This window comes from Lactuca virosa, chromosome 1 (assembly GCF_052849685.1).
Source record: "Lactuca virosa cultivar CGN04683 chromosome 1, Lactuca_virosa_CGN04683_v6, whole genome shotgun sequence".
Lineage (NCBI taxonomy): Eukaryota > Viridiplantae > Streptophyta > Magnoliopsida > Asterales > Asteraceae > Lactuca > Lactuca virosa.
Genome location: NC_136426.1, coordinates 138241230 through 138313318, shown reverse-complemented (window position 1 = coordinate 138313318; position 72089 = coordinate 138241230). Strand labels below are relative to the sequence as shown.

The 72089-nt window shown below is 36.9% G+C and overlaps 4 protein-coding genes and 1 long non-coding RNA gene across 5 annotated transcripts; 3 read left to right on the top strand and 2 right to left on the bottom strand.

The window, feature by feature from the left end:
* Positions 1-30178: 30178 nt before the first annotated feature.
* On the top strand, positions 30179-30643 carry LOC145121350 (S-protein homolog 74-like). The gene has a single exon (XM_079057112.1). It carries the CDS (start codon positions 30179-30181, stop codon positions 30641-30643), a length of 465 nt encoding a protein of 154 aa, XP_078913238.1.
* Positions 30644-48328: 17685 nt separating this feature from the next.
* Positions 48329-49165, top strand: LOC145158761 (uncharacterized). Its single transcript, XR_013737290.1, has 3 exons — positions 48329-48497; positions 48801-48886; positions 48979-49165. It is a non-coding gene; the product is annotated as an uncharacterized LOC145158761 (long non-coding RNA).
* On the bottom strand, positions 49151-51470 carry ING1 (RING/FYVE/PHD zinc finger superfamily protein). The gene is made up of 7 exons (XM_079077606.1): positions 51195-51470; positions 50696-50767; positions 50398-50585; positions 50255-50315; positions 50062-50158; positions 49615-49768; positions 49151-49538 (listed from the first exon to the last, which is right to left on the bottom strand). Exons 1-7 carry the CDS (start codon positions 51220-51222, stop codon positions 49431-49433), a joined length of 708 nt encoding a protein of 235 aa, XP_078933732.1. The 5' UTR covers positions 51223-51470; the 3' UTR covers positions 49151-49430.
* Positions 51471-55339: 3869 nt separating this feature from the next.
* On the top strand, positions 55340-56323 carry LOC145158744 (dirigent protein 16-like). The gene has a single exon (XM_079077599.1). It carries the CDS (start codon positions 55356-55358, stop codon positions 56196-56198), a length of 843 nt encoding a protein of 280 aa, XP_078933725.1. The 5' UTR covers positions 55340-55355; the 3' UTR covers positions 56199-56323.
* A 7-nt stretch (positions 56324-56330) lies between these two features.
* Positions 56331-57651, bottom strand: LOC145158748 (hydroxyethylthiazole kinase family protein). The gene is made up of 2 exons (XM_079077601.1): positions 57039-57651; positions 56331-56913 (listed from the first exon to the last, which is right to left on the bottom strand). The coding sequence occupies exons 1-2, from the start codon at positions 57483-57485 to the stop codon at positions 56521-56523; spliced, it is 840 nt and encodes a 279-aa protein (XP_078933727.1). The 5' UTR covers positions 57486-57651; the 3' UTR covers positions 56331-56520.
* Positions 57652-72089: the final 14438 nt, after the last annotated feature.

Genomic DNA, 72089 nt, shown 5'->3' with positions numbered 1-72089 from the left:
TATCATGGGGGTTGTGCGCCAGGTTCTGATGGAGGAGGCGCACAAATCCCGATTCTCAATTCATCCCGGGGCGACGAAGATGTACAGAGATCTTCGGCCTGATTACTGGTGGTACGTAGAGCGGTACTTGACCTGCAGGAAGGTCAAGGCTGAGCACCAGAGGCCACACGGCAAGATGTAACCGCTGGACATTCCCATGTGGAAATGGGAAGATATTACTATGGATTTCATCACCAAGCTCCCCAGGACTGCACGTGGAGTGGATTCGATTTGGGTCATCGTGGATCGGTTGACCAAGAGTGCCCACTTCATACCGATCCACGAGAGCATCTCGGCCGAGAAGTTGGCCGATATATACATCCGAGAGTATGAACAGACTGCTAGGGGTTTGTCTTGGACCTGGAAATCATGGGACTCGACGAGTGTATGAACAGACTCGGCGAGTCCAAGGCAATCTCCCAACTTATGAAGACGGACTCGGCGAGTTCAAGAGGAACTCGACGAGTCATAGACTGAACATCTTCTTATGGATGAAGATGAACTCGACGCGTTCAAGAACGAACTCGGCGAGTCGGTTGAAGATTGACCGATGTGTTGTTGAAGGCGAACTCGTCAAGCTCTTGCTAGACTCGACGGGTAAGGATGGGATTATGGCATTGTGTGGTCATGAGGACTTGACGAGTTGGCGGGCCAACTCGGCGAGTCGAGTCAACCAGATGTTGACTTTGACCAAAAGTTGACTTTGACCATGGGTATGACTTTGACATTGACTAGGATTGAGTGACCCTTGTAAGGGTTACGAGTATGAGTATGAGTTGATAACTTAGAAGAGTTGTCGTGTAGAGATTGATGAGTCGAGGAGAGTCGATTTCCACATCGAGATCAATGTAGACACTACACGACATTGAGGTGAGTTACCTTCCAGTAGAAGTAGGTCTACGGCCACAATGCCGGCCCACTAGTAGGAGTTGTTTGTTAGATTATTGTCTTCGTGATATTCATCTAGGTTTGCTACTACCTGATGTGAGTATGTGCTAGCAAGATATGTTATATGTGATAGAGGTAGTAGGAGGGGATTAGTCCCCCAGTTCGGTTGTTAGGACCGAAGGGTAGGTCGGGCACCCCAAATATTCTTGACAATATGTTTATGTGATATGATACTATGTGGTAGTAGTAAGAGGTGAAACAGTCCTCGTATTTCGGTTGTTAGGACCGAAGGGTAGGTCAGCACCCCAGAATGGCTTGACATGGGTATGTCAGCACCCCAGAATGGCTTGACATGGGTTGGTCAGCACCCCAGAACGGCTTGACATGGGTAGGTCGGCACCCCAGAATGGCCGGACCGGGTAGGTCAGGCACCCCAGAATTGCTCGACAGTATGTATGCTATGTGTTTGTATGGTATGCGGTATGATGGGGGAACTCACTAAGCTTCGTGCTTACAGTTTTCAGTTTTGTTTCAGGTACCTCTTCGGCAAAGGGGAAGGAGCTGGCGCGATAGCGGCACATCACACACATGCATGATTTCCGTACTATGGGATTTCTTTGGATTGTACTCTGATTTTTATTACTATTGATGATTTGGTTTTGAGACACGTTGTTACAGTTTTATAAATTGATTTGACATTGGTAATGTTTTTGGTAAACTATTTTATGAGTTACTTAATTAAAAATGAATTTTTTGGCCTTCAAAATTGGGATGTTACAACATCTTACAAAACCAATTCCTTTTACATATTTGTCTAAGCGAGAATTCCATGCTCGTGGAGCTTGGCGTAACCCGTACAAAGCTTTTGCCAACTTGTAAACTTGTTTCGGCTTGTCTTTCTTTACGAAGCCTTCTGGTTGTGTAACATAAACCTCTTCTTCTAAATTCCCATATAAAAAGGCTGATTTTACATCAAGATGATGTATAATCCACCCGTTTGTGGCTGCAAGTGCTAGAATGATACGTATGGTTTCTATCCGAGCTACAGGTGCAAATACTTCATCGAAATCTACTCCCTGCTTTGTACTTCAAAAATTTTCCGTCTGGATATCGCTTTATTCTATAAACCCATTTGAGGCCTATTGGTTTTCTTCCTTTTGGTAACTCGACTAGACTCCAGGTTTTGTTTCTTTCAATTGCACTTAGCTCAATCTTCATTGCATTCATCGAATCTTTACTTTCACTTACATTTGTAAAGTGTGAAGGTTCTTCATCATCTTGCAAAAATAACAGCTCATCACAGTCATCATATATATCAGCTAAACTTCGATATCTTAGTGGGTTTTCGCTTTTGGATGAGCTTGAACTCGAAGAATGAGGAGTGCTTTGGGTATTGGGACTGTTTTGAGGGGTGTGGATTAAGCTTTCATTCGGATCGTTTAGTTCATATGAGTTGTCATCTTGTTCAAACAGGTCGAGTTGTTCTTGTTCTTCATTTTCTTCTAGTAAAATATCAAATGTAAATATTGTACTGGGAGTGCTTTTGATTTTCAAAGAATTATTCCAATTCCATTCTTTTCCTTCTTCGAACATCACATTCCTACTCACACGAATCGAGCCCGTCTCTGGATCGAGTAGTCTATACCCTTTTGTTCCTTTTTCAACTCCCAAGTGGACCATCTTCTTGCTCCTATCATCAAGTTTCTTTAAGTGTGTTCCAGCCACCCTTACATAAGCAACACATCCAAACACCCTTAGGTGATCGACATTTGGCTTTCATCCGGTCCAGAGCTCGTACGGTGTAACATTTTTCAATGCTTTTGTGGATATTCTATTTAACACATACACAACATGATTACCGGCTTCTCCCCATAAGACATCAGGAACATTCATGCCTTTTAAGTTGCTTCGTGCCATCTCTACCACCGTTCAGTTGCGTCTTTCATCAACCCCGTTTTGTTGCGGGGAGTAGGGAGTTGTGTAATAATGGTATAAACTGGTTTCATTGCAGTATGTTGTAAACTTATTTGAGAGAAATTCACCACCCGATCACTGCGTAGTGTTTTTAGTTTAGTTCCTGTTTCAACTTCAACTCGAGCTCGAAAGGTTTTAAACACATCCAAGGAATCATCTTTATTCTTTATCATATATACCTACATGACTCGCGTATAATCATCTACAAGTAGCATGTAATAAGTGTTTTCAATTGGTGTAGGTGGTGATATCGGACCACACAAATCTCCGTGTACGAGTTCAAGTCTCTCTTTTGCTTTAAACTTGGCTTGCTTTGGATATGACTTACGGGTTTGCTTTGTCACCACACATGCTTCACACAACTTATTGGGAACCTCGATATTAGGTATGTCATTCACAAGTTTTGTGTCTGCCATATGCTTCAAGGCTGTGAAATTTACATGGCCAACTCGTTTGTTCCAGAGCCACGCCGACTCACCTTGTTCACCAAGAAAGCATGCATTTTCTTCTTCTTCTTCAAGGTTTCTTTTGTATAGTCGATTACTTGACTGTTGAACCTTTACTATTAGTCTTCCTTGTGCATCATGGATCCACAAATATGATCTACGCATCACAATCTGATCACCATTGCTAGCTGACCCAAACTAATGATGTTGCTACACAATCTTGGAATGTAATACACTTCTTTTAGCATACGAGATTCACCGTTTTTGCTCTTGAAGATGATCGAGCCCCTTCCCTCAATTCGAACCTTTGAACCTTTGAACCGTAACCAAACTTCACAAAACCTTTTGTTGTTTGATCAAGCTTTCGGAATTTGCCTTTTTCTCCGGTCATATGGTTACTCGCTCTGTTGTCGAGGTACCATAATGAAGACTTGAATTTGTTGTGATCATTCTGACTCAAATGTGGTGTTACATTGTCTTCATTTAAGAGAACTCCCCCGTTTACTACTTCTTCATGGAGGGCTGCTAGAAAGAGTGCCGGTTCACCATCATTGTGATTTTGTGTTAGATTAGCTTCATAATGTCTTTCCCGTCGGGGGTTCTTGCACTCGACGGCATAATGACCGAAATCTTGAAAATTGTAGCATTGCACTTTTGTCTTATCTCGTGTTTGGGATGAACTTTGTGCTCCTTGTTTTGATTGTAGCCACCGTTTCTTCCTTTGTTCGAGTTGCGGTCATTGTTTTTTCCTCGACTGTGTCCTCCTTTTGCACCACGGTTCTTATTTTGTTTTCATTGTTTATTTTTTGAGTCTTCCTGGTGTTTCTTCTTGTTACGTTCCGTCCATTGTTCATGGGTTAGCAAAAGTTTCTTTTCATCAGGTTCTTGATAAATCTTGATCCTAAATTCATGTGCTTTCAGCCTTCCCACCACTTCTTCAAACGTCATTACATCAAGGTCACTGAATTGTTCGATCGTGGATGCGATTTGAACGAACTTTGATGACACCGCTCGCAATATTTTCTTCACAATGTATAATTCTTCCATTGTTTCTCCAAGGGCACGAATATTGCTCACAATATTCCCGATTTTCGTTGAGAAGTCGTCCATGGTTTCTGATTCGCTCATCCTTACCAACTCAAATTCTACTTTCAGTGTTTGTACCTTGGCAGTTTTCACACGATCGGCGCCCATATAAATAGTTTTCAGGGTGTCCCAAAGTTCCTTGTTTGTTTGCTTTTCTGCTAACGAAAGCAACACATCTTCAGGGATGGCTTGATAGATGGCTGCCATAGCCAACTTATCTTTTCTTCCATCGACAACAGCTTTAGGATCAGCAGCTTTAGGATCAACTGCTTTAGGCTCAACGACTTCCCACACATTTTCATCCTGCAGGAACACTCTCATCTTAATCGCCCATGTTGCGTAATTCTCTCTTGACAACATCGGGTATTGAATTGAGACTCGTCCTTCTTTGTTTGCCATTGTATCTTACTTGGTTGATACAGTGTAATGCACTAGATTCGCTCTGATACCAAATGTTGGTAAAGTCTCTAATTATCCTGCTCTTAAGAACAGGAAGAAACCAAAAGAAGAAAGTAGCAGGAAAAAAACTGCACACAGGCATGATATCAAAACTATGGAACAGGAAGAAAACTTAACTGCTTTATTCTTAAGCTGATCAAAAAACAAAAAGACAGACTAATACACCTATTTATAGGAAACCAAAAACATGACATCTACTTTTCCTAGACTTGTTGACCAAGCAAAACTTCCTAATTAGACTTATATACAAACTTTCCTCATACTTTGTACTTTCCATATTCTAAAATTACACCTACAGCATGGTCGTGGACGAATTCAAATAGCTATTGGATGGGGCCGAGATATATGGGAAGGGGTGCAGCAAACAAAGTTCAAACATGGTTACCAGTGCTCACAAAAAACCCAATCGAACTTGTAATTCTGTAAAACCAAAAATTGTAAGTGTCAAAAAAAACCATCACCTGGTTGTTGTAAATCCAAGAGCAAGGTGAGAGGAGCAAAATAAAAACGAAAAGTTCATCCGATTAATCGGCCACCAGGGGTTTCGTCGGAGATGTAAGCACCACTATATCTGCTTTACAGACCCACATACTCGGAACCTCGACTTTCAATTATCCACAAGAAAGTCTAGGTGTTACATAAAATCAAATAAAAACCAGAATAAAAGGGAAGCACACCAAACCTAGAAATCAAACAAACAACCTATGATAAAGTGATGGTGGTTGAGGCAAATGGTAGTGCCTTTAAACGTTGGTTAGGTCAAATACACGCATGAACACAAATAAACACACACACACACACACACTCTCTCTCTCTCTCTCTCAAAAAAAAAAGCATACCCATAGCATCACCAAATCATTGCCATTTAGTAAGTCAAACTACAGACGAGGTTGTGTTTGTCTCGTACACGACATTCAGAAAACGAGGGTTCATGAAGGTGGTGTTGTGAGGTTCATGGGCAGTTGAAGGTGGTACTCAAATCTAGGTGGGGGAGCGTGTATTTTATACGATTAGTATCCGATTAAAAATACGATTTGTAGTCAATTAAGGGGGAACTCAAATAAAAAAGACTCGGTCAAAAAGAAAAAGATGCGGTCTAAAACACTGGTCAAGATAAGGTTAGTATTCACGTTTGAACTTTAGAATTTTAAATCTTATTCCTATTATTTATTTCCTTGACTTGTTGACTAAATAAGATTTAAATGCATAAAATAGTTGTATAAATTGCGTAAGGCTTATACGACTTAAAATTCAGCATTTGATCAAATATGCTTTATAAGGTATAATATATATATATATATATATATATATATATATATATATATATATATATATATATATATATGACGGTTCACTTGAGATTTTAAAAAAATAGAGATCTTAAGATTTAAGCTCAGCCATATATTTCTCATTTGCTGCTCTAACATTCTAGTGTATCGGCAGCAACGAAGTATACCGAATCTTAAATGATTATAGGGATGAGAGGTATATGATGGGTTTTATGTAAAACAAATAAACTAGAAAACAATTCCTAAGTTCACATGCAACCTACTTTGGATCTATGTTTTAACTATTGAACATATAACCTTGAATTGCAAAACAAGAACCCTAAGGAGGAGGCTATTTTCGAAAAATAACAAATTAGGATTTTAGAATCACATACCTCTCAATTGTTATAGTAAACAATTGGTAATCCTTGATCTTGATCTTCTTGGAAGCTTAGTACCACAAATGTAATACCTCTAATGAAATCACACCCAAGAACTAGCAAGAAGGAAACTATATAGAGAGAGAGGGAGGGAAAGGAGGAGAGAGTATGCAATTTTCGGCATGGGTTTCTCCAGCTGTAGGGATGGATGAAATTCAGGAGCCAGGAGGCTCCTTATATAGATGAGGCAGCTAGGGTTTAAGGGAAAACCCTAATGTTCCTTTGCTTAGGGCCCAAGCTTATCCAGAAGCCTTATCCAAGGCCCTTGGACGAAATCATTAGGGTATCCCCAATAGATTTCGTCCACCTCCTCCAAGGAGGTTCTGGAACCTTCCATCCAACTATTTAATAATTGCAACCTAGTCCATGTGCTTTATAATTAATACAATTAACCCCAAAATTAATTCCAATTAATTTCTAGTTAACTATTAATCAAACATTATGATTTCTAATTAATATATTAATCTCATAACATATTAATAAATCATTTATATTAATGTATTAATCTTATAATAAATTAATCTCTCTTCTTTCATAATTTCCTTGTCCAGTTGCTAGGTTTGAGGGCAACCCAAAAGGACTGTGCTGCTATCAATTCAAGTACATACCAATTATAGTTATGGGCTTAGACACCTAATCCAAAAGTCTCCCACTTGGATAAGTCTGTAACTATAATTGCTAGTATGACTTCTAAATCGATTAGCAAATTGTAGCTTCCAAAAGCTGCTTCCGAACTCTGACCTAGTCAGTTACGTGTCCTAGGATAAGGGATCATATAATCCTTCGTTCTGCAAGATATCCCTAGACATAAGACATGGAATGCAATCAATCTCTTTGTCCAGAATCTATGTTTCCCGATTTCTGATTTTTGATGATATAGGACTTCTAATTTAACACATCAATTTAGTCTTGGTTGGGCCCAACACATAAGTCAACTACAAATCATCGAGGGGCTCACATATATCGCTTTTCCCGTTAGGGCAAAAGGAACGAATAAACGTTGACTCATATGCTAGCATCTTTTACTCATCAAACTACACATGACAATACGTTTTATAACGTCAAGTTACTGATGCTTTTACATATCACCAATGTGTAACCGACTTGTAAATTACAACCCATATATCTTCGTTTCAAGATTATAAGATATTATCGTCTCCGTGTTACTCGTGACGAATTCCATGAAGTAATACTCTAAGCGAGGATTTATCTAATACTCAAATCTCCATTTCTATGTACTCATGAACATTGCAGCAACTCTAATGCTATGTCTAACTCCTTTAGACCATCTGCAATCCAATTCATGACAGTCTTAATTCGCTACTTACTTCCAAAACTACGACCTGTTGAATCATGAAAAGTGACCCTCTTGAACTTCAGCTACCGCAGTCAAGCTCCCTCTTCAGCATCCGAAGTCATCAAAGCCAACCGCAGTCACTCTTTGTTACTTAGTTTATTTTGTCTTACTGTAATTCTCTCTATAGTCCAGTATGCCTTGCATGGCTACTATTAGAGATTGAATCTAATGTAACTCCTTGAGTCTCTATAAATAGAGCTCATTCTCTTGTATTCATTACGGATCTATCATTCTGAATACACATCTCTTGAGTTATCTTTTCTATCTCTATATCTAATTACTCATCTCTTCTTACTCACAAATCTTACTAGAATATAACTGATTACAATCTCTCTTCGGAGCAAGTCTTTTGTGACTTAATCACTAAGTTTGATCTTACTTATTAACTTGGCTTGAATGCATTCCTTGTTATGAATCAACTTATGTGTATTCTTAATATAACAATTGTTGTCATTTCATTTCTTTACTTTTCCGCAACTTACTCTCTAACTATCTAACCCTAACTTATTAATATTATTGTTGAGCTTTTAGATCCTTCGAGATTAACTATTCTGCAATATACTTGTTCTAACGTTTGTTCAAGTGTGTCTCAAAGTTTTTCTCTCAACACGACCAACTCTGGAATTTGAATAATCATATTATTCGGGAAGTAAAACATGCAAAATATGAAACACAATAATAAACAATTGACAGAAGGCAGTAAACAAACTTATAAATAATACTTTATTATTTAATCACCAAAATTCAATTACATTTACTTTGTTACAAGTTTCAGAATAAAACTAATCTAACAGCTAAAACTAATATCATCTCTCAGTCCAATGCTCCGAGCATGCTGAATATGCTTAACCCTACTCAGACCCTTTGTGAGGGGATCTACTGGGTTATCCTCAGCTGATACCCTCTGTACAACAAGATGGCCTTCTTCTACTCTATGTCTGATAAATGGTACTTTATGTCGATATGTTTGGTTTTACCTTGATCTCTAGGTTCCTTTATTAAGGCAACCTCCCCTTCATTATCGCAGAACAGTTCCATCGGCACCTGAATGGTTGGAACAACTCTGAGATCTTCGATGAAGTTCCTCAACCAAGCTGCTTCTTTCGACGCTTCACTTGCTGCTATGTATTCTGATTCACAGGTAGAATCAGCCACCATATCTTGCTTGGAACTTTTCCAAGTAACTGCTCCTCCGTTCAAAAGAAATACCCAGCCAGATTGAGAACGAAAGTTGTCCCTGTCTGTTTGAAAGTTGGCATCACTGTATCCATCTACTCTCAAAGTATCATTGCCACCAAGTACAAGGACCTACTCCTTTGTCCTTCGCAAATACTTGAGTATATTCTTAATCGCTATCCAATGATCTCTACCCGGATTTCCCTGATAACGGTTGACCATGCTCAAAGCAAAGGTCACATCAGGGCGAGTGCATGTCATAGCGTACATGATCGATTCGACAGCAGAAGCATAAGGTGTACGACTCATGTCAGCTATTTCCTCATTTGTACTTGGGCATTTGGTCTTACTCAATTTGGTATTGCTCTGGATAGGTAGCTTTCCCTTCTTGTAAATTTTCATACTAAACCTCCTTAGTACCTTGTCCAAGTATGTGCTCTGACTAAGTCCAATTAGTGTCTTCTTTCTGTCTCTCAGTATTCTAATCCCAAGAATATAGGCAACTTCTCTAAGGTCTTTCATGGCAAAACACTTTAAAAGCCAAGACTTAACATCTTTCTAGGTTGGAACGTCGTTACCAATGATTCCAGCTGTGACTTTCTCATGGAAGCAAAGATTCCAGCTGTGAGATGCTTGTTTCAACCCATAAATGGATTTCTCAAGCTTGCACACTTTATTGGGAAACTTTGCATCAACAAAACACTCTGGATGATTCGTGTAAACATCCTCAGCCAACTTCCCATTAAGGAAAACAGTCTTAACATCCATGTTCCAAATTTCATAGTCATAAAGTGTAATTGACATTAGATGATGAATAAAAGGTGTTTTATTTATGAGTAAAGTGTTGCTATCTCTTGTCGATCGTTTACTATATTTCTTTTGCATGTTTTGACTTCCAGAATAATTATGTTTGGTATATCATATTATTCGAACCTCCACAGTCGGTCATATGTCGGAAGTAGGTATGAATCAAGACTGTCATGATTGGTTGCAGAGGTCTAAGTTGTTGGACATGGCTACAACACTCATGAGTGCTCATAAGTTCTGAGCATTGGACTCAACCCACGCTCACTGGAATCACTTCATGGAATTTATCTCGAGTGATCGTGAGACGGTAATATCATATAAGTCTTCAAACCTAGAGATATGATTTGTTACTTATGAGTTGGTTATGCATTGATTGTATGTTAATGCATTGGTAACTCGATGTTATAAAACATGCTTTTGTGTATAATTCAATGAGTGGTAGAACAAACATATGAGTCGAAGTTTATCTGTTCCTTCTTGGATTAGAAGCTGATATCTGGGCCCCTCGATGATTTTGTTTTGACCTATGTACCGGGCCCGGTCAGAACTAAGTTGATGTGTTCAATTAAGTTGTTTGTCAAACAAATCGGAAATCGGGAAACAAACTGCTGGACAATAAGTAAGACATTGTTCCATGTATTTGTCCGGCTGATATCTAGAACAGAGGATTATATGATCACTTATCTTAAATGGTGTATCATCATCTTCTCAGTTCCGAGAGACCTTGAAAGAGCTACGATTGCCGATCGGTTCCTGAAGTATTGCAGTTATAGTTATTAGACTTATCCAAGTGGGAGACTGTTGGATAAGGTGTCTAAGTCCATAACTATTTCTGGTATGTACTTGACCCGACCCGGCATGGTCCATTTGGGTTGCATGGCACCATGCAATTGGATAAACTAAAATGAGAGAAATAACACTTATGGTTTATTAATATATTATAAGTTCTAATATATTAATAATATTATTTAAGTAGTTTGATCAAGAATTAATTTAGAATTAATTAAGTGATCAAAAGATAACTAATTAAATATATGGGTAGATTATGTAAATCTTCCATATCTTATATAGTGGGCTAAGAGGCTCCATGGATTATCAAGTTGGGTTCCACCCATAGGATGCTCCATGGATGCTCCATGGGAGTTACAAACCCATGGGTCATGGAAATGAAGAGTCATGACACATTAGGGTTTACATGGTGTAACCCTAGATGTGTCAACACTATATAAGAAACCCATTCTCCACCAAAATTGGCGACACTAAGAAACAAGAGAGGGCTAGAGCCGATTTTGCAAGTGTAAGATTCTCTCAAAGTTTACTCCTTTGCATTTGGTGTTGTGTGAAGCATTTGAGGCATCACACTTGGGGTGCTAGGCTCACAAGGTTTCAAGGATCATAATCAACAACAAGGTAAGTTATTCTATCTTTCATTCAAGTTAAAAATGTTCCCCATGTATGCTAGATAGGAATATAACCTTGGAATTCAACTTTGCATGATTATTAGACAAACATAGATCCAAGGTTATTAGGGTTGCATGTACACTTAGGAAGTGTTAGAATGCTCAAAACCCATCACCTACAAACAACAACTATCAATTAAATGGTGATCTCAACCCTGAAGAAAAGGACTCCGAACTCCGCTTCCAACAGGAGTTTGCCTTGCTTTCCATGAAATGCAATCGTCCTTTTAACAAGCCATGTCACAACCGTTTCCATGCTCCTCACCAAAATAATCCTCAACTATTCGACAAACCTTCAGAGAACCCACTGGCTTACAAACCTAACCTTCCTACACAAAATCACACCTCGGAATCTTCACAAACTTCGAAGCCAGATAAACCCAAGATTGTATGTCACTAATGTGGTCATGCAAACCATTTTGCTAAAGACTACATAGCTGAAGTCCCACAGAAACCCAAAATCAAGGACTCCGCTTACTATGCACGTCGAGCTCAAGAAATGGCAGAGAGTGAAAAGGCTTTTGCTACAACTGTATCAAGAGATGTGGAAGGATATTGGTCTTCTGGAGATGATGATCACGTGAGTACTGGCAGAAACATGTGCCTCATGGCTAGACAGACAATTGAATGTGATGAAGGCTACTATTCATCTGGATCAGAGGGAGATTATGAAGATGCTAAGCCAAACTACTGCTACATGGCTACCAACGACCCACCCGGGAGAAGCATCGTTCAACAGGTAAAATTTATGATTACTGATAATAAATTTGATTTGTCTCTTTGCAAACCTTATCTAACCCAGATTCAATCAGATATGAACATCGTTTACAAAGCCTATGAGTCAGCCATAGAAGCCAGTGAGAAGATGGAGAGTGAATTAAGTCGTCTTAGATTACGTTTCGAGGAGAAGAAGTTAAAAATAGAGTCTTTAGAACGAGAGCTTGTAATGTCAAAAGATGAATGTATCCTTCTTAAAGACAAACGTGAAATCACTTATTTTAAAAGAAATGTTTTAATTTCTGACAACAAACGTCTGAATGCCAAAATAAATGATTTGCGTAATTCCATTGACATTCTTGAAGCAAATGAACGGATGACTCACAATTTTCGTCAAAAGCTCCTGGTCTCAGAAGCGAGTTTCCGAAACCTATTGCTCGTCCCTTGAAGGAGTTTCAAAACCTAACTTTTATGGGAGACGTTCCGAACCTCAATCATTCAGACACCCCTGTCTCGCCTTTGTCACCCCTTCCTGAGACTTCTGACCAATTTGCATCACTAATTCCTGAGTATCAGCCTATAGTTTCCAGGTCTCCCGATTCCACACCTCTTCCGCCTCTGACAAACCTAGACCTGAATCGGACCTCGGAATCCCACTCTAGTATTCCAAACACTGTCGTTCAAATTCCGAACCACAGTCCTCTTAACAACTGTGTTGTTGAAGAAATCATTCTGGAGACAACTGAACCTGATGCCTCAGAGTTTGTTTGGGCATCTTTAGACAGTGAAGTTGATGATTCGTCAAATTGATGTGACTCTGATTCACAAGTGATTTCCAAAACTAATCTTGTGCCAATGAAGCCCGTGTTTAACAACCCTTATGTAGGTCAAACCACTAAATCATCTCACAATTCCAAGAAGAAACCCATGTTATATAGGAAATATGATGTTGATCCTAAGGTAGAAGCCAAAAATGCTCACAAAAAGGAACTTAAGTCAAGACAGATTTCCAGATTCCTTGAGAACTCCAAAAAGAGTGTATCTCGAACTGCCAACCCACCAACTAGGAGTCACAACACCTTCGCACCCACTAAGATTCTCAAAAGGCCATCTAATCCTCCCAATCAGTTGGAACATAAGAAAGTGGCCAGTTCCACCTTGAAAAAGCCCATTGTAGATACTCAATCTATCAGAACCAACTCTCATCGGACTGTTTCATCTACTTTTATAGCCAAATCTGATGGTACGATTTTCAACCCTCAACAGGCTTCAAAAACAAGTGTATCATCAAACAAAGAACGAGTTTTTAAGAAAACAGTTTTACAAAAATCTTCAAAACAAAATCTTGTATGGAAAGAAAAAAATCTCAAAAATGAAACTGCAACTCCGAAAGACACAATGATTCCCACTGCTCCGAAAGCTACTGGTTCGAGAAAAGTTGTTCCGAAACCGCATGTCATTGAGTATGATTATTGGATAGATGAAAGAACCATGTCCTTCTGTTTGTTCCCAAAAGGATCTCGGAATAAATCCTCTGAAACAATTGTTGCTCAAAAGTCACAACAAAAGTCCAAACCCGTGCCCTTGTCCCAAAACCTAACTCTTAACCTAAAAACTCCACAACTCACTAATTTTGCAAGCACTCTATGCTTCGGAGAAAGAAACAATATGGTATATTGATAGTGTTTGCTCCATGCACATGATGGGGCAGAAGGACTTTCTGCGAGATCTCAAACTATCACCAAATGCTGGCTACGTGACGTATGGCAACAACTCCAACTCTCAGATCAGAGGTTATAGCATCCTTACAAATGGCAACTTCTCCATTTCAAACGTGGCATATGTAACTGATTTGAAGAATTATCTGATAAGTGTGGCTCAACTCACTGATGTGAATCGACGAGTTAAATTCTGCAAGAAACACAGCTATGTCATGACTGAAGACCAGAAGGAATGTTTAATCAAGTCAAATCGCCACAAGAACATGTATCCTCTTCACATCAACATGATCATTGGCAAGCCCCATCTCTGCTTACTCTCAAAAGTTGTTCCTGACGTCAGTTGGTTATGGCATAGAAGGCTTGCTCATTTAAACTTCCGATATGAATGATCTTGTTTCCAGTAAAATGGTAAAAGGTTTTCCATTTCTTAAGTTCGAAAATGATCATTTATGTTCTGCATGTGAGTGTGGAATGCAGTCGAAGAAGGGTCATCCTGTTATCATTGAAAAATTCATCTTGGAGCCGTTAGAGCTTCTGCACATTGATCTGTGTGGACCCTCAACAGTAGAGAGTCTACATCACAAAAATGTTGGGTTTTGAGCATTCTAACACTCCTATGGTGTACATGCAACCCTATAAACCTTGGATCTATGTTTTCTCTATTATACATGCAAATAATCAATATTCCAAGGTTTCATCCTAACTAGCATATTATGAAGCAACTATACTACAAAGTTCTAGTTAGATGACATACCTTTGATGTTGCTTGAAGTCTTGAACTTTAAGAGCTTAGCCCCAATAGTGTGGAAGCCTCAAGTGGAATCACAAATCACCAAAACACCTTGGAAGAACTTGAGAGAATATGTATGCTCACTAAAATCGGCCCACACTTTTTTTCACACACTTGTGCCAATTTTGTGAGCCAAGGACCCCTTTATATATTATGGAGGATTAGGGTTACATCCATGTAAACCCTAATACCCATGACCTTTCATTTACATAGGATCCATGGGTTAAAAGCTCCATGGACCATCCATGAAAGCTTAGCCCAACCTAAATGAACTTGGCCCATTCCATATATATAAGAGTCCATATTTAATTAGTTCTTTTTGATCACTTAATTAATTCTAAATTAATTCTTGATCAATACTAATTAAATAATATGATTCCATATTAATATATTAGAACTTATAATATATTAATATAAATCATAAATATACTATTCTCAAAAGACTATCCATATAAATTGTGCCGGTGAAGTGCAACCCAAATGGACCATGCCGGGTCGGGTCAAGTACATACCAAATATAGTTATGGACTTAGACATTAATCCAACAGTCTCCCACTTGGATAAGTCTAAAACTATTATTGACTATGACTTCAAAACCTAACTGGCAATCGTAGCTCTTAAAGCCGCTGTCGAACTCTGACCTTGTCAATGACTTGTCCATTAGATAAGGGATCATATATTCCTCCATTCTAGATATCATATGGACTCAGACATGGATTATAATCATTCTCTCTGTCCATTTGTTATTTCCCGTTTTTCGATTTATGATGACTGACTGATTGAACAAATCAAATCAGTCCTGGCTTGGCCAAGCACTCACATGTGTCATCGCTAAATCATCGAGGGGCCCACAGATATCGCTTTTATCCCGAAGGTAAAAGGAATGGATAAACTTCGACTCATATGGCTTGTTCTACTACATGTTGAATTATACACAAAGGCACGTTTTATAACATCGAGTTACCAATGCGTTTTCGTGCAATCAATGTATAACCAACTCATAGTAACAACTAATATCTCTAGGTTTTAAGAATATAAGATATTATCGTCTCATGATCACTCGTGATAAAATCCATGAAGTGATTCAAATGAGCGTGGGTTGAATCCAATACTCAGAACTTATGAGCACTCATGAGTGTTGTAGCACCACTTTGTCCACCAACTTGGACCTCTACAAACCAACCCATGACAGTCTTGATTCATATCTACTTCCAACATATGACCGACTATGGATGGTTTGAATAACTTAATCATTCAGGAAGAGCGACTTAGTTATTCTGGAAGTCAAAACATGCAAAGTGAAACACAAGAATAAATGAATCATATATGGTATCAAACCCTATGAATATAAATAAACACTTTTATTTATCACCATACTGATTACTCATTATTCATTGTTTCGGTTTTATCAACTTTATACTTGAATTAAAAACACTAGTTGTCCCATGCTCCAAGCATGTACACTATGTTTTTCTTAAACAATAGCTTTTCCATACACCAAGTATGCACTCTATGTTTGTCTATGATCCTTACTTTGTGAAATAAACCAATTGAACATAATTTCAATGATTCTAATTTCACATTCCCAAATCCTTATCGAAAAATGTGAGAATTTCAAATTCCTATCATTTATCGAAATATGTTTAGATTTTAAACTTATATGCACTGACCCTCCTGTAATGAATATGTACAAAGTCACAAAGACTTGTCAACAGTCATTATAAGGTATTCCAATGGAGATCAACTCCATGGAAACTAAGTCTCATATTCAAAGTACATTGCTTTGGACATGCTTCTTGCATTAAGTTTCTAATCTTACACAGATAACTTCCACCTATGGAGACAACTCCATATTCTCATTTTGACTATCACTTCTGAATAAGAGCTGCCTCTTTTCACAATATGTCAATATGGTCCTTCCAAAATTAGCACTATACTTCCAACTGTCCCTGAGCAACCAATCTTTGGTAAACCTCGGATTGTCCTCGACAATTGCTTAATCATTTTAGTCATATCCAATTCTAGACCTTTTCCCTTCTTAATGCCTCTGGGCATTTGGAAAAATTTAGAAATGACAAATATTATAGCACATGCAATCGATCCTGTACCCAAAGCACATGGTACACGATTCATGATGTCTCACATAAAGACATGATTCTAGACCAGTCTTTTGCTACAATATTTTTATTTGCCATGTTTTCAAAATTTGACTATGAAGAGGGATGTTGTAATCATAATCGAATTTTGAGAACGCAATATATAGAATTTCCTTAAGTTGAACCAATCCAACATGAAATTCATATATATATTCTTGACTAAAGATGATTAAGGTCTCAATCTAAGCCTTTAGAACTGAAATGAAGTATATCATCTCCCTTAATTATAGCAAAACAACTTTTTCAATCCCTGCAGCCTCACGAATTGAAACTTTTGTTTTCTATAATTAACATTGCTAACTTGCAACACTAACAATAATTATCATGCTCCCACTAACATGATGATTATTAGCATAACACTTATGCTCCCACTAGCTTTGACATGTACTCAGAAATCAGCTGGACTTGTAGAAATCAATACTTTATTGACTTTCTTACCAAAGTTCAGATTTCTGATACGAGATGCTTTGATAAAACTTTATCAAAATCATACACCTTTCCTTAGATAGCATGCATGTGTGTCTAAACAATTTCAGAACTATGAAAAGGGATGTCGTAATCATAGTCTCAATTGTTTAGACCTTTTGCCATCTGCTTAAAATCTACTTGGTGGAAGTGTTTCCTCACCATCATTTTCATGAATCGGAGAGAAACCTTATGACCCTTATATTTTATGGTGTATGTGTTCTTATCCATGTGAATCGTCAAAACGATAGTCACAAGACAAGGATAATGACAAATCCAAACTCATATGGACTGAACTTATGCAATCTTAACTTCTTGCCACCTGGCAGTACAGGGCCTGCCATTGCTTCCAAGTTGTTATGCAACCAATTGAGAACTTTCAGAACTCCTATGCAAAGCCAACTTTAACTGGAATGGGCACAGAATATGTCAACACGATAGGTTATAAACCTCAAGTCGTGTGCTAGTGAAGAACCTCAGGTTTTATTCTTGATTAGTTCTTGAAATTCTTTTTAGGATATTTAAGACTCCCACTATCCTCTTGACATATAAGACTATCTTGCCAAATATTCAAGAGATAGTGCGGATTCTTTATCAAGACAAACACTTCACACAATTGGCCTTAGTTGGTCTTTGTTTAATCCAAAACATCACAACTTTCCAATTTCAAATGTACAAGAGTAGGACACTTTTACTCTTACATTTGACAAGTGTTTTAAACTTTTCTTTAAGATATGTCACTCAAGTTACAATCTTGGAGTATGACTCTAAGAATAGTTTTGGAACGAGGTATGACTCATCTTCTTGATATAACCATTTCAACAATTCATGACTCCTCTTCTTAGCCATAAAAATGCACTAAGATGTCCTTAGAAGACCAATTGTGATATGGTTCTTTAATGATTAAGATGATCACAAAACATGATACTAAAGTACTCTCCCATCTTTTCAGATTTGAGAAACTTTTATCTTTCTACCTAAGTTGATTCTTCCCATTCGTTCTGCCATACATTGAGACTTTTCCAATGTTTTAGAATTATACTTAAACTTGTAAATATAACCATATTTACTAAACTTTAGTAAATCATGACGAATAGTCTTATCAATCTTTGTAGTGGACATGACCAGTGCACAAGAATGTGTACTCGATCCCTTTAGTCCTTCACTTGACTCACACATCCATGTGAACAAGTAATTAGTCTTGATTTTCCAATGCTTGAAAGTTCTCTTTCATCATACTATTCAACTTGCATGATTCCAAGTTTCGGTCCAATTGAAACTTGGGCGATGAGGAACTTTCCTGATTTGGTAAATTTAGACACTACCACAAATGAAAGAATCAAATCCATTTTCCAATATTGCTGTCAGTGGAATCATATTGAAAATTTGGTAAATAATGGAACCGTGGACAATACATACAATTGGGGTTGGTCAAATGGATATCCTACCGCAATGGATTCCTCACCCCGGTTCAACAAAGACAGACTGTATGTCCCTCCAGACCGAGAATTTCATTTCCCAGTCAATGACAAGACCTTTCCCGAAGACATAAAAACTCACTTTGGTAGACTTCATAATCTAAGCAATAATTGTGTCATTGAGGAAATTGTGCCTGAGGTGTCGGGTCACACATGTGATCAAATTCCTATCTGTGGCACCATTTACCCAAACTCTCAAACCTCATATGTAGTTGATGAAGAGATTGTAGTTGAGGGCCCCGAAGTCTCGAAAGACTTTCCATCTCTGTCCTCAGACCGCAGTGTCTCACACTGTAGTCAAAAGTCCCACAAAAGTCCCACTGAAGTCCCAACTCAGACTTACTCTGCGGTAGTCAAATCATCTCTACCGCAGTCCTTAGTAAAAGGAACTGTGACTCTTCAGCCAATTCATCATGAATTACCCATAGAGAACTTTGAAGTGAGTCAATGCTCTCAGACCCCTGAGTCTTCAAGTTCGGATGACTCAAGCCCACGTTTTCAAAAATTTTCTAAGAATTCCAGGAAACCGCAGTTGAACATCAAGGACTGCGGTTCCCCAAAAACTTTAGCAAAAAAGGCTTTCAAAGAGGAAATTCGCTCCCGAGGCACAAATAGACAAACCTTTTCGAAAAACAAGAAGCATGTCAGATTTCCAAAGTCCAAAAGTCCAGAAAAATTTGTTTTCTCACACTATTTTTCGAAAAACTCTCCCATCAAGAAAACATACAAAAAGGAATGTACAGTTTCAACAGTCATTCCTAATTCATCTGACACAACCCAAAAGAGTGTAAAGTCTTTTCGAAACAATTGTTTTCAAGTTTATTCCTCTGATGATCCAAAATGGAAAGGTATCTTACCCACTCCAACACTTTTAAAGTCACATCAAAATTTTAACAAGTGGAAGGGTATTCTACCAAATCCAACAAAAAGGACACAAAGATCTACACGTGCTAAACCTTTTTCAAAACAAACTTTTCAGAAACCAAACGACACTCATGTCAGATCTTTTCAACCTCGGACCGGTCACAAGCTCAACTCATCCTTTAGACCGCTGACCAAACGTGGTGTCAGAACAAAAGACAAAATCTCAACCTGCAAATGTCAGTGTAGTTGCCAACAAGATTCATCTTATGTCAAATCTAGTTGGAGTCAGAAACCTCATACCTTTTCAAAAACACACAACACTCCAAAACTACACAAACACCCAGGAATAGAATTAAAAGTTGACAAGAAACTTGTCCCTGAAACCTCGGTCCATGCATCATTCAGAAACTCATCTGTTGTCCCAGGCTCCAAACTAGTTTGGATGCCTAAACTAACCGTGTAATTCTCAGGCTTTGTGCAAGGAGGAACAAGAAGAAGAATGGTTAATCGACAGTGCCTGCTCCTTGCACATGACCGGAAGGTTAGAATACCTTCGGGATTTCAGGCCAATTTGCAACGGTGGAAATGTTACATTCGGCAACAATGCGAATGGGATCATCCGAGGTTACGATGTTCTCACTACGGGGAACTTCTCTATTCAAAAGGTTGCTTATGTAGAAAGCCTTAAACACAATCTCATTAGTGTTGGCCAACTATGTAAGGCATGCCATCGAGTTGAATTTGATGATCAATTTTGTTATGTAATGACAAGTGATAGGAGCACATGTTTGATCAAGTCTCGATCCGAAGGTACTGTGTATCCTCTGGATGTCTCTCTGATCATAGGCAAACCGCAGTTATGTTTCCTATCCAAAGTTGTGTCCGAAGTCAGCTGGCTATGGCACCGCAAGCTAGCTCATCTCAACTTCAGATACATCAACAGTTTGGTCACTGGAGAACTAGTCAGAGGACTCCCTATTCTCAAGTTCAGCAATGATACGCTCTGTCTTGCATGTGAATGTGGGAAGCAATCCAAAGCAAGTCACCCCATGGTGATTGACTCTTCAATTTCTGAACCACTTGAGCTCCTGCACATTGATCTCTGCGGTCCATCCACCGTAGCCAGTCTCCATCACAAGAAATAAATACTGGTTATAGTAGATGACTTCACACGCGTCACATGCGTTTTCTTCCTCAGACTCAAGTCAGAAACACCGCAGATTCTCATCAACTTCATCAAGGAAATAGAACTTCAGATCAAGCTGCCAGTAAGACGTATCCGCAGTGATAATGGAACCGAGTTTACTAATCATCTCCTCAACAGTTTCTTGGTGTCCAAGGGCATCACTCACAACTTCTCAGCTCCCTACACACCGCAACAAAATGGGGTAGTAGAGAGAAGGAACCGCACTCTAGTAGAAGCAGCCAGATCCATGCTCAACTTCGCACACCTTCCTCTCTACTTCTGGGCTGAACTTGTAGCAACCGCATGCTTTGTACAAAACCGAAGCATTGTGTGCAAACGCCTCAATAAAACACCATATGAGGGCCTTAACAACCGCAAGCCAAATGTTCGCTTCTTTCATATCTTTGGGTGTAGATGTTTTGTGATCAACAACAGAGATCAGCTTAACAAGTTTGCACTGAAGTCTAATGAAGGCATCTTCCTTGGCTACTCCACTAACAAGGTTGCTTATCGAGTTCTCATTAGACGCACAAGGTTGATCATTGAAAGCTTCGATGTGAAATTTGATGACTATCACATCCGCAACACCCCTCCATCCACTGAAACCACCACAATCCTGGAAAGTGATATTCCTACCTCTTCGGGTCCATTAAATCTTGTTGAAGTCAATTATGACGATCTCTTCGACCCTGTAGAAACAGCCAAGTTATCCGAAGTTCTTGTGTCTCAAGAAGCTCAACAGCAGCACGCTGATGTATCTGGTCCTTCACTATCCGAAGTAGCATCTCTCAATACTTCCACCTCGCCGGTTGAGGGGGAAAGCTCTACCAACCATCGAGGTTCCAGTACTTGATACAGCTCAAGTTCCCATCCGTAGAGAATCATTACCATCAAACGTCTCTTCGGACTCGGATGATGAAAACATAGATAACATTGACACAAGAACAGACTCTAGGATTATCACTCTTCCATCCGCAGTCCAGGGGGAACCTTCTCAGGTTCCAGAGGAACTCCCATCAGCAATCCAGGGGGAACCTCTTCCAACTGCTCAAGGAAATTCCATTCTCGCCTCAACAATCCAAGATGATTCCGCAGGATGTTCTCAAGTCCAGGGGGAACTGCCATCTCCAACCGCAGAGTCTTCTGATATCGAAGACATTCCCTCTACCACAGCTGCTGATCATTTGCAACCCCGTCTACACGTATGGACGAAGGACCACCCACCAGGTCAAATCATTGGCAACCCATCCGCAGGTATCCAGACTCGATCTTCCAAGGACTTGTCTGATCATTGTCACTACGCAGCCTTTATGTCCTCGGTCGAGCCTCGAACGATCAAAGAAGCATTACTAGAACCTGATTGGATATCCGCAATGCAAGAAGAGCTTGAAGAATTCAAAAGAAACAAAGTGTGGCAGCTCATCCCAAAGCCACATGGTCACACCATTGTTGGTACTAGATGGGTATTCAAAAACAAGTTGGATGAATCTAGTGCGATAGTCAGAAACAAGGCAAGGTTAGTTGCAAAGGGCTACAGTCAACTTGAAGGTATTGACTATGATGAAACGTATGCTCCGGTGGCACGAATGGAAGCCATCCGAATTTTCTTAGCATACGCAGCCCACAAAAACATCAAGGTACACCAAATGGACGTAAAGAGTGCATTTCTTAATGGGGAATTAAAAGAAGAGGTTTATCTTCAGCAACCTCCAGGCTTTGAAAGTATTGAATTCCCAGACCACTGCTACAAACTTGAAAAAGCAGTCTACGATCTGAAGCAAGCCCCAAGAGCGTGGTACGAGACTCTCTCTGAATTTCTTGTCTCGTCCGGATACAAAAGAAGAGTGATTGATCCCACTTTATTTAGAAAAGCAAATGGTGAACACCTTATGCTCTTACAAATATATGTGGATGATATCATCTTCGGATCGACTGATCAAGGAATGGTGGATGAATTTGCTAAGCTCATGACCAACAAGTTCAAAATGAGCATGAATAGAGAGATTAACTTCTTTCTAGGACTTCAAGTGAAACAAGTTCCACAAGGGATATTCATTCATCAGGAGAAATACACCACTGAACTGTTAAAGAAATATTCTATGGACAACTGTTCTTCGGCTAAGGTCCCCATGGCCTTCGGATATAAGATCTCTGCTGATCCCTCAGGTGAATCTGTGGATCACAAGACTTATAGAGGTATCAAAGGCTCTTTTATGTACCTCACCGCAAGCAGGCCAGACATTGTCTTTGCTACAGGTGTATGCGCAAGGTATCAGGCTGACCCAAAAGTGTCACATATGACCGCAGCCAAACAAATTCTACGGTACCTGAAAGGAAGCAAGTCTCTTGGATTATGGTACCACGCAGGCAATGATTTCAGCCTTCAAGCATTCACAGATGCGGATCACGCCGGATGCAGACAAGATCGAAAAAGCACCTCAGGTGGATGTCAATTTCTGGGTGGAAGACTCGTCAGCTGGTCATCAAGGAAACAAAGTTGTGTATCTCTGTCTACCGCAGAAGCTGAATATGTGGCCGCAGCCAGCTGTTGTTCACAAGTCCTATGGATGAAGACACAACTTATGGACTACGGATACAGAATGTTGCGGATACCAATTTACTGTGAATCTGAAAGTGCTATAGCGATTTCTCATAATCCTATTCAGCACTCCAAGACCAAGCATATTGAACTACGGTATCACTTCATCAAAGACCACATCCTGAAAGGTAACATTGAACTCATCTTTGTCCATACTCATGAAGAGATTGCTGATGTGTTCACAAAGGCACTTGACTCTAAAAAGCTCAACACTTTATTACAAATGTTAGGAATGATGAATCCGGACCCTCAATTCTTCTTGAATTGATAGGTACCGCAGACCATCATTGGTCTCTGTTGCGGTCCTAACTGAAAGTTACTTATGATAGATGGTTTTGGTATATCCTGTGTACCGCAGTCTATGTACCGCAACCATATATCATATTTATCCTTCACTGGTCCTTATTGTTTGTTATTACTAACTTATTGTACAAGTGCTCTCCTCAGTTCTTCTACTGCAGTCATACATCTACCCATCCGCAATGAATGATCCATCCGCAATAGCAAAGGATCCATCCGCAATGAAGTTTCCATCCGCAATCACATTGATAATTTCTCAACTGTTTCATTAATCCTTGAATCATGGTGTGCTATTTAATGATCCTTCATTAAATAAAACATTAAATAAAAACATTCCTTGAGAAATTGTCTCATTCTCTTTTTGAATAAACCTTGTGTCAGACCTATTTTAGGAATGATGACAAAAAGAACGTTTTTCCATAAACAAATCTTTAATCTGTCTTTTCCTCTTACCCAGCACGTCCCATCCGTTACAACTTCTTTTCCCCTCACCACACGATCACCAGACGTGATGATGTACGTCTAACTTTTCATTAAATGCAAACCCTTTTTGGTAAAATCTCAAAAATTTAAACCGTTTCAAAATATGTGGCTGAGATTTCACCTCCCAAATCACAAGAACCCCCAAATATTTTTTTTACCTTATTCTTTTCACCTAGGGTAAAAAACGTTTCCCGCTCCCTTAAGCCCCTATAAAAACCCTTCTTCTTCCCCAAGAACAGTTTACGCTCTCTGAACATTGAATCCTTTCTCCATTATCGTACTCTGTTTTCTACACTTTCTCTCAAACTGCTACAATGGTGAAATCCGGTGTATCCAAGAAACAATCCAAAGCTTCTGGATCAGTGAACCCTACTGGTTCAGACTCTGCTTCAAGACATCCCACTCCTACGATAGCATCAAGCAATTTCAGGGATATATTCGAAGACCATTCATCTTACAATGCTCCGATCAAGCTGATGATCAAGTTCTTGAACAATCACCCCCTGTTTGGCCCATTCGATTCGTTTACAGACGTTGTTCCCCTTTCAACCCTCTTCAAATGTGCCTTTTCAGCCTATCGCCCACTCGAGAACCCACAAGAAGTGCATCTTAACCTAGTTAACGATTCTTTGGTCATTCTGTCCAAAGAAAAGTTTCTTTCTGCCATTAACCTTCTTGTTCATCCTTCAATCAAGATTTTTTCTCCATCAATGGCGGACATCACTTCTACACTTTACCGAGGAAGCTCAGGAAATCCTACTCTGCTTACATCTGTAACAGGTGGTTTAGGCACGGTGAGCACAAATATGCAAGGATCCGTGGACCCGAAGGACACTTCGGTGCGATACCAAGGATTTGACGGTGATAACTCTAATGACTCATGGTTGAACTACACTCCGGTATCTGAAGCCGACATCCAGAAGTATGCCGCTTTCCGTAGGGCATTCCAAGCACGAAAAGATCAACAAATCAAGCAACAGCAGCAGAAGGAACAGGAAATCCATTATGTGGCTAAGTATTGGGCAGATGCAATTAACAATGCCAATACCGTAGCCACCATACTGAAAGTTCAAGACTGGATGTCTAATATGGCAGAAACTCTCCGCAAGGCTCAAGAAGCAACTGCTGATCAACATGCTTCCAAAGTCCCTTCAACTCCACCAGTTCAAAACTCACAAGACGAAGGAACCGCAATAGAAGTCAGCTCTGCTCCCACCTTCGGTTTTGATGATATTGATCTACAAGAGGTAAACAAACCCTCTCCCTCTGGTGATGATCTTATGATGTTCGATGAAGAAGAAGAATCCAGTGGCTCTCACCATTCCACTTCTAAGCCCAAAGAGAAGAAGAAAAAGAAGAAGAATGTTGTAACAAGGAAAGAATTTTTGAGCCTACAAGCAAAGGTCGATCAAATTCTTGTTGCGGTCAAGCCAACTCAACCGCAACCAGAAGACACACCCGGACCGCAGTCATTGATCGAAAGAATCGAACGCTTGGAAACTCGTGAGAGATTGGCTGCTGAGCGTATCTCCCTCAAAGTTGAAATGGGAATCCGGTCCCTTGACAACAATCGACAAGCAAATCACAAGGACTTCATGGCTGCTGCGGAACGCCTCATCTCTGAGGTGACCGCAATCAAGAAAGATCTACAGGCAGCCATTGCAGATCAAGCTACCCAATCTCAAAAGCTGATAGCTGAGACACACACTGCATATGAGTCCACTATCTCAGTCCTTCAAGCTACAATCAACCGCCTGCAAAGATCCTTGTCAACCAACTTCCATGGCCCAGAAATCCTTCAACTCACTAAGGAAATTCACAGGCTGCTCTTCAACTCCACCATCCCCAATAATCAACAGTTGGCGGAAAACATAGTGTGATGCGTTGCGACCAAGCCGGCTCCTCTCCTTTGAAACAAAGTACCTGAAACACATAACACATAACACGGTAAGCACGCATGCTTAGTGAGCTCCCCAAAATACAACGCACATATAACTAGCCACTCGAGGCTAAAGCTTTACGAGACCTTCCGGTCAATGTGTCTCAGGGGCCTTCCGGTCCCGCAATCCGAGTAGACCTTCCAGTCCTACTCTGTTGACCTTCCGGTCCATACTCTGATGACCTTCCGGTCCATACCCTATTGACCTTCCGGTCCACACCCTGCAAGCTCAGGGCATAGCATATACATATCACATAGATAAGAACATATATCACATAAACAAAATGCATAATACCATATAAACAAAATGCATAATATCACATAGACAAAATGCATAATATCACATAAACAAATTGCATAATATCGCATAACCCATGTAAGCACATAAGACCTTCCGGTCCTAACTCTGTAGACCTTCCGGTCCTACTCTGTTGACCTTCCGGTCCAAACCTTGTCGACCTTCCGGTCCAAACCAGGCAAACTCATAACATAGCAACTCACATAAAACATATATCACATCTCACGTATAAGCACATAAGACCTTCCGGTCACACATAATTACCACTCTGGGTAAGGTATAGTGAGAAGACTCACTTGGCACTGCTTAAGTCCCAAAGGCTCGATCCCACACTGCTGAAGTCCCGCAGACTCAACCCCCAGCTACTGAATGAGAGACTCCCAAATTGTCAACACCAAAATAACACCCAATTAATAATTGGGTCTCACTACATAACCATAAGTATATACTTTGGATACATTACCCTAAGCTTGGCTTATTCAAGCCCAAGGCCCAAAGTCAACTAGGAATTAAAGTCCAACATATGGCCCATTTATGGCCCAATTTTCCAAATTGGGCCCAACCCCTCATATGGGCCTTACCCTAAAGCCCATTAATTATTCTAGTCCATTTGCTTGATTTTGGATGGCCCATTTAATAGCCCAATCATCAAGGCCCAAAAGAAAGGCCCAACAATAAACCCAAGTGAAATTAGGGTTTCACATAAACTAACGATTAGGGTTAAGTGTTCTTACTTAACTCATTAAGGACTTAATCCATTAAGTCCTTTACTCTACTAGATAAGTGCTATGGAGTGATTGGGCTTAATACACAATCCAATCTCAATGGCCCAAAAGTGGGTCCAATAAGTCTAAGGCCCAAATACTCACAATTAGGGTTTTCTAAACCCTAATTAGGGTTTCCACCCAACCATGGCCCAAAATTAAACTTTAAGCCTATTAGGGTTTGCTTGTGGGGCACCACCCACTACCACCTCGGGTAGTGGTGATCAATGGCGGCTCACGGCGGCGGCCACCACCTTACGGTGGTGGTTATTATTATCTTTTTCATTACTCAATGCTAATTACAGATACAATGCTCAAAACCAAAAATAGAAACACACACTAACTAACATAATACACACACACACAGCCACCCTAGTGGCGGCCGGCGGTGGCTTGTGGCGGCGATGACTTTTTCCGGCCAAATAAACACACACAACACCTACACATGTTTCTCATTTGCACTATGGACCCAACCACCCACCTGGTGGCTCACGGTGGTCCGACAGCAACAGCAACACAGCGTCCATCAGCAACAACAGCGGCACGACGGTGACCATGGCTTTTGACAGCCGCCCATGTCGGTCTGTGACTCCTCACCAGCAAACGCCCACGCCATCAAGTCTTTACTCTGAAAATGAACCCAAACCCACCGGAGAAGATAGAGGTACGACGGCCCCGACGTCAGCCTCGTCTCCAGAAATCGCCGGCAGCAAACAGCAGCAATGGACTCCAGCGTCTCCGGCAGTCAGCGCCGCGATACCGACGTTCACCTGACACGACAGCAGCGACCACAGCCTTAGTGCTTCACACGGAGGTGTACGACTCACACGATGACGATGCAGTGGTTCTTCCCGGTCTTCGGTGGAACTCTCGGCGACTCACGTCGTTGCCGGCAACGAGTCTTGATGGTGGCGGTTCCGTGGCGTGGCGGTGGGCGGCGACCTCGATGATCGGAGATGTGAGAGTAAGAGGGGTGGCGGCGTCGGAGAGAGAGGGAGTCATAAGGTTGGCGGCTGCATCATTTAGGGTTAGGGCTCGCATGGGTGGAGTAGGGTGACGGGTTTAATACCCGATCACACAACTTTGTGATCAATTAACATCTTTGGTCCCTCCAATCCGATTTCGTTTCAATTTTGCTCCTTTATTTACACTTTAGACCCCAGCTCCTAAATTCTTTTCAATATAATCCCAAAAGTTACTAAAAAGCCCCTCCTCCACAATTTATTCTCAATTTGAATCCAACACTTACACTTTTAGTCCATGACTCCGTAAAATCTTTTCAATTTAAATCCATTAATTACCAAACGTACCCTTGCTTCTAAAATTCTTCTCAAAACAACTCTGTACTTACTAAACAACCCTCCACTATCAAAATTCTTCACAAATTAATCCGGGAATTACATTTATTAATTTATTTAAATAAACTGGGCGTTACACATTGCAACAAAATTGTAAATGTAATGATATAATTGAAAAAAACAAAACACAATTATAATTAAGAAAAACAAAACACGTTGTCAAAATCAAAATTTTGGTAAACATAATAACTTTATTGCAATTCAGAAAAAATGGTTATCGGGAGAACAGGAAGAACTTGGTATTTGGTTGATATTTCAACAAAATTGTAAATATAATGACATAATTAAGAAAAAACCTCGACGTCAATTTTATGATAATGTGACTTTCTTACAATTTGCCATTTATATAATGACTACCATTGAGTATACTTTATCCACTTAGAGCTTAAAAAAACATAGGCCTAAACTATTCAATCTCTCAAAACTAAACACACTATATATGTAATGAAGATAAGAAAACATAATAGTTACGTTATGCAAGAAATTCCAAATAAAAACCTGACAAATTTACAATTGTATTGACCTTTATTCAAGATAAGTTAGTATAAATCCTAATATTTTATCATTGTAAAATACCAACGATTGGAAGAAATTACTCACATTACAAATTTATGAAATCAGCGATTGTAACCTGCATTTAGATGAAAACGTTTCAAGTCTTTGATTGCGCTTCATCTTTTCAAGAACATCCCCGTCCATTTTTTTAAACAGAACTAAACCATGTAGAGGAGGAATTCTATGTGCAGGAAAATAATGACTTTTTATTATCTAAAAACAACTACTAACATATTACATACACACGTATATATAGTGCACACTAGTTTATAACCCGTGAAAACTACAGTTATAAAATTAATTAAACTTTCAAAGTAAAAATTTAAAATTATTAATCAATTATTTTAAATAGTTTATTAATTAAGAGATATTTTTTAATTATATAAAATTATAATTGTTAGTTTAAATAAATACGTGACCTTATAATCTGTATTAATTTAATTTTAATTTTAATGTATTAATTTAATGTAATAAAAATGGAAGAAATTTAAAATTTGAATTTTGAAATGAATAATTATAGGTTGATAAATCACATAATATTAGTTAAGAGGCCTAATAATATGACATATGACACGTAACCAAGACAATGGTTGATGAATAAATAACTGTTACAACTCTTGGAGAATTAACTGTTACAATACCAATCGTAACTACCATCAATCAAGAACCGTTACACCATAAAGATAGCTAATATCTTCTACAACAATTAAATCATTAATTGTAAGTATGAAATCAGTTACAGATGAATGTAAAAAAGCTTTGTTCTTTCGAATAACATGATTATTCAAGTTCAATTTTGAAGCTAATTTGGGAGATGATTTCATAGATATATGAGAACTATAGGAGAAAATTTACGCCTATTTTTTAGCACCCAATCCAAGAAGATTAGTGAACCCTCAAATTATCATCCCTAGATTTTCGAAACTTCACAAATGAAAATAGTGATCAATATCCCTTGATGATCTCCACAAATAAATGATAGGGTAGCAATGTAACCTGATTTATAGGTCCATTCTTTCAAATATTTAATCATCATTCATTTTTTTAAGACACGACCCTTATTTATTCTTTAGAATCTCAATATCCTTATTTCAAACAATAAACCATGGCGAAACATAATAAGTCCCTCTCTTTGGTGTTCATCTACGTCGCCGCATTTCTGTGCATTATAAAAGTAGTTGCCGGAGGCTGTTTCTGGTCAAGTGGGTGGTTTATCAACGTTTGCAATTTAATCCCAAATGAAAAAGTTCTTGTTCATTGCAAATCAAAAGACAACGATATTGGTGGCCCTCAAACAATTGGATGGAACGAATCCGTTCATTGGCAATTCTGTGAGAATATCGTCTCTCCCAGTACTCTTTATTTCTGCCATGTTTGGTTGGGAAATTCCGAACAAGTTTTTGATGTGTTCAACGGCGAATTGAAACATCAGTGTATCGAGAAAGAGAAGAAAGACTACTGGAGATGCACTTGGTTGATCAAGAAGGATGGGTTTTACCTCATAGATCGCACTACTGGTGGTCACAATGACGTTAAAAAGCATGATTGGAAGCCCATTGGATCCGCGTAATCCTGTCTTCACAAATTAATATTTCTTTTTTGCTAAAACTCCAATGTAATTTTGGACCTAATTAATAAAACTTGATCAAACCTAAGGAGGAAACCCTGTCTTTATTCTTAATGTCTTTATCACAGCAAATGCTGCAGAATGCAACTTCATGTTACATTGCCATTTTATTTTTCTTTATAAAAATAGTGGAAGTGTTGTTCAAGGGAGGGGATGTTGGTAGATGAAGGTCGGAAATGATGCGCCTAAATGAGGTGTTAACGTGAGGGTGATGAGGGTATTTTTAGGCTTACTTATTGTTTGTTTTTTAGAAAACCATTTTTTTTCTCATACGGGGGAGGTACATTTTTGGACAAAACTTTTGTAGAACACAAAAGGCATAAAATCATTTTTATCTCACTTAAAAATTAGCTTATGATTTTGGAAGATATCTTCTAAACACATTTTCACTTTCACACATCCTCTAATCTCTACCTCCCCACCTTCAAGAGTGTACTATCAGCTGCCATTCACAATAAACGCCTCTTCCGCCGTTCATGCCAGCTACCCCTCTGTCGCCTTTCTTCTCTCCCATCTCGTTTCTCTTCTCTTGTCTCTCTTCTCACACCTCTCGTCTTTCTTCTGATTGGGGCTTGAAATGAATTTATTGATAAATATTGATTGTTGACACTACGAAGAAGCATTTATCTGGAAAGATAGATGGCCTCAATAGATATATAAAAATTCAAGTTCGATTTCTGTATGTTGAAACAAGAAAATAGTATCTTAATGTTGTCATTGCACCAAGGCCTTTTAAAAAAATGATAGTTTGAGATTAATGAGTATCTAAGTAATAATCAATGGGAAAATGTCTCTTAATTAATAGTTAAGGGATATCTACCTACCTATGTATATCATTAAGTTTTAAATACAAATATACAATAGACAGATTGGACAAAGTAAAGGTTCAACAAGGTGCGTATACTTGAAAAACGAGATTTGCTGTATTGGTCTGATATACCAAAGCACGATTGTCGAAAGGGAGCATCGCATGTCAATTGATGTTGTACCTTAGTTACCTACCAAGAATATCGACACCAATGGCAAGTTTGTAGGACAAAATTAGAAACATTGAACGGACCATCATGTTGAATATCAAGCAAGTTAGTTAACTTCAAAAATAAATGTTGTTTGGAACAACATTTTGGAATGTTATATAGGTATTCCACATAGTGTGTTCTTCACATTTCGAACCGCTCTTCATATTCTGGATTGTTCATCACATTCTGGAATACGATTATTAATTTCAATGTAATCAAAAGGACGGCTAAAGGCAAAGAAAAATACCATATACTAGTTTTCTACGTTATCAGGAGTTGCTAATGAAAAATGAGTAGCTTTCTAAGGCTTTGGATACAAATTACTAATCTATTTGGTACCCTTCTTCGAATTTCGGACTACGTTCTTTCCGTTAATACTCCAAAAAAAAACACACAAACAAGTACACGAAGCAATAACTATCCCATAAAATCTCAATATCGTCATGATCACATGCCAGTTTTTACATCACCAAATAATTTTGAGATGTCTAGAATCTCAATGCACATTCTAGAATTTCATTAAGTAGGATCCCACAAATCTGTATTTTAGAATCTCACTGTGGATTTCGAAATGACATTTCTAGACGTATTTCGTATTTTGTTAAGTTAACAAGAATTGAGTTATTTTCATTGAATATATTTCAATTAATGGGTAGTCTAAAAAATATCCATGTGTTTTCCATTGGAGAATCTTAAACCTTAGATGTTTAACCCTCTTCAACTATCACAACGGTTAAAGCCTAAAACCCTAGAAGCCAGTGGCGGATCCAGAATCGAAACCAATTGGGTTCATGAGATCATTAACAATGGTGTTCCCTTCGGCAATAGTGGTTTCGTAAAACGGCGGTGGCAAGCTACCCCTCCGGTGATCGTTGAAGCTGGAAAACAAAAACAATTTGGTGGTTGTTTTTTACAACAAATAGAATTTTTTGAGTTTTTTTTTTATCAAAAGAAGCAAAATATTCAACAGTTAAAACTGAAATGGGGTTAATATATGAATGGGAGATGGGCATTGGAGAAATAATTTCAGTAAGAAAAAAAAAAGTCAAAGCAAAATATTCAACAGATTCTTATGTTTCCCTTTTTAATTGTAAAAAACAACCTTCCTCGCCCACCTCTCTTTTAAACAATCAAAAAGGTTTTTAAGGATCAAAGTAGATGGAGAATGTATTGTTTTGCTGCAAATATTGCTTCGAGGGCTAGGTACATCCCCAATTCATCATTCCTTGTATTTTTTTTATTTATTATTTTTTTATCAAATAAACATACGATTTATAATCTTAGCAAACTTTATCCTATTGTGATACTATACAAACTTATCAATAAGATTTCATAATTTTAATGTTATATATATATATATATATATATATATATATATATATATATATATATATATATATATATATATTACGTTTTAGACCAGAGATTAGTATGTATGATAACCATTTGCTAACTAGTAGTTTCAGATATTTTTTGATGATAAAAATCATACATTATTTTATAAAACTGTTTTCTATCTTTGCTTCTAAACTCATGATTATGGATTAGAACTTGTAAAGCTTTTAATTGATTACAATAATAATGACGATTAGCTTGTATCTTTGAATCAGACATAATATTTCAAGCATGAATTTGATTATTATTAAATGCAAGTATTATTTTAACAAAAATTTCAAATCTTGTAGAATTAATAGTTAGAATAACTCGAAAAGAGACTGTCATAGCGATAACAGAGTTAAGACAATAATTGAATAAAATTCTTTATATATTACCTTCTTTTAAATTACAATCAGAGCATCCGTCTGGAGCAAGTATGATTTGAAAATCTAAAGATTTTGAACATCTAGAAGTAGATAGGAGAACTCTTTTCTTAGACATGAACTAAACATTTGACAGAAGTTTTATAAGAGAGATTTTTAGAGAACTTTTGGATGTTCTTCATTAAAACATGTCCCTTCAATATATAGGAGTCTTGGAGTCTTGAAACATCTTGAGACGGGAAACCGAAGGATTACCGGATCATCTTGAGAATTATTGAATCAACTTGCATTTGTCAGAGTGTAGATGTGGCAGACAAAACTTTAAAGCTTTTGACAAATTGGCATCATATTTTGTCATTTTTTGATAATGGAAATCTTCTTTGGCGATAATGGAGCATCTTCTTTCATCTTTATAAAAGTTGTTTGTTTTCATGCAATAATTTAGCATCATCTCACTGCAGAAGACATGATAATATTTTTGATAATTGATGTACTCACACAGTGTATAATTGATAATAGTTGAACACACACAGTGTATAATTGATAATAGTTGAACAATTTGATAACACACGTACTACCCCCCTTTGAATAACAAACACATATAAAAGAATACCTTACATTGAAGGTATAACACCAAAATTAAAAACTTAATTAATCTGCAAATGGATCATCAAAAGGATCTTGAGCATCTTGAAAATTATTTTTGACAGATGTGGGAGAATGTTCTGAATTAGTTGGAGAATTGCGAATTTCTTGAAGTAATTGTTGTAGATCTTCAGGGGAAGAGTTTGCAGCGGCACGAATTTTGCTAATAAGATTAGCATCTGGAGAAGATAGACTCTTGATAAGATTTGCTTCAATTTCTGGCTTTTGATTATACATTGATTGATAATGATTGAAAACAGCTTGCTCGTTTGCTTGAGAAATGGTGACTTTATCCCACCATTTTAGACGAAATTGTCTATTGAGCCAAGGGGGATTGAAGTCTGTTGCTTCTTGATAAGAGAATGTCCAGGACATAATCCATGGAACTTTAAATAACATGGTGAATTGTAACAAATATTCAAATTCTGGGATTTGTTGAATAAATAGCTCTTTGAATTTAGAAAAGCCTTTGAGAATTTCAGTGGGTAAACAACTAGGAACAAGTCCCATATAGCGATACCAATTGACAAACCATCTGGGATATTCACAGGTAAAATTTTTATCAAAGAAAATGAACCATGAATGAGAATAGTTTCGAAGAAAAAATGCTTTAGTCCAAGCTTCTTGGTAATCATAATATGAATATCTTGGATAAGCAGGAAATTGATAAAGGGGTTTTTCGAAAGAAAGATTGGATGACCAATTTTCTGGAGAAATGATTTTAAGAATTCGGGCTTTGCTAAAATCAATAGATCCTTCTTTATTATTAGAACGGTGATCAATCTGAACAGATCCAGATTCTTGTAGAATGGTTTGATAATATTCTCGAGATTTGTAAGAGTTTTCATGAAAGGTTTTTCCTCGGCCAAAGAGGTGTTCAGTAAGAACATGAAAACCTTGATTGAGCTTAAGAATTTGAGAATCTTCAAGTATTTGGATTTTCAAGAGATTTGAATTGAGAACATAAGGGGCTTTATTTGTAGGTTTAGAAGTTGTTGAAAGTTGTGTTTCAGAAGGAATAGGTTTTGAAAAAGGGCTAATTGATTGAACTGGAGAAATGTTTGGATTGACTAATTTTGATTGAAGCATATTTGAATAAAGTTGAGAATTTTTTGCAATTGGAGTTAATGGAGAAAAACGATTCTGACTTGAGAAAGGAACAAGCTTTTGATTAATTGGTTTCTTGTCTTCAATCTTAGAGGAAGACGATGAACTCATTTTCCCTGCAAAAATTCACGAGAAAGAAAATCTGGTAATGAATTGCTTTCTCCTTTTATAAATTCAATATCAAAATCAAAATTGCCCAACAATGCTTGCCATCTAGCAAAGATTTGTTTAGAAATTATATTTTTAACATCTTTTTCTAAAATTGATTTTGCAGATTGACAATCAATTCTTAATAAAAAAGTTTTCATAAATAAATCTTCTTCAAATTTAGTAATACATAAAACAATACTTAAAATCTCCCTTTTAACAGTTGAATAATTCTTTTGAGTATTATTCCAAGCACCTGAATAAAAACGAACCAATTGTTCTTCAGAAGAATTTGATAATTTTTGTTTTAAAATACCTCCAAATCCAATATCACTAGCATCAGTTTCGACTATGATATTAGCATAAGGATGTGGTAAATTTAAACAAGGTAAAGAAGGAATTTTTTGTTTTATAAGTTTAACAATATTAGTATGTTCTTGAGTCCAAGGTTGTGGATTATTTTTTAATCTATTATAAAGAGGTTTGCAAAGAGTTCCTAAATCTTTGAAAAAATCATGAATATAATTTAGACATCCTAGAAATCGTTGAAGTTGTTTTTTATCTATAATTTCGTCAGGAAATTTATTAGAAAATTCTAAACTTCTTATAATAGGTTTAATAGTATTATTAACAATGTTATGTCCTAAAAATCTAATTTCATTTTGAAATAAATGCATTTTCTTAGCTGAAACAGCTAAGCCATTTTTATAAATTAAATCATAAAACTGATTTAAATGTTTGAAATGTTGATCAATAGATTTTGAAAAAATAAGAACATCATCAATATAAACAATTGAAAAACTGTTTATAGGAATGATAATATCATTCATAATGTTTTGAAATTCAGAAGGAGCATTTTTTAAACCAAAGGGCATAACGTTCCACTCATAATGTCCAAAAGGAACATTAAAACCTGTTTTGTATTTATCTTCTTCTTGAATTTGAATTTGCCAAAAACCAGATTTCATATCAAATTTTGAAAATATTTTTGAATCATAAAGTTTTTTCAATAAATCTCTTTTATTAGGAATAGGATATCTAATCCAATCTAAAACTTTATTTAAAGGTTTATAATTGATAACTAATCTTGGTGATCCTCTTTCTAATTCAGCAGCATTCATAACATAGAAAGCTGAACAAGACCAAGGAGATTTAGAAGGTCTAATTAATTTTTTGTCTAATAAATCTTGAATTTCTTTTTTACAATGGGCTTCTAATTCATTATTCATATGAATAGCTCTTGATTTTGAAGGAATATCCTTTTCATTGAAAGTTTTAATATAAGGTAATTTGACAATATGTTGTTTTCTGTTCCAAAAGGCGTTTGGAATATTTGAGCAAACATTATTTTCAAACTTTTGTTTTAAAGCTATAATTTTATCTTGAATATACTTATCTTGTAATTGATTATGTATACGAAAATCATTAATTTCATTGATAAGGTAATTTGCTTGTTTTGTTTTATAATTAAGAATATTAATAGTTGAATAAGACGGAGGTTCACAAAATTTAAACATAATTTCTTTTCCAAAAACTTTAGTAATAATTCCATCATCTTGAACCATAAAAGGATATAATTTAGTAATAAAAGGTGTTCCTAAAATTAAAGGAGAAGTAAGATTTTTTACTAAAATTAAATGAGTTTTATAACAATAATCTTGATTGTTGCAAATATGAACATCGGAAATTTTATAATTTATTTTTAAACTGGTTCCTTCAGCTCCAGTAAGCCTAGAAGAAGTTTTTTCATAAAATTGAGTGGGAAATAAACCTTCTTGTATACAGTTCATATCAGCACCACTATCAATTAGAGCAGTAATATCCATTTTAAAATTATTTTTTACTAGAGTTATTTGAGTATTCCATTTTTGAGAAATTTGATCATTTATAATTCTTTCGATAACCTTTTCATCTTTATTATCATTATTTTGTGAATTAATAATATTTTTTCCCTTTTCAAGAGTTATAATTTTGCCTTTAATTTCTTTTATGTCTTGTTTAACTAATTTTAATTCTTCTTGAAGTTCTTGTATGGAAATGGGTTTTGTTTCAGAAAATCTTTCATATATGTCTTTTAAATTAAAAATTTTTGTATTATTTGAAATAGAATTTTCATTCTTATTAAGCATTTGTTTTATCAACAGTTGTTGGATATTTTTATCTTTAATTGAATCCAAATTTTTTAAAAGATCTTTGTCATTGTTTGTAAGGACATTAATTGAATAATTACAATTACATTTTCCAACACATTTGCATGTATCAGAATCTTCCGAACTTGAAGTATTTTGTTCTAAGATGTTTAAATCATTTTCTTGAAAATCGGTAAAACTAGAATCAGAATCGGAATCAGAATTTAACATAATTTTTCTAATTTGTTCTTTTAATTCTTCTGAAATATTTAATTCATTAATTTTTGTTTTTGCATAACAATTATTAGCATTATGACCATTACGACCACATTTATGGCAAATAATAATGTCTTTTGATTTTCTTTTAGAATTTTTATTAGATCGTTTATAAGGGTTTTTTGATGTTAAAAATTTATTTTTCTTATAATTCTTATATTTTTCTGATTTATTATATTTCTTTTTCTTGAAATATTTTGAAGATTTTTTATTATATTTTTTGGTTTTTGAAGTAGACGGACCTGTTAATGGTTGATAACCATATTGTTGACAAAAATTTCCTAATTCATTCTTACTATTAATTCTATCTTTTTTAAGTTTTTCTTTAAATCTAAGGTCAGCACAAATAGCTAATCCTTCTTTATTAATATAATTAATTAAGTCTCCATAAGTTAAGTTTTGATAAGGAATTGTATTATTAAAATTTTCTCTTAATTTTTGTCTAATTCTTTCGGCAAAAAGTTTTGGAAGTCCAGCAATAAAACGTTCTTTCCAATAAGATTCTTTACAATCTGGTCTTGAAAAAACTTTAACGAGATAATTATCTTTGTACCATCTGAAATCAGTTAATTTTCTACAATGTAAGTTCATTAGAATTTCAGAAGTTCTTTCTTGAAAAGTAGTAGGATCTCCTACAAAGTTTTTGATTATAGCAAAATTTAAAGTATTAACCATATCATCCTCTTGAGTTTGAATTGGTAAATTATTTTCTTGTTTTATAACGGTTTTCTTGGCATTCATAATAAAATTCTTTTCTTCTGGTGTAATATAGAAATCCCACCAACCTTTAAGAGTACCAGTAAACCCAGAAATAATAATATTAACAATTTGAAGTTGAGTATTATTGTGAGACTTGTAAGCATTAGCTGCCATGGTCATTTCTTGAACAATATTAAGAATTTGATGTTCAGAGTTACCATCGATATTCCATTCGTAAACAGAAGTACCATCGTAAGCTGAACGATCATATTGAAAAGCTCTTTCTTCAATTTGAATATCAGGAAGAGAAGGTCTATTCCAATAATTTTTAATAGTTGGTTTTGGATTATTACCAAAATAATTAATCTTATTTAATCTTGAAAAATCATTTGTAAGCTGATTTATATCATCATTGTCATTTATGAATTGTTGAGTAAGATTGTCTAAATTTAATTCACTTTCATTATTACTTTCATCAGATTCGTCAAAAGAGTCATTATTTGTTCTTAACATATTTATAGATACATTTTTTGAAATACGAAAATTAGTAAGTCTTTTTTCTAATTCATCAATTAAATCTTTATTTCCAAGATTAAAATTTCCATTTATTTGATGAGGAATAAAGCTGACATTACTAGAACTTGCTATATTATTATAAAAATTTTTTGTTTTAATTTTATTTTCTTTTGATAATTGTAAATTTATAGTATTTTCTTCAATCCTATTTAGTTGATCTGAAATAGTTAAAAGAGTTTCATTTGAGTAATTATTTTGATAAATAATGTTTTGAAAACATTTTTCATTTGTTATCTGACTCGGAACTTTAACTAAAGGAGTTGCAATAAAATTATTATCAATAATGATTTCCTTTTTTGGCGGATACTCAGAAATAATTTCTTGATTAGTAATAACATCCTTGTATGTTTTTGAAGAAACAGGAAAAATAGTTTGCATTTTAAAAGGATAATCTATATTATGTTTAGGAGCATAAATTAATTCGAACCATTGAAAAAACGGAGAGTGAATTTGATTTGATAAAACATAATCTTCCCAAAGTCCAAAATGTAAAAATCTTATATAATATGAAAAGTTTTCTTCATGCCAAATTCTTTTTATATTATTATAATCTTTATAATATTCTTCTTCTTTTAAATAATCAAAATTAACATATGATGGTATTTTAGAAATATCTATATTAATATTCATTTTAACAAGTTGATTGATTTAATCTAAAAGATATATTTTTAATAATACTAAGTTGAGCACTAATAACAATAGTTTTATTTTTAATCATTTTTGATAAGCAATATATTATTTCCTTTTGAATATTATAATTATATGTGTCCTTTTCAGTATTAATTAATTTAATTTCTTCGTCTTTTTTAAGTTGTTTAATTCTATTTATTTCTTTAGAAATGCTTGCAATAATTTTCCATCTGGTCTTTAATAAATTATTCCAAAATTTATTATTATTACTACAACTAATCTGTCTTTTAGAACTCATTAACACGTATATTTAGATAAATTTCTTAAATAATTATCAAGATGTATATTAAAGGTTTTTAATACTGCTTTTATGTTATTAATTTCTTGTTCTAATTCCAATAGTTCTTTATCATTATTTATATTTTTTAATTCTAATATCTTTTCTTGCAAGAGTTTTTTAAATATTTTTATTGAATTTCTTAATCTCTTAATAGCAGTAACTCTATTTCTATTTAAAGAATTGCAATTTATTTGAACTTTATTAGTCATAATTGTTGTCTATAATTTTGAAGTTCATTAATAAAATCAGATTTAGTAGGACTTGGTAAACTTGTATCACTAGTTTGGTCTTCTTGATAAAGAGGTTTAGGAATAGGACTAGAATAGTCAACAGTTTTTAAATTTAAAGACTTTGATTTTGAAAGCGAAAATTTAGAAGTACCAATTTCAGGAATAGAACTAGTAGAAAATCTAGATGAAGAAAAATTTGTAGAAGAAAAGTTTATATCAACTGAGCCATCATTATGCTCAATTATATTTGAAATTTGTTTTGAAGAATCTAAAGATTTTGGTTCAATAACATTTTGTAAATTCCAATTACATGATTGAGTAATTTCTGACCATTTAAGTCGTTTAGGCATATGAACTTTTGTATGATTAGTATTTGCTTCGTAAATAATTGTTTCATTTCTTGGATTTGACAAACGGGTCTTTGGTTCTAAGGTAGTTGTCATGGTTTTATAACAAACACGATAAATAATTGCTAAAGGTTTAGAGTTATTTTTGAATTCTAAATTCTTTGTTTCAACAGTTAAAACCAAAGTGTCTAAAATATTTTTGTCAAATAATCCTACGGAAAAATTCGGATAACAATTAAAATAAATTGGTCCATTTGCGATATTTGTTTCTGCCATAGCTAAAATAGAATTTTGAAAATCTGTATGTCTTTTATCTCTTAATATTAAGAGAACAGGAGCATCAACACCAATTCTAAAAAGAGGTTTGATAGCAATTTGAACAAGACCTAAATGAAGAAATTTATATTTTTGTCTATGTTCGAAAATAGATCTTGATGATAACAAATTTATATTTTGTTGGTTTTGACCAATGGATAGGGTTTGTTCAGTCATTTTAATTGAGTAACTTTGAAAATAATCAAAAGTCCCTATTCTATAAATTGTGTTTATATTTGTTTTAGGTATAGTCCAATCATTTAAATTTTTTTCTATATTATCAATAGTTTCTTCAATAGAGTTTATATGATTATCATCATAATCTTGTTCTTTATTCATAATATTTTTACCAGTATCATATTTTTTAGATAATATGCGTGAAAATCTACTCATATTTGATTAATTTTTAGTTTAAAGATTTTATAAGAAAACTTACTTGTTTTATCTAGGATGAACAGAGAGGGCATCGGCCCAACGATGATTGTGGTCCGGCTCCGTGACTTACCATACTTGCACGTCTTACGCTAATCCAACCAATCACTGGTCTGGTCTCTGTATCATTCTTAACAAAACTCATAATTTTCTTAAAATTCTTCAAACAAAAATTAACCAAATAACAAACAGAGTTATCATACATACTAATCTCTGGTCTAAAACGTAGCTCTGATACCATTTGCTAACTAGTAGTTTCAGATATTTTTTGATGATAAAAATCATACATTATTTTATAAAACTGTTTTCTATCTTTGCTTCTAAACTCATGTATATATATATATATATATATATATATATGTGTGTGTGTGTGTGTGTGTGTATATGTGTATGTGTGTGTGTGATATGCGTAGGTGGGTAGTTATATGACAAAAGAAAAGAGATATGACCAGCGGTACCGTACAAACCTTATTAGATCAAGGATAAAGTATTTAAACACCAAAAAGAATAAGTAAATTGGTGAAGGTTCATGTTAACAGTGATAAAGCAACAACACCACACTAACAACAATCAAGAATTGACTCATTTTGTGTATAAACGTTCAATTAGATTTAGAAACTATTCTAAAATCGTTATTAAAAGATACTTTCTTGTTACAAATTTAGCTCCTTATGTAGGGTTGGAAAAATAAAAGTAACATAACTCTAGGAAAAAGAAAGACTAAAGAGGGACCAGAAGTTCAAAAGCAATTAAAATACAGTTAAGAAAGCATTAATAAGGTTGATTAGGAAGACTCGTCAACTCCATTGGGCTGCATGAAAACTAGATGTTTCTTTTTAACTATTTTGAACCCAAAATAATAATCTTGATCAAGCCCATGATGAGTTGGATACATGAAATGCGCTAGTCTGGTACTAGCTGAAAATGACATGGACACTCTTGTATTAACTTCCTTTACTTCCTCTAGTTAGGAAGGATTCCCTCAAGTCTTCCAATGTACAATTTTCTAGATAAGGAGAAAGATCTCCAACCTTGAAAGTTGTATATATGTTTGTATCTCCTAGAAATTCCAGTTTTAAAGCGTTATCTTTGATCCTTTCCAATACCTTATATGACCCATGTAAGAACCTAAAATTTTGAGAAGGTTGACTTTTAGTCAAAGATCGACCAAAAGGGTAATTTGGTCATTTATAAGAATAAGATGAGAAAATGAAGTTGTAAATTAATGAAAATGGCCAAAAAGAGTTTCAGTCACTTAGAAGATGTTACATAAGTAAGATTAAGAGAAAAGAATACTCGAGAATATATATTTATGGCCAAAAGGGTAAAATGGGAATTTTATGTTTTTTGAGCCAAGTTTGTGACTTAATAGATTAAAAACTATATTTAGTCAGTAAGAAGTGACTTAATAGATGCGCCAAGTATGTTCCCACCTCCGCGTAGATATAAAGAACATCAAAAATAGGTAAGACACAAAGAAGATATGAGGGTTAGAAGTTAGGACAAAAATGTCCCAAAGTTGGAATGAAATCAGCTAAGGTAAATATTGTCAAGCAGCGTCCATGACGCAGAAAATGTATACCGCGACACGGAAAGCAGTTTTAGCGGCCATTGATTTTGGGTCAAGTGGTCTCCGCGACACGGAAACAAGACAGATTAAGAGCTGTTAAGCCCTTCATTCTCGTCATTTTGCACCTAAACACCTCCATAGCTAAGCTCTGGCAATTTTGAGGTTGTAGAAGGATCAAGAATCGATCAATGGTACATATGGCTTGGGTTGAAGGTGGAAATCTCATGAAGTAATCATCTTCTCCATGTTTGAGCTAGTTAGAACTAAATGGTGATTTTGATTAATTGAGCTAGTTATGATAGATAAGAGTAAGAAAGCTTGTTAGTAATGTTAGAGAGAATGTTTAGATTCCAAGAAAAAAAAGCTTGTTAGTAATGTTAGAGAGAATGTTTAGATTCCAAGAACAAGCTTTGTATGTGATTTCCATAGCGAAATCAATATATGATAAGTTAGGGTTTGGAACCCTAACTTATTAGATTATGTTAATTGATGCATTAGATGATAGATTACGGTGAATTAAGTATTATGGGATGCCTAATTCATCAATTGAATGAGATTAAGAGATAGAGAATGAAAAGATAGATTAAGGATCCATTAAGTGGTTATGTTGACATTTAAGATTCAAAGATCTTAATAGGCTAAAACAAGTATTAAGAACGTGTATGTATGTATGCTTAGGCCTAAGAGCAAGAAAGATGGATCCAAGATGCATAAATTGAGGTGAAGAGCCAAAGTGGGATAGTTAGTCGTCCATAACTGATAAGGTGAGTTATATCTCTCACACTCTCTCTCTCTCTCTCTTCAGATTATGTTATATATTCTTTACATATGTATGTATGTTGGAGTTTGGGGCACTAAGTGAATGTCCCCATGTAAAGAGAAAAGGAAAGATGAAGAATTTTGCTACATGCTATCTTGGTGCGTTGCTAACCACCCCAGTATAGGCTTTTTCCAATGACCACTCCAAATATCACGTTGCGCAGAATTGATAGAGCTTGATTAGAAAACCTTACTAGGGAGTGAACCCCGGTACTGCGCTCTGATGCCTAAGTTAGATGTCATGTTTGGGTCATAATCTGGGTGAGATTGCTAGAAATTGCTTACCTCTTTCGGAGAGATCGAGCTTCGTCTTATAATGAGGCTTTCACCAGTTCATGATCTTTCCTTTTAGGCCTTGCTTTGATCCTAAGGTCGCAAGAGTAAGACCCTTTAATAAAATAAGCTTTCTTTTTCTGTGTTTCATGTGATGCTGCTTTATAGGTTGTATACAGAAAGTAGGATGATTCCATATGTACGTGGTCGGTATATCCTGATGGGCTGAATACCGAACCGTATTTATTTGTGGGTTATGGATCGTTATCAAATCGAGTCCCTTGGCCGACCTGGCTTTATGTGGACTGGTGCCCATATATTGAAAGTTGTTGATATGTTTGTATCACCTGGCAATTCCAGTTTGAAAGAATTATCTTTGATCCTTTCCAATACCTTATATGACCCATGTAAGAACCTAAAATTTTGAGAAGGTTGACTTTTAGTCAAAGATCGACCAAAATGGAAATTTGGTCATTTATGAGAATGATATGAGAAAATGAAGTTGTAACTTCACGAAAATGACCAAGAAGAGTTTAAGTCACTTAGAAGAAGTTATATGAGTAAGATTAAGAGAAAAGAATGCATGAGAAGATGCATTTATGGTTAAAAGGGTAAAATGGGAATTTTATGTTTTTGGGCCAAGTTTATGACTTAATAGATGAAGACCCATATTTAATCAGTAAGAAGTGAATTAATAGATGTGTCGAGTATGTTCCCACCTTTGCGTGGATATAAAGAACATCGAAAACAGATAAGAAACAAAGAAGATATGAGGATTAGAAGTTGGGACAAAAATGTCCCAAAGTTGGAATGGAATCAGCTAAGGTAAATGTTGACAAGTAGTTTCTGCGACGCAAAAAATATATATCGCGGCACAGAAAGCAGTTTTAGAGGCCATTGACTTCGGGTCAAGTGGTCTCCACGACGCGGAAACAAGACAGATTAAGAGTTGTTAAGCGCTTCATTCTCGTCATTTTGCACCTAAACACCATAAAATTTTATAAAAATTTAAACTTTTTCAAACCAACCAAAATCATAATTGTTTACATTGTAGTTTTCAAAACAAGTTTGACATCAAAGTTTTTCCTAAAATCACACAAACATAACATGATAAGGTGCACGATCAAGCCTTTGCCTTCCCATGATCATCTAAGGTACCTAAAACATAAACCAAAACTGTAAGCCCAACGCTAAGTGAGTTTCCCCAAAATACCACCACAACACATAATCATAGATATTACAGCAACAACATGCATACAGAACTTTCAGCATGTCTGGACCGCCGCACTGGGCCTTCAGCATGTCTGGACCATTCTTCGGGCCTTCAGCCTGACCGGTCCGCCTCACAGGCCTTCAGTTTATCTGGGCCGCCCTGGGTCTGTTGGCCTTCTACACACAGCAGGACCGCCTCAACCCAACCAACCATCACATATACACATATAACATAATCAAACATAGCTAGCATATACAAGTAGTCATACAGGTCTAGCAGATCACTATAGCATAGAAAGCATACAATAAACTAGGATAACAATCCAAAAGGGTCGACATTGGTGCCTTCAGCCCGAGAGTACAGTAAGGACAACTCACCTCACTCTGACGAATCGCACTAAAAACCTCCGGCTGCTAGCGCACAAAATCCTCGAACTATCACAACCAATAAACATCCAATTAATAATTGGATTACCATTCTTGACTAATAACCCATTCTTAGATTAAATGGCCACTTCACCCTTTCCCTAATTGGACGAAGACCCAGGCCCAATTCTTGATCCAAAAGCCCAAGGTTATTCAAGACCCTTAATTGGCCCAAATTTCCAAATTGGGCCCAAACTCCCTTTTTGGGCCTTACCCTAAGGTCCAACCCTTCACTTGGCCCAAAACACTCCTACTCAGATAGTTCAATAAGGGCCCAAGCATCTAAAGCCCAAGAGTTGGCCCAAAACTTGAAGCCCAAAATCCAAAGTCCAACAGAAGGCGTACGTGGGGCGTACATCGAGCCTCGCATTGACACACAACGGGGTGGCTGACCAAGTACGCGGGGCGTACTCCCCCTTACACGAGGCGTACCCTCGTAGATCCAAAAGTCTCATTTTATGCTTAATGGCTTAAGCACTTAATCTCAAACTACAAATCCATGGTCCAAATACACCCTAGAGTCATAAAAGTCTCCAACTTTATGACTTTACACGTCCAAAAGTTCTTAATACAAGGTCTTAATCCATTAAGACCCTTCTACCAAATGCATGGGACACTTCTAGCCATTGGGACCTCATTTTTATGACTATGGACCCTTCCAAGGGTCTGAAAGGACGACTCAAAACATCTAGGGCATGACATGCTCAAGATGGAGCATTTGGGACCAAAAAGAAACATAAAAAGGCCCAAACATGAGATCTATCAAGTAAACCATAAAGGTATGAACTTTATACCTTTAGATGGTGGAGAAGAGAGCCAAACTTCCAGATCTACTCCTTGCCTCAAGCTTCGAAGCTTCTTAATGCACTTCTCCTTCCTCTAAAACACCAAGAACACACTTTAGGGCTCTCATTCTCACTCTAGGAGGCTAGGGTTTTGCAAAAACGTCTATAAGACTAGAGGCTGAAAAGGTGGGGATAAATGAGCCATAAGGAGGCTTAAATACCCCACAAACCCTAAAACTTAGGGTTACCATCAGACAAGAGTACGACCAGCGTACATACATGTACGCCCAGCGTGCTAAGGTACGCCCTAGTACGCACAGCATACCCATATGTATGCTTAGCGTACTTCTCCTAGCCCCAAATTTACAAATTTGCCACTAGGGCTTCCCATGATTACTTCCGTCAAATCCAAGGGCCAAAAATAGCATACATTAAAACCAATGGATGAATTTATAAATACCTGAATTCTCGGGATGTTACATATTGGGCGGTTGGTTGAGGCGGTCTTGCGCTGTACGGTAGGCCAAGATACTCGGGTGGGTCAGCGGTGTGTTGTAGGCCAAATGTAGAACGATTGTACGTTGTGAGGGAGCGGTCCAAGCATGTTGTAGGCCTTGCGAGGCGGGCCAAACAGATTGAAGGGTCATGTGTGCATGCATTGTATGTATATTGTGGTGTGTGGTATTTTGTGGGAACTCACTAAGTTTTGGCTTACAGTTGCATTAAATTTTTTTTCAGGTACCATTGATGATTGTGGGAAGGCAAAGACGTGACTATACACACTCATCAGTAGCAGTGGAGATTCCAAATTTTTTACATTACTCTGATTTTAAAACAATTGTATTTTGAAACAAATGGTTTTCTTAACTTTGGTTTTATGAACATGATGTTTTACCTTAATTAAAATCGAAAAATTATGTTGTGAAAATGGGACGTTACAGGTCTATTTGATTAGATGTAATACAATAAAGATAGTATACAATGGAGATATAATGGAATAAGAAAGATAGCATAATGATTCATGAATTTTTTTTGTTATATCTATATACAATCTATAGTTTTACCTCTATGTTATACATATTTAACTTTTTTATTAATATATTCAAAAAGCTAAACATGATAAAAGTTTATTAAAACCCAAAAAAAATTATAATTAAAAAAAGTTATTTTATAGTTAATAAAATAGTAATCTATTTAAAATTGTGAAATCCCCATAAAAAAAAGGTTTTTGTGGATAGAACTACCTAAATACAAGTGCATTATATTAAGCCATAATCTTTATTTCCATTTCCTAGTGAAATGAAAATAATAATAATAATAATAATAATAATAATAAAACCTATTAGCTAAGGTTTAAGGAAAAAAATATTAAAATAATGGAAGGAAACACATTCCTTCAAGAACAGTCCATTCCATTTCATCACGCCACATAAACAATTTTTATTCATTTCAATAGAATGAATCATTCCATTTCTTCTCTTATTCCCCCACACGAACAAGTTTTTGTGCTATTTGGTTTGCAAAATGTTTCTAAATGAATTGTAATTGGAAATGGAAAATGAATCTCTCAGGAATTTGAATCCAATTCCATATGGCAGTAGATGGAATTAGAATTGATTCCCGATTCTGGTGGTGGTGGTGGTGGTGGTGGTGGTGGTGACGGTTGGTGGTTAGTAGCAATAATTGTGGGTGTTGGTTTTACGATACGTAATGAGGGTATTTTGTAATTTGTCACTTTCCTTTATGATAAATGATATTTCTCACCCAACTTTGGAAGGAATCCATTTTTCTCCGTATGGTGGAAAATTTATTTCATTTAGGAATCTCTTTCGCTCTTCTAAGTCCAACCAAACACATGAATTTGAGGGAATTTGAATCTTTTTCCCTCAAATTCAATTGTTTTCCTGCCAACCAAACGAAGTATGATCATTTGATGAAAGAGCTAAATGTAGTATAACTAATAGGTGGGCGCAATTTCTACAAATGGAGAACAGGAGATTGGTGAGCTAATTGCAAAGGCCATGGAGAAGGTTGGAAAAGAGAGTCTCATTGCAATTCAAGTAAGTTGCACTTTTTAGTCCTTTATATGATTCAAAAGGTGTCATTTAAATGATTAAAATTGATTTAGTTGCAATATTTTATACTAGTTGTTGCATTAAACCAATGAAGGATGAAAAGACATTGTACAATGAGTTAGAAGTTGGAGGAATGAAAATGGACTGAGGCTACATATCTCCACATTTCATCATAAATCAAAAGAACCAAAAAAGCATGAGTTTTAGTTTTTTGAAAATTATCCTACCATATTTTATATCTTTTCACCTTATTTATGAACAAAACTATTAACCGCATGACACAAACAGGAACTAGAAGACCCACTTGTTCTAATCCATGAAAAAAGAGTTCAACCATTAATGCATTGATCAAAGTGATAGAATTAGTACTAAAGGTAGAGTCTCATAATTTCTTATATGTTATAATTTGGTTTTATATCTCTCTATCTAGGTAATGTATTTTACTTTGTATTTCTTTGATATGCAGCTTATTACCAAAGAACTTGGTATGAACCTCGAGAACATGGAGTTACAAATGCTTGGCTCTTGTAAAAAGGTTTGCTATATTTTCTATCAAAAATACATATGAAGTAATAATAATTGATATTATTTATTATTAACTCTTCTAATATTTCATGGCATTTAATTTGTAAACAAACTTTTTGAAGTGATAAACAAGCTTTTTTTTTACTATCTGAAATACTTATACAATATATTATAAATCCACAAGCACTTATGCAACACAAAATGCATATTAAAATTCTATGAAGTATGAAGTCTCAAGCATACCTATAAAGATAATCAACTCTATTTATCCCTAGAGTTATCCCTAAAGACTAAATGTAACATGAAACATTACAAGACCACACAAAATATGACTTATTTCATTCAGTCACTTCCTACAAACCATAAACAAACAAACCCTTTGAGTTCAATTACTCATTTACCCTTTCGCTTTTGCATCCCACCACAATCACTACAATACCATTTCCCTTTCGGTTGCTCTTTCAAACCAACACACCCGTAATGAAACCACTCAATCTTGCACTGCAATTAAAACAAATAATCATCTCATTAATTAATATCCTATTAATTAATTAATAGATATGAAACAAATACATACATCAGGATTGTCACATGCCACCATCTCCCCATAGCTCACTTGGTTGCAGAAACAATATGTTGGTTCATTAGGATCCACGGGTAGATCCAAATCCATACTCGGTGCATTTGCAGCTGCTGCCGCCGCTGTGGCGGCTGCCCCACCTACCCGACTCCTGAATGGAAACAAACAATTTTCATGTACACAGTACACAGTACACAGTGTTTGGCATGCATTGGACTGATGTAAGTGGGACAAAAGCTGCAACTTTTTTGTTCAATCTAAAAAGGTGGGACATGGACTAGCTAAGTATCCATCTATTGTCTGTGCAAAAAGACGTGAATGCCCTCCACATCACTATTCTTGAAAAAAGAGCTAGAAAGTTTGTTTAGTCATGTCCCATGTAACAAATGATGACTAAAAATATATTCAAGAAAACATAAGTTTGCATAACAAAAAAATATTTACTTTTTTCGTCCTCCTCTACCACCTTCACTCTTTCCTGTTTTCCCATTGCCATCAGGGTTCAAACCAGTTGATCCAGCTGCAGCAGCATTATCCTTTTCTGCCATAACCATTAAATGTCAGAAGCCAAATGTGAAACTGTGTGTGTGTATGTGTGTGTGTGTGTTGACAGATACTAAAAGGAAGAAGAAATTACCACGGCGTTGTTCTTCTAGTTTTTTGAGATACTGATCAAGTTGTTGAATATGAGCATCCACCTGAAATGAGATTTAAAAGATTGTTGCCTGTTTTGGTGAAAATGAATATGTAAGAGAGAGGAAAAGAGTGATGAAATGGTACCAAATCATATGCTTGAACAGCAAGAGCAACTTTTTCATCAGCAATTCTGATAGCATGTTTTTGCTCATCTTGTGCCTCATCTGAGAATTTATTAAGTGAAGTACCTGGTGCAATGTTTCCAGATTTAACTCCCTCTTTAAATCCCTCTATTTCCTGTAGGCAATGTAATTCATTTTGCCTTTGAATATCTGCAGATAGTAGGGATCCATGAAAATATATCGATTCAGTTAGTTATATACTTATATCTTATAATGATACTGAATAACATTTGATATATGTACATAAGCTAAAAGTATACCTTGCAAACTTTTATCCAAGTCACGTAATAATGCGTACTTCCTTTGTAAAATGTTTGGCAATGGCTCCAAACCTGAATGAAGGAAAGAAATTAATGGACTTGTTACAGACAACCTGATAATCAATGATGTTATGAAGTGTTATTTGCCTTAACAATGAGATTAGTTCCTAAAGTTTCATTTAAAGCGTACTATTTGTCAATTTTGTTCAAATTGATGTCTTATTTACATCGAACATTAAAACACAGAATCGAACTAAACACACAAACGCACAAGCAGAATCCAATATGCGTAGTTCATTGACTATCAGAATATCCAGATAAGTTTATTTCTATGACACCTTAGTAAAACCCCTAAAATAAAAAACTAGGGTTCGAGTGAATTTTAGTTTTTTGTCGATCAATCTGGAAATTCATGAGGAGGTAAATCTTTTGCTAAGAGAAGATATATTATTACAGTAGCAATTTGAATTAGAGAAGGGGAAGGAAGATAGGAGCTTACTGGCTTGAAAGTCCTCGAGAAACGACATTTTTTTGCGAAGGAAACTTTGGGGGAAAACTATGAGTCGTTGGCCGTTTGAAAGCGCGCCTAAAATTCAATCGTGCCCTAATGTAACGCTAACTATGGAATCGAACAACAAGACGAAAGTCACAAAGTGTTGGATGCTGAATCATCACCAAATTTCCTAATTGTTGCAATTTGATATTATCTTAGAATTCAATTTATGATGTGATCGGAGAGAATTTCTATCCAATAGATTATAGATGCGTTTTTCATAAATTGTTCAAAAAGAGTGTTGGGATATAGAAGGCTAGGTGTTTGATTTAAAAAAAAAAATTAAAAACAAAAAAAAAAGAGAAATTTTGGGGTTCAAAAGAGAATAGGTTTCTGAAATGAATAGTTAACGGGGTTGTTATTTTCGGAATATTATATTTCGATCTTAGGTTTAGATTTATGGGTGAACATATTAATCTAAAAACCGAACCAAAAGCAAGTTAATCGAAATAACCGAACCATTGCTACAAAAGATGATGCGGTTTCTATTTTTGATAATCAAATATATATGGTTCGGTTATGGTTTTCATCCAAAACCGAACCGAACCAATAATATTGATGAATGTTTTTAATATAATATAATATTAAATATATGTTATGTAATTATATTTAAAATTGAAAATATATAAGGTAAATATGTCGAATTAAATGGGATACCAGATCTTCAATCATATCAATAAGGTTATAAACATTGGATTGTTCATTTTTTTATAACAATGTACTTTATGTTTTTCAATATTTATAGCAAAGTATTTTTTATTTTTATCTCATTTTCGACCATTATGATTAACCAATATTAACCATTAACCGACAAAAAAGTTAACCAAAACCAATATTAACTAATACCCATTAGCTACCAAAATGCATTAACCACTTATAATTGTTTGGTTTTAGCAAAAGCCGAACCAAACCGCCTCGTACACACCCCTATCTAGATTACACGAAATCTAGATTATAAGGATAATCCTTCAAATAACAGTCTTATATCAAGACACTAATATAACGCCGTGAATTAGGGTTTATAGGATTCAAACTCTTTTGATACTAAGTACAAGTATCAATCAACATTAAATACCGACTTTATCATATAAATAACGGAAGATTGTTTCAAGGTAAATTATGAAAATAAAAATATATTCCGAAAATAAGATTTTTCATAACATTTTCCTTAACAAACAACCAGGGGGCTCTTAGACCCCGCTAGGGGGTTGACCCAAGACCCCGCAAGGAGATGCAACCCCCTTGACCTTGTCATTTGATCAAACTAGATCAAACTCGTTATATATAAGCATGCAATTCATATTTTCTAACTTGTAATAAAAACAAGATGTGAACTTAATTGTTAATCTGTAAATTCTATTATATTAAAATATCTGATGACATTAAAATCACCAACATAAAAATAACTTTAATAATGTTTTTATTTGATAAAAATAAAATTCAAATTTATTTATTTCTCATATCATTAAATTTGTTTGAGTGGTCAAAAAATACCATTGAAACTAGGATCAAGAGGTTGGTAATAATTGCTTGATGGGACACTTTTTTCGAGGTTTCTCTTAAAACAAAGGTTGGAAAAAATGTATGAGAAAGTCTGAAAATGTGTAATAAAATTTTCATTTTTTTCAAAAACACCATTGGTCATCAAATACCATTTTTCTTTTTGACTTTTTACATTAGATCTCTCTCTCTCTTTCTCTCTCGCTCTCTCTCTCTCTCATGTGTAATAAAGGAAGAACACATGTCAAAGTCTTACTAGCCACTTATGTAATCTTTTATATATCATCATGCTGGGTTTCTAACTCGCTTAACGTACTTTCCATTGTTTAATTTTTTCACGAACAAACCATTCTTCATGGCTTAGAAAAGTAGCTTTAAAGCTCCCATTTTGTTTGAATACATCACCAATATCAACATGACGAAACACTCGAAGAACCTTGCCCGGTGGTTTTCTTGTAATCCATAATCTTCAGTAACTTATCAAATTCATCGACCCCAAAAGTGTGTATATAATCACCAACTAAAGTTGTGTATGGATGATGTGTAAATGTTTTCCATGCCTATTGTAACATCTTGTCTTTTTATATCGAAAATAACATGTATAATAGGGGTTACTTGCCCTAATGTCATGTCCAACAAAAGAACGTCCCACATAAAAAAAACATAGAGATATAAATCAACATCTGTATATGAGGTATATAACAAGATACAAGAAACTATCACAAATATAAAGCGTACCGAAAGTACTGCTAAAAAACCATGAATGCCTAATGTTCTCCAAAACTAAAACCGGACTTCTAAAATATCCAAAAGATGTGCATCATTTTCCAAGGATTAACTAACTCACTTCTCATTTACACATATGGAATACATGTCAAATAAAATCATACTTAAGACAACATTGTCTTATAAGTACATGGGTTTACGACACAAAGTAGCATATCAAAACAAATACCAAGTAAAATACCATATTCATATTACAATATAAATATACAAGTGAGTAGATCATACCCTAATAATAATCATGTAACAAATGCCAAATACATAACAAGTCCAAAACAAACTTGCACTCCCCTTGAAATGCAATATATATATATATATATATATATATATATATATATATATATATATATATATTACGGTTAACGTCCGTTTTTCTCTTATTTGAGATAGATGAATCAATGGAACTTTGATCCCCGGTTCCTGCTTGGTCTAATGTCTGGGTGCGTATGGCGGTACACTGAGAGCACCTTTCAAGTCGGATGAAAAAGAAAGAAAAAAGGCTTTCGTCGTCTTTTTCCCGCTTTCACCTTCGATTGCGAAGGGCTTTTTTTTCGGTTTTCAATTCCTCTCCGGCGAGGTTTGAACTTCGCGTGGTGGGAAGGCCTTCACGATTCGCATGTCGATTTTTATCACAATATGATCTATTATAAAGCAAGATTTGTACTAGGATCTTACTATCTTAGCAGCCAAGTCATATCTCAGAGCTCACGACACTATCTCAATCTCATCCCACCTTTTTAGTTATTGTTCTATCATTAAACTTTAGTTTTTTAAACTTTAGGAAATTCTTCATATTTGCTCAAATATCACATGGATAGCCTAAATTGTTTTCCGATTAGCTTTAAATCGAGCTCAATTCAAATCGAAATCAAGCATTGCAGATCACATGTAATCTCATAAAGCATCACAACTCCATACATTCATCTTGAATTAGACAGAGCATCATGACACGCATGTAAATCCTTGGTGCCTTCAATTTTACGTGGTCATTATGATCTTGTTTTTTTTTAAGATGGTTTTTTCCTAGTTGTTGCGGCTTGCATATACAAATACTATGTTTAATGCATAAGAAGTTAAAGTTGATTATATTATCACTGTCAACATCAAGTTATAATGGATGCACACAAAATAACTCACTAGCAAATGTGAACTAATTTATTTTGGTAGGACTAGGATCTTCTGATCCCGAACCGATTCAATCTTACAATCACAGTTTTACAAAACGTAAAACGATCTTAATGTCATATTGCGATATTGACATCTTTGCAATCAACGCAAATTTTTTTATTTTGGATTAAAATTAAAATAATAAACACACCGTTTGAACAACCTCCTATGTGTAAAAATAATAAACTTTATTAAAATAAAATCATACAGTTTATTATTTATCCGCCTCTAAAAACAAATATCTAAGTTTATTATTCTTTTTCGTTAACATTTGTTTTCCTTCAATATAACTTATTTTTCAGTATTCTTTTTCGTTACATTTGTAAAAAATAATAAACTTTATAAAAATAAAACCATATAGTTTATTATTTATCGCCTTTAAAAACAAATATCTAAGTTATGAATGACCCATTCTCCATTCATCTTCCAACGACCTCGTATCATGGTTTTGTTATAACCACTACAACACATAACTAAAGGTACTACAAAGTACAAATTAATTGTATAATTTCATCTTATTGATTAATTATCAACCACTAGAAAACCAATTAAACCTGAAACATAAACTTAGATCATATTAAACAATTTTCACAACTAAAACTTATAACAACTCCATCATCATCTTATTAAACCTGCACTATAGAAACCCACACCTCCATGACCACCATTATCATAGAAACAACCTCTAAAACCTACAACTCTTCAAAACCCACAAACCATCTCAAAATGTCAAAACATTCATCAACAATAACCATATTCACAATTCTCATAGTCATAGCAACCATTCATCTAAGAATCTTAAACGTATCAGCAATCGACCCCACACCCGAACCCGGGGTCCACGTCTTCGAGCTCTACATGCACGATATCCTAGGTGGAAGCAACCCCACAGCTAGACCCGTGACCGGGCTCTTAGGCAACATTTACAGCGGTCAAGTCCCGTTCGCTAGACGCATCGGATTCCGTGCCCCGTCGGGCGGAATTGCGATTCCGAACGCCAACGGAGCCATTCCAACCGTCAACCCAAACGGAATCCCACTCGGAACTGGCCTAGTCGGAACACAGTTCGCAAACCTGAACAATAACAATAACAACAACAACATTCAGAACCAGATCGCAGCCCAATTGGGCCCCGATGGGCTTGGGCTCGGGTTCGGCACGATTACAGTGATTGATGATTTGTTGACCGCTAATGCTAAACAGGGTTCACAGACATTGGGGAAAGCACAAGGTGTGTATGTTGCCAGCTCAGCAGATGGAAGTAGACAAATGATGACGTTTACGGCTGTGATGGAAGGAGGGGAGTATGGTGATAGTATTAACTTTTTTGGAGTGTACAAGATTGGAAGCACGATGTCCCGCTTGTCGATAACGGGTGGGACCGGGAAGTTTTTGCACGCTTGCGGATTTGCTGAGGTTCGGTCGCTTATACCCGCGGGTCAAATTGTGGCTGATGGGGTCGAGTCTTTGTTGAGGTTGACTGTGCACCTTTCTTATTAAGACCGCAATCAACCGTTCAACAAAGTTTTGCGTGTTTGTATACGCGTGTATGTGTGCTTGTGTGAACAAAAATCGTCATCTTATTTGTAATTTTTACTTGATCAATATTACCATTATTTAAACAATGATCCATTATAACAACCAAAGTATTGGTATATTATATCTTATATCGATGCAACACAGTCTTTCTTATGTTGGAGTTCATCCTCTCAGCTCTTTGAAGAAACAATCTTGAACTATCTTAATGATCAAACTTAACAAAAGCAAACAAGACAATAATAACTACAAACGATTGGTAATTCATTTTGCCATACAGTGAATTTCACGAGAAGCTAGTGATGGTAACACGATCAAGAACAGTGTCTTGATCGAGCCTATGGAGGGAATCAATCAGATGCATTCTCAGTGACGCCGGACCTTTTGCCAATTCCATTCCGATGTCGCCGGCCAAACCAAATACAGAAAACGCAGATGCCGTGGCTTCAAAAGCGTGTGTTGGGTCGATTGCAACAAAAGCAGCAATCAGAGCAGTGACTGAACATCCGCTCGCCGTTATCTTTTGCATCATCGGAACTCCGTTATGTGCACCGACAACTCTTTCACCATCTGTAACAAAGTCAACCGATCCTGAAATCGCAACTATACTGCCGCTCGATTTCGCTAAAGATTTCGCGGATTCAATAGCATCACTGGATTCGTGCAAGCTATCGGCACCCTGAGTATGTAAAACAAGTAGTCAGCCCCAATTCAAGGACACCCAGATAATCAAGAACCCTAAATTCGTAGCTTTTTAATATATCGGAGTGAAGAAAGAGACAATTTTTAATTTTAGTATTTTACCTTGGTGGAACCAATGGAAGCCATGGAAAGAGTAATAATCTCGGAGCCGTTTCCTCGAATAACAGTGGGTTTAAGTTCAATTAACTCAAGACATGCCTTTAACCGGAAGCTAGAAGCCCCGACGGCAGCTGGATCGAGAACCCAAGGCTTACCCAATTGATTCGCTACACTGGCGGCAGCTTTCATGGCCGGCAACCAATCTGGGGTGAGGGTTCCGACGTTTATAAGGACGGATTGTATATGAGGAGTGAAATCTGGGATTTCGAGAATCGAGTGGACCATCGCCGGTGATGCACCGGCAGCTAAGAGGGTATTGGCCATTATATCCATGGATACGAAGTTGGTGATGCATTGTATTAACGGCGATTGTTGACGGAGAGATGAGAGGTATGTCCATGATTTTACACCCCATGGATTGATGACTTCTTGCTGTTTCTGGTCCGCCATAGCCGCGATTTTCTTCTACCGACTACAAAATCTTGACCTCAATCTAATGAGATGATGGCATCATATACTGGTTTGACCTAAAGAATCATCTTCTGTTTCTTCCACTTGGCATGGTGCTGTTCGCCTCTGACGCTAAGCCCCAATTAGGATGTGTGGGTTTTGAGAAGTGGGAAGTCAGAGTAATTACGGGTCGGGTCGGTTCGTGTCAATTCTGAAACAAGATAAGAAAAATCTGGGTTCGGGCTTCTTCAGTCCGTTTTGTTTTTTTCTCGGGATAATGACTTGAAAGGGTAACGAACTTTCGACTTTGTTTATATTTATTCACTAAACTTTTTTTCGTTATTTATTTGCCACTGAACTATTGAAACTGTTCATATTTTACCCTTATGACCGGTTGTTACCGGTCATAAGGGTAAAATGTGAACAGTTTCAATAGTTCAGTGGCAAATTGATAATGAAAAAAAAGTTTAGTGACTAAATGTGACCAAAATCGAAAGTTCGTTTCCTTTTAAAAAAGTTCAATGACTAAATGTGAAGAAACTTCCTCTTGTATTATGTTTTAGCAAATTATTTATTTTTGTTAAATTCTAGCAACATTTGTTGATGAAAAAATCTATGAAATAAAAAAAAAACAAAACCCCGAAAAATATATTTAAAAAAAAACGAAAAACCAAAACCGAAAAAAAAACCAATGGTTTGGTATTTTCCAAAATAAAAAATCAATATTTTCAATCTGATTTTGGTTTTACAAAAAAATGAACCATTCTCACTGATGTGAATTATGACTATTGGTTTGGCATGCGGAATTAAAGAACACACAAAAAACACGGTGATTTGGTATTTAAGAGATGCATTCGATTATGAAAGGTGTTTACAAAAAATTATCTAGATCTAAATCTACATAATTAAAACACATTAACACTCTCAATGTTACATCTCTCAAGCACACCTCTACATGTGGTATGAACCCACCTTATATAGAGGTGTTTACATCTCTCTCTCTCTCTCTCTCTCTATATATATATATATATATATATATATATATATATATATATATATATATATATATATATATATATATATATATATATATATATATATATATATATATATATATATCTCATGTCACAAGGCTACAAATTTGTGAAATTTTGTCAAAGGCGGTCCGTGAACGAAACAAAATTTCACAAACATCCAAATCACCTTTCATAATCGAATGCATCTTTTAAACATCTAAATCACCGTGTTCTTTGTGTGTTCTTTAATTATGCACGCCAAACCAATGATCATAATTCACATCAGTGAGAATAGTTCATTTTTTTGTAAAACCAAAATCAGATTGGAAATTTTGGTTTTTTATTTTGGAAAATACCAAACCATTGGTTTTTTATTTTGATTTCGGTTTTTTGTTTTTTTTAATATATTTTTCGGGGTTTTGTTTTTTTTATTTTTTTATTTCATAGATTTCATCATCAACAAATGTTGCTAGAATTTAAAAAAAAATAAATAATTTGCAAAAACATAATACAAGAGGAAGTTTGTTCACATTTAGTCACTGAACTTTTTAAGAAGGAAATGAACTTTCGATTTTGTTCACATGTAGTCACTAAACTTTTTTTCATTATCTATTTGCCACTGAACTATTGAAACTGTTCACATTTTACCCTTATGACCGGTAACAACCGGTCATAAGGGTAAAATGTGAACAGTTTCAATAGTTCAGTGGCAAATAGATAACGAAAAAAAAAAATTAATGACTAAATGTGAACAAAGTCGAAAGTTCGTTACCCTTTCAAATCATTATCATTTTTTTCTTTTTCTTACAGCATAAAAATTGTTGTTATATAACATGTAAAACAAAACTATAGCAGTGAAAATGACAAATGACATAAAAGTCCTTATGTTTTTAGAAAAATATCGGTTTATCTTTAGATGTGTTTTAGGTTGAGTAAAACTGGATATTTTGTTTAATTTGTTCTTTTATATCCTTTTAGCTAGTTTCCAAGTAATCTACTGGGTTATTTGATGAAGTAAAGTCCTTAAGTTTTCAAAAATATTCGAATTTTCCCTTGCTTTGATTAATTATTTTCATCACCACCACCACCACGTTTTTAAATGTATAAAAATATTTTTATAGATTATTTTAAAATATATATGTACTTGTATTTAGTTTTTATATACATTTGAAAGCCTATATATATACTTTTAAAAAGGTATTTATATATTAAAAATTTGTTTATTTTTATTTAGTAGGCATAAATATATATTTATTTATATAAAAACATATTGTATACATATTATATGTATTTGTACATATAGCTTAAGTTCAAATGAGAACACTAAGTAAAATGAGAATATGAGAAAATTATTTTTATGTTATTATTCCGCTTTAAATTTAATATGTGTAATATTGTAGTAATTGTAATTGAATATCAACATATAAGTAGTGTTCTCGCGTTCTCACTTTATTTTGTGTTCTCATTTGAACGATTCCATTGTAGATATTAGTAAATATAAATATGTATTCATTTCATATTTATATGAATATGATATGTATTTATACATATTTATATGGTAAATACATATAAATGAACCATTTTTTTTAATTTTTTGAGTGACTCATCAACCAAAATAATTTTTTTTGGTGTTTGCTTACTAAGTATAAATATGTATTTATTTCATATTCATATGTATACGATAGTTTTAATATAAAATAAATACATATTTATATTTATTAAATAGAAATAAATATATCTATTAAATACAAATAATATTTTTATACATTTAAAAATATAGTAAACACGTATAATAATAATAATAATAATAATAATAATAATAATCAAACTTAAGGGTAAATCTGAACATTTTTGAAAACTTAAGGACTTTACTGACATCAGATAACCCGGTAGGTGACCTGGAAACCGGCTAAAAGGGTATAAATAAACAAATTAAACAAAACATTTGGCTTTAGTGGACCTAAAACTCATCCAAGGGTAAAACCGACATTTTTGTGAAAACTTAAGAACTTTTATGTCATTTGCCCTTAGTGAAATGATGTATCCGGAGAGAAATTCCAAAAATAGGTGTCATCGTTATATAGGAAGATCTTGGTTGGTAGTGACATTGAACTATGTATTTGGTGCGTAATTTGGATTTCGTTCTTGAGTGTCAGCAACGAAGTCGTCAATGGTTTCTTCAACAATGGTGTGTGTATATGATGACACTTCCACTGCTCTTCCATCTGGTTCATCTTCTAAAATATTGTTTTTCGTATGGGTTAAGTGTTCTTCAAGATTTACGTAATTTTGTGATCTGTACATCAAATAATAGTATCTCTAAACATCAAGCACATTTACATTGATTTATTCGTTAACATATATGTTCTTGTACTTAATCTCTTGTCATTAAGGAAAAAAAATTGAAGTTATACTACTAACTTGGACAATTTGTACATTTCTATCCATTGATTAGTGGTTAAAAAATAGTATCACTAAGTATAATTCGTCAACATCCGAATTAAAACTCGGGACCTCCAATGCAAGAGGTAAAACATCTACCAAATGAGCTAGTCTCACATTTATTTTTAAACGGTAGCAATAAAGAGAACATATAAAGAAACATGTTATCTTTCTTGCCACCATTTATAAAATATCAATTTGTACAAATTCTTTGTGTAACATCCCAAAAATACAGTCCAAAATTTTCATTTTAAATCATTAATAAAAACATAATTATCCAAACATCATATAAAAACCATAAGTCGTGTATCTCAAAATATCATAACATCTGTCAAAATATATCAGAGTATAAATATCCCAGGCTAAACAAATGGAGTGTGCACTGCGATCATCCCGAGCTCTTCCCCTTGCTACCGGAAGTACCTGAAACCAAAACTGAAAACTATAAGCACGAAGCTTAGTGAGTCTCCCCAAACTACCATATACCATACACATAACATGCAACTAGGAGATACGGGCCCCGCCCACACTCAATGAGATACGGGCCCCGCCGACACCCGACTACTATGAGATACGGGCCCCGCCCACACTCAGCTAGTCATGAAAATACATACAGGTATCACACAGACAAAAAGTATAACTAAGCATATAAATCTGTATCATATCAGCTATCTATGAGATACGGGTCCCGCCCACACTCAGTGACTAATCAGATCACATATACGGGCCGACCTTGGTGTCGTAGACCCATTCCTACTGAAGGAAACTCACCTCAATGTCGTGAATAGCTGAACGTCCTTGATCCCTAACCGGCTCTACTCACACCCTATACAGAACAACCTCTTAGATAACATTCCATACTCAAAACCCCTTCATGGGTCAACCTTGGTCAAAGTCAAAGTCAAAGTCAACATCATGGGTTGACTCAACTCGCCGAGTTGGTCCATCAACTCATCGAGTTCCATGAATCATGAACCCTAAAATCGCGATCCAACTCGTCGACATCATTCACAACTCGTCGAGTTCCTCCTATCTATAGAATCGGGACTTCTCCAGTCAAGTCGTCGAGTCATCCTTGAACTTGTCGAGTTTTGCCTTTAACTGAATCGGGAAACTTCGTCCCAACTCATCGAGTTCCCCTATGGACTCGCCGAGTTCTTCGGTCTGTTGCTTCATCTCAATGGATTAAGCCCTTATTCTTCAGATCTAAGCCCTATACTCCACCTATATACTGAAAATGTCATTTTAAGGGTAAAGTTTCCAACTTTACCCGTTAATACCCTTACTTGATGAATCTAGCTAAAACCCTAAATCTTTAGGACCTAGATCTTGGTCCACAAGCCATCACTACTCCATACTAAGGCACATACATTGAGATCTGGACCCTAGATACTACATGAACACGTAAAGCTTCCACCTTTCTCTCCATGCATGGCCTTTTGGAGATTAAAAGGCCAAAATGACATCCTATAGCGTGCATGGGGCTTCAATGGCCATAAAGTTTGCACATTTATGCTATGAAAGCCCTCCATGCTTCTAGATATGATGATATATTTACTTGGGATGTCCATTTCCTAAAGGTCATGCTTCTTGGACCAAAAACCCAATAATATGATAATAAGAAGATCTAAGAAGTTACTAAGCCAGTTTGAGACTTGCTTACCAGAAAATGATGAGAATGAAATGGAGTCTCTGGATCTACTAGCTTCCTCTTGAATCCTCAAGCGTCTTCTTCTTCTACAAGCTTCAAACACACAAAGCTCTCTCAAGAATGGCTCAAAAACTCACACAAAGTATTAGGGTTTCGATATTTAGGGTTTGGGACTTGGAGGCTGTAAGTGAGGCTAGAATAAGGGGATTAAGATGCTTAAATAGGGTGCAAAACCCCGAAATTAGGGTTTCACTCTGGTAGTCCTACTCATCGAGTTGAGGCTTCTAACTCGTCGAGTAGACTTCAACACCCGCGTCCAAATCCATTCCCCTACTCGACGAGTTTGGGCCTCCAACTCGTCGAGTTTCTACATAAATATGAATAAAATAATAATTTAAATGCGTACCAGGAACCAGGCGTTACACTTTGGTAGTTAAATTACAAACATGGTCAATTGTTTTATAAATTGAAAGTTCATCTACAAACATATGGACTCTCGAACATATAATTTCATAGAGAATGATCACGAAACCATGAGGAATTTATACTTATTAAACCATGTGATCTCAAAGAAGAATTAGTTTGATGAGTTTGTGACCTTAGGACAGAAGGTTATGATTCACATTTGAACCCTTATGTTTCTAGTTGGATTCTTGTTGATTAATTTCCGTATTCACGGTCACATTGTTAGGGTTTCAACTAACCTGCTCATTTATTTAAATTCTAGCTTTGTATTACTTGTTTGAACCTAAGATCCATAATTGTCTATTGATTTAACGATATAAGTAATTGATATGATCAATTTTATAGAAGATTTTTGTAACATCCGGTTTACCAGGTATATTGTTTTGAGTATTTAATTCAAGGATTTTGGAGGGACTCGACGAGTTGGTGCCTCAACTCGTCGAGTAGGGTCGTGACTTGGCGACGTGGTTAATGAATGGACTAGACGATTCGGAGAGATGACTCGCCGAGTCAATGCTGTTGGCAGAAACCCTAATTCTCCCGGGCCTGGGCCTATTTAAAAGCACTTAAGGTCTCCTATTGCGGCTACCCTTCAGAGGAGAAAACCCTAAACGAGTCCTGTGTGCTTTGGGCAAGAAAGAGAGCCATGTTGAGCTTCTTGGTGGGTGTCTTGCAAGGAAGAGGAAGGTTTCAAGCCAAAGGGGTTAGAGGAGGTTGTAGATCCGCGATTTGCAACCAAGGAGCATCAGTTGGAGGTATCAATTCGGACCCCTTTCTTCCCTATTTGAGTAGATCTTTCTTTTGTGGATTAGGGCTTGTATTACCTTCTTGTTGGGGTTTTGAATGCATCAAACCCCTCTTATGAGCTGATAGCATGGATCTGGACCTTGGAGGGTCCAGAGAGTCCGAAAGTGGGAAGCCATGGTGGAGAAACCATTGGGCTTTGAAGCTAGGAACCATTAATGGAGTCTTTATGGTTTATAATGCAAAATACACCATGCATGGACATCAAGATCGGACCTTTACGCGACTTTTGGGTAGTAGGAGGTTAGATCTATGAGTTAGAGCTACAGATCTGACCTCAGGTGGTTGAATGAGAAATCCGATGGAGCCAACTCGCCGAGTACATGGGATGACTCGACGAGTCATAGCAGGTGTGACCTAGTAGCCTGGACCCAGTGTTAACTCATCGAGTTGGGAGTCAACTCAGTGAGCTGAGTGAACTCTAGGATGATCATGGAGAATTCGAGGGGACTCGGCGAGTCACAGGTGTGCACTCGGCGAGTCAGGTCAACATAGAATGTTGACCCAGGTTGACTTCTGTTGACTTCATGAGTGGACCAGTAAGGGGGCAGGTGGGGCCAAGGAGGGGTAAAATGGTCTTTTACCCATCCTGAGGGTCAAAATAGGAAAAGAGGATTTAAAAGTATAAAGAGTAATAAGGCGGATAATGATTGAGATGCTTGTCTTATGTGTTAGGCGGAGGCTAGTCCAAGATTTCCGAGTGCTTGTCGGTTACCTGCTAACCGAGGTGAGTCTTCTCACTATACTTTACCTAGAGTGGTAATTATATGTGACCAGAGGGTCTTATGTGCTTGCTTGAGTTATGCATGATTGTGTGATATGTATTGTATGCTATATTACTTGTTGCTTAGACCGGACCGTAGGTTCCAACGAACTATGAGGCTAGAGGGTTCTCAATCAGACCGGACCGGAGGGTCCAACGAGCTACGGGACTGGAGGGTCCCGTTGAACACATAGACCGGAGGGTCTTACAGAGTATAGCCTCGAGTGGCGAATTGTTGTATGTGGTATTTTGAGGAACTCACTAAGCTTTATGCTTACCATGTTATGTGTTATGTGTTTCAGGTTTCTCAGGATCGCGGGACGGCACCGGCTTGATTGTACACACCAGAGAAAGAGTTATGTTTTGAGGATCCTGGATTATTAATGGAGTTGTGTTTTGTAATTTGAATAAACGAGATTTTTATACAATATGTTATGAAAAGTATGCGATTTTAAAATGGAAAATTTGTTTGAAAATTTACGTCGTTACAAGTTGGTATAAGAGCCTTGGTTTGAGGGATTCGGATGCGCCTTCGGGTAAATCTGGACTCAAACTGAGGATTTGAGAAAAAATTTCAAAGAAATGATTTTTCTAAAGCGAACAAGAGTTTCTAAGAGAAAACGAGAAGGAGCAGTGTGTACAATCAGCCAGATCCCGAACGGTGATTTCCCAAAATACCATTTCTTTTATGTTATGAGATGTTTATGAGATATTTCATGAGATATCATGCATTCTAGAAATAGGCTAGGTATTCCATATTTTAGGACTAGAGTGGCCTGATTTGTGATGCCTTAGCCTAGGAGTTGCTGTTATCTGTGATGTGCTTTCGAGTATGTGCTGAGTAAGAGTATCGAGCAGGAATATTTTAGAGATAGAGCTTCGAGTAGAGGAGTAGTCTAGGAGAGACACCTAGATGAGCATTGGAGGAACCTACTGAGAGAGTAGCTAGATGCCCGCGTGGGGTAGAGTTACCTGAGTTCGGTGACACCTGTTGAGTATGAGCAAAGCAATAGAGTTGTAACCTAGAGTAGGTTTTACGTGTTTAGTAGATGCCCGAATGCTGCTTGCTTCGTGCCTTGTGGAACTCCCGATGATGAGAGTCAGCTACCAAGTGAATGTGATGATATTCAGGAGGTAGATGGCTGGCATCATAAAGAGTTCTTCAGCAGCTGAGGGCGGGAAAGAGTGAGAACCTAGGAAGAGCCTAGGGAGTGACCATGGTCAGATGAATGCGCTGACAGAGTAGAGCATTTCGCTGGGGAGCGAGCACGCGCGACGGGATTGGTGATTGAGAAGGTTGAGCAGCTACTTAGGAACTCTGGGATGGTCCGTGTAGAAAGTATGGGTAGATGTGGCAGGTAGTATGGGCCTGTACTACTGAAAGCAGAGGACCCATACTCGATGCAGGGAGTATTCCGGAGGATCTAAGTAGCAGTTTGAGAGGTGATGTCATGGTTCGGGTACCATGATTTGTAGCAGTTTGAGAGGTGATGTCATGGTTCGGGTACCATGATTTGTAGCAGATCGAGAGGTGATGTCATGGTTCGAGTACCATGATAAGTAGCAGATTGAGTAGTGATCCCGTGGTTCGAGTACCATGCTTTGTAGCGGACTGAGAAGAGAGAACATGGTTCGAGTACCATGATCCGTAGCAGATTAAGAGGAGATAACATGGATCGAGTACCATGGTTTATAGCAGATCAAGAGGTGGCCACATGGTTCGAGTACCATGACCCGTGGCGGTTAGTGTTACTGGTGCTACCAGTTATTCCGTTGTGATTGGTTAGACCGAGATCGGATGCGATAGAGTATGAAGTCAGAGGGTCATGTGGAACAAGTTCTAGCGAAGCATCCTTTGTGAGGGAAGTCGAGATGATTCCAAGGTATTTTTGGTGAGATGTCAGATGAAGTCGCAAGGCTCAAGGATGAGTAGAGGTGGCGTTTATGGAGGATTACGACATGAGTTGAGCAATCAGCCGATGGTGGGGATGTCACCTTCTGTGACCTGGGTGGTATTATTTCTGTTTCCTGTGGAAACATAAGAGGTGTTGAGATTTCGATTTCTGAACTTGGGGGTAAACCCTGTGGGGTAGAATTGATGGCGATCTTCTACCAGAATATTTGGGCAGTATGTCTGCCGCGAGGTAATGATATGTCATGAGCAGGTTGTCAGTGGGGACTGAGATGGTCAAGGACAAGGATACACCCTATTTGAGTATAGTAGGGTATGTATTAGCTGCAGCGTCGGACGATCAAGAAGAGGATATTGGGGCGGTGGCTCTTATTGGCTATGATGAGTATCGAGTGTGGTAATGAAGTCTCCGCTCTTATTACAACCCACGTGATGGAACGTTGGTTGAGAAGTCGAGGATGAGGAGTATGATAGTTCATTATTTTCAGATTAAGAGTCAGAGTTACTACTGGACAGTTGAGATGTCCGGTAATGGGATGGTATGAGATTCTGTATGATTAGAGGCAATCATGATGAGAAGTTTCTAAGCATTTCATTCGAGATTCGGGGTATTTGGAGTCGCGGGGTCTCTATCGGGGAGACCACCGAGCATTGCGTAGTACCTTCCAAGAGTAAGAGTGACGTTCCTGGTGGAAACAGTCTGTGGAATAAATTATTGGTACGCCAATTGGTGATGGTTCACACCCTGAGTAGGGGAGAACCGAGTATTCTATCGATAGGATCAGATATTTGTTCAAGAGCGGTTAAGGAGCTGGATAGAGACATGCACTATGGATTCATGAGACCAGGGTTATTGGTGGTCGAGGCGAGTTGCAGAGGGAGTTAATGTATGTTGTACGCGTTCAAGAAAGGATGAGTGTCTGCACGGCAGGTAGCCGTTGGTCTGAGGCCTTGTGGTAGATAAGAATTTTTTGAGGTGGTTGGTTCGTAGGGATACTTCGGCAGTTGGGAAATTTTGGTTCGATGAATGGATTATTCTATGCTCTTTGGAAAGGGTAAGAGATGATCGGGCATCCAATTTTTGGGTCGGCATGCATAATCTCGCTTGGTTTTGAGCAACAGAAGAAAGAGTTTCGGAGGGTCACCTTCGTGTTCTGAGTCGTTGGCGATTTCTCCATGTTTCAATTTGGGAGATGGAGTATTCCGGGATTACAAGTGGCACGAGAGAAAGATCGGTTGCGAGATTCTGAGGAAGCAATGCAGTATCTGAGTATGATGCCATGAGTATGAGATCAATGGTAGAGTCAAGACACTGTGAGACGCTGTGATGGTGTACCGGGGTATCCGAGTTTAATGTCCTAAATCTCGGATTATTTTAAGTTTGAGATGGCAAGTGGTGTATCAAGTATCTACGGTTCCAATGGGGGTCCTTCGGCCAATTGACATCAAGCGAGATTATTCGAGAATGTGGATTGCAGCAAGGAAAGGTGTTTTGTTATGGCGGATGTCGTCAGAAATAGCAATGCATGATTTGGGTAAGTGTGTACACCTATCTATGGTTGGTCCGCAGGGCATGAGTTAATGATCGCATTGTGGCGTCGACCTGAGGATGAGATTGTGAAGTGGTAAGAGCGAGTGCGGTAAGACTGCGGGGAGTTGCAGTTTCAATGAGTTAGTGAGAGGTTGTGGTGATGCTACGGGGAGCCGTAGTACTCACTATTCAGTGAGAGGTTGTGGTGATGCTACGGGGAGCCGTAGTACTCACTATTCAGTGAGAGGTTGTTGAGATGCTGCGGGGAGCCGTAGTACTCACTATTCAGTGAGAGGTTGTTGTGATGCTGCGGGGAGCCGTAGCACTTGCTATTCAGTGAGAGGTCGATGTGATACTGCGGGGAGCCGTAGTACCCACTAGTCAGTGAGAGAATGTTGTGATGAAGTACTCTCTGATCAGAGCATGACGCAGAAGGGTTTTAGGCTTGGGTAGCCCTAATATTTGAGTTTGTGGAAGCCTGGTGGTTGAACCAGGGGCGAGACTTGGGTCTCCATATTTGTCGGGAGTCGTTATATATTCTGAATTGAGTAGTGGTTGTCGCAACCAAAAAGAAGTGGATAAGTGGGGTACGCATGGGTTGCGGGTCAGGAGTCATGATTTGAGTGGTTCATTGGGACGAGTGGTTCCAACTCTGGGTCAGACCAAACTCTCGAGTTTGAGTTTGGCTCTGGTAGTGCGTCGGGTAGGCGAGATGAGATTCCAGATTCAGAGATGAGTTCCATGTTGAAGGGTATTGATTGTCATCTGGTGTCTTAGACCAGTGTAGGTCAGTGCTTGGTACGGGAGATACCGCGAGATACATGGAACTATGAGCAGTAGACGACAGAGGTCAGGGTTGAGTCGATCTTCAGTTGGGATTGTAGTGTTCGTTTGGAGTAAAGATAACCTTGTGACTTATGCGTCACAATGGACCGAGATAGTGTTGTGGGACGGAAGGCGGCGAGACGTGTTGGGCATGTAGTGGGTAACCTTTGGAGGCCCAACTGTGAGGTCGAGAGCAGACCATGTGCTAAAGGTTAAAAAGAGATATATATTGGGAAAGTGAAGGATTACAATTTTTAGATGTTTGAGGACTTCTTAGCGACCATCATCATTTTGTTCTTGTGTCGGAGAACAGGGTGTTGAAAGTTTATTGTTCGGATGGGTTCGGATGGTAGTTCGGTAGATGAGCCCTGGTGGGAGGTGAACCCTTTCGTTCCTTGGGGCGTGATTCGGATCGTTTGGTATGAGTGATCGGTCGCCGATTTTTGGACTTTGTCTTGTGTGAATCACTGGAGCAGTGAGTTATCAGGTTTGGTGTTCGAGGAGAATATATCATGGTGATAGCTTGAATGGGCGGTCTGGCGGCGGGCCAGGCCACTAGAGTTTCCAGAGTTTGGAAATGTCAGAAAGGGGTAACTTAGCGGCAGAAGGGTTGGTTTGGTTCTGGACTTGGGAATTTCTGTGTGGATTCAGGTGTCCATGGAAAAAGATATCGGGGTGGTAGGAGATCATTTCGGTAGTGCTTTCGGGTTGTTGGATTCAATTTATGTGTGGTTAAGGAGCGATTTCGAGGGCGAAATCTAATTCAAGTGGGGGAGAATTGTAACATCCGGTTTACCAGGTATATTGTTTTGAGTATTTAATTCAAGGGTTTTGGAAGGACTCGACGAGTTGGTGCCTCAACTCGTCGAGTAGGGTCGTGACTTGGCAACGTGGTTAATGAATGGACTCGACGAGTCGGAGAGATGACTCTCCGAGTCAGCGCTGTTGGCAGAAACCCTAATTCTCCCGGGCCTGGGCCTATTTAAAAGCACTTAAGGTCTCCTATTGCGGCTACCCTTCAGAGGAGAAAACCCTAAACGAGTCCTGTGTGCTTTGGGCAAGAAAGAGAGCCATGTTGAGCTTCTTGGTGGGTGTCTTGCAAGGAAGAGGAAGGTTTCAAGCCAAAGGGGTTAGAGGAGGTTGTAGATCCGCGATTTGCAACCAAGGAGCATCAGTTGGAGGTATCAATTCGGACCCCTTTCTTCCCTATTTGAGTAGATCTTTCTTTTGTGGATTAGGGCTTGTATTACCTTCTTGTTGGGGTTTTGAATGCATCAAACCCCTCTTATGAGCTGATAGCATAGATCTGGACCTTGGAGGGTCCAGAGAGTCCGAAAGTGGGAAGCCATGGTGGAGAAACCATTGGGCTTTGAAGCTAGGAACCATTAATGGAGTCTTTATGGTTTATAATGCAAAATACACCATGCATGGACATCAAGATCGGACCTTTACGCGACTTTTGGGTAGTAGGAGGTTAGATCTATGAGTTAGAGCTACAGATCTGACCTCAGGTGGTTGAATGAGAAATCCGATGGAGCCAACTCGCCGAGTACATGGGATGACTCGACGAGTCATAGCAGGTGTGACCTAGTAGCCTGGACCCAGTGTTAACTCATCGAGTTGGGAGTCAACTCAGTGAGCTGAGTGAACTCTAGGATGATCATGGAGAATTCGAGGGGACTCGGCGAGTCACAGGTGTGCACTCGGTGAGTCAGGTCAACATAGAATGTTGACCCAGGTTGACTTCTGTTGACTTCATGAGTGGACCAGTAAGGGGGCAGGTGGGGCCAAGGAGGGGTAAAATGGTCTTTTACCCATCCTGAGGGTCAAAAGAGGAAAATAGGATTTAAAAGTATAAAGAGTAATAAGGCGGATAATGATTGAGATGCTTGTCTTATGTGTTAGGCGGAGGCTAGTCCAAGATTTCCGAGTGCTTGTTGGTTACCTGCTAACCGAGGTGAGTCTTCTCACTATACTTTACCTAGAGTGGTAATTATGTGTGACCAGAGGGTCTTATGTGCTTGCTTGAGTTATGCATGATTGTGTGATAGTATTGTATGCTATATTGTCTGTTGCTTAGACCGGACCGGAGAGTCCAACGAACTATGAGGCCATAGGGTTCTCAATCAGACCGGGCCGGAGGGTCCAACGAGCTACGACACTGGAGGGTCCCGCTGAGACACATAGACCGGATGGTCTTACAGAGTATAGCCTCGAGTGGCGAATTGTTGTATGTGGTATTTTGGGGAACTCACTAAGCTTTGTGCTTACCATGTTATGTGTTATGTGTTTCAGGTTTCTCAGGATCGCGGGACGGCACCGACTTGATTGTACACACCAGAGAAAGAGTTATGTTTTGAGGATCGTGGATTATTAATGGAGTTGTGTTTTGTAATTTGAATAAACGAGATTTTTATACAATATGTTATGAAAAGTATGCGATTTTAAAATGGAAAATTTGTTTGAAAATTTACGTCGTTACAATTTTGATTTCATGTCATGAAAATATACATTATGTGTTGCAATCTCAAATTATGTAGTGGTCGGTAGGGGTGAGTATTTGACTTGGTTGGACCGGATCGGAACGAGTAATGTGGACCGCATATCGGTTTTTCTTATACGGTTCCAAATAGTTTCAGATCCAAATAGTTTTGGTGCTACCAGTTCCGGGTAAATAAGTGGCACCAACCCCAAAATTTGAAGAGCCAAAATCACTTTATAATGTTGCATTAACATCATATTTATCCTAACACTTAGTTTCTCTTTTGTACTTCATTTTAGACTAAAATTTCACCTTATTTGGTTGCAAATTAATTGAGTTGCATGCCTTCCAAAATGGGGTATCTAAACTGATTTTTTTCTATAGTACCAAGTTTTATTCCATACATAACCAAGTTTTTCATTATATTTGGTATTATTCTAGATCATTTAATTACCCATAAATGCTAACATAACACATCTAAACCATTGGATAGCAACTCCATCATCGAGTAATACATTCAACATAACAAGTTGTACCGATTCCAACTGGGTAAATAATTGGATAATCGGGACCAGCACCGTAGGCTGACTGGTCACGTTTTTGGTCCACTCGTTTCCATTAAATCGATTTCGGTTCCAAACCGTTTCGGGGCAGATGCTTGCCCCTAGTGGTTGGCCATAAATTGATGTATTCTGTTTCATGTTAACGCAAAT

Excerpts from the sequence above, each read along its gene's own strand:
- ING1 (XM_079077606.1), bottom strand. The coding sequence starts at position 51,222 with ATGTCGTTTCTCGAGGACTTTCAAGCCA. Across the intron at positions 50,586-50,695 it reads CTTGGATAAAAGTTTGCAAG|ATATTCAAAGGCAAAATGAA; the intron begins GTATACTTTTAG and ends TACTATCTGCAG. Across the intron at positions 49,769-50,061 it reads GGTAGAGGAGGACGAAAAAA|GAGTCGGGTAGGTGGGGCAG; the intron begins GTAAATATTTTT and ends GTTTCCATTCAG.
- LOC145158748 (XM_079077601.1), bottom strand. The coding sequence starts at position 57,485 with ATGGCGGACCAGAAACAGCAAGAAGTCATCAATCCATGGGGTGTAAAA. Across the intron at positions 56,914-57,038 it reads CTTCCATTGGTTCCACCAAG|GGTGCCGATAGCTTGCACGA; the intron begins GTAAAATACTAA and ends TTACATACTCAG.
- LOC145121350 (XM_079057112.1), top strand. The coding sequence starts at position 30,179 with ATGGCGAAACATAATAAGTCCCTCTCTTTGGTGTTCATCTACGTCGCC.
- LOC145158744 (XM_079077599.1), top strand. The coding sequence starts at position 55,356 with ATGACCACCATTATCATAGAAACAACCTCTAAAACCTACAACTCTTCA.